At 45.3% G+C, this 69517-nt stretch overlaps 8 protein-coding genes and 1 pseudogene across 20 annotated transcripts in view; 4 read left to right on the top strand and 5 right to left on the bottom strand.

Annotated features, from left to right (window-relative positions):
* The window catches only part of LOC125519540 (galactose mutarotase-like), a 7888-nt gene extending 3139 nt beyond the window's left edge, over nucleotides 1–4749 (top strand). The window contains exons 4-5 of the mRNA XM_048684322.1: nucleotides 3664–3768; nucleotides 3858–4749. Coding sequence (XP_048540279.1) covers nucleotides 3664–3768; nucleotides 3858–4483 — 731 coding nt within the window. The 3' untranslated portion in view covers nucleotides 4484–4749. The remainder of the gene's footprint in view (nucleotides 1–3663; nucleotides 3769–3857) is intronic.
* A 7791-nt stretch (nucleotides 4750–12540) lies between these two features.
* LOC125521417 (probable fucosyltransferase 8) lies at nucleotides 12541–14591 on the top strand. Its single transcript, XM_048686478.1, has 2 exons — nucleotides 12541–12863; nucleotides 12985–14591. The coding sequence occupies exons 1-2, from the start codon at nucleotides 12686–12688 to the stop codon at nucleotides 14457–14459; spliced, it is 1653 nt and encodes a 550-aa protein (XP_048542435.1). The 5' UTR covers nucleotides 12541–12685; the 3' UTR covers nucleotides 14460–14591.
* A 1182-nt stretch (nucleotides 14592–15773) lies between these two features.
* On the top strand, nucleotides 15774–16684 carry LOC125523041. Its single transcript, XM_048688079.1, has 2 exons — nucleotides 15774–15993; nucleotides 16105–16684. The coding sequence occupies exons 1-2, from the start codon at nucleotides 15841–15843 to the stop codon at nucleotides 16273–16275; spliced, it is 324 nt and encodes a 107-aa protein (XP_048544036.1). The 5' UTR covers nucleotides 15774–15840; the 3' UTR covers nucleotides 16276–16684.
* A 294-nt stretch (nucleotides 16685–16978) lies between these two features.
* LOC125524875 lies at nucleotides 16979–36224 on the top strand. 13 transcript variants are annotated; one of them, XR_007291008.1, is made up of 14 exons: nucleotides 16979–17137; nucleotides 17261–18054; nucleotides 18162–18314; nucleotides 18449–18676; nucleotides 18774–18987; nucleotides 19086–19175; nucleotides 19291–19636; nucleotides 19794–19968; nucleotides 20100–20198; nucleotides 20351–20607; nucleotides 20713–20788; nucleotides 22081–22172; nucleotides 23903–24907; nucleotides 25832–25935. XR_007291008.1 is itself a non-coding variant. In XM_048689911.1 (13 exons), exons 3-13 carry the CDS (start codon nucleotides 18258–18260, stop codon nucleotides 35912–35914), a joined length of 1665 nt encoding a protein of 554 aa, XP_048545868.1. In that variant the 5' UTR covers nucleotides 16979–17137; nucleotides 17261–18054; nucleotides 18162–18257; the 3' UTR covers nucleotides 35915–36224. The 13 variants fall into 13 exon arrangements, 6 of the variants coding, with proteins under 6 accessions (XP_048545868.1, XP_048545866.1, XP_048545870.1 ...); XR_007291009.1 differs by lacking the exon at nucleotides 25832–25935 and having other exon boundaries at nucleotides 23903–23976; nucleotides 24097–25756; XR_007291007.1 differs by lacking the exon at nucleotides 25832–25935 and having other exon boundaries at nucleotides 23903–23976; nucleotides 24072–25756.
* A 3712-nt stretch (nucleotides 36225–39936) lies between these two features.
* Nucleotides 39937–40722, bottom strand: LOC125526026. The gene is made up of 2 exons (XM_048691049.1): nucleotides 40403–40722; nucleotides 39937–40311 (listed from the first exon to the last, which is right to left on the bottom strand). Exons 1-2 carry the CDS (start codon nucleotides 40673–40675, stop codon nucleotides 40057–40059), a joined length of 528 nt encoding a protein of 175 aa, XP_048547006.1. The 5' UTR covers nucleotides 40676–40722; the 3' UTR covers nucleotides 39937–40056.
* Nucleotides 40723–41035: 313 nt separating this feature from the next.
* Nucleotides 41036–43171, bottom strand: LOC125524373 (protein FAR1-RELATED SEQUENCE 5-like). The gene is made up of 4 exons (XM_048689430.1): nucleotides 42911–43171; nucleotides 42313–42770; nucleotides 41920–42207; nucleotides 41036–41828 (listed from the first exon to the last, which is right to left on the bottom strand). The coding sequence occupies exons 1-4, from the start codon at nucleotides 43152–43154 to the stop codon at nucleotides 41355–41357; spliced, it is 1464 nt and encodes a 487-aa protein (XP_048545387.1). The 5' UTR covers nucleotides 43155–43171; the 3' UTR covers nucleotides 41036–41354.
* A 104-nt stretch (nucleotides 43172–43275) lies between these two features.
* Nucleotides 43276–45151, bottom strand: LOC125524374. Its single transcript, XM_048689431.1, has 4 exons — nucleotides 44895–45151; nucleotides 44508–44762; nucleotides 43716–43980; nucleotides 43276–43596 (listed from the first exon to the last, which is right to left on the bottom strand). The coding sequence occupies exons 1-4, from the start codon at nucleotides 45014–45016 to the stop codon at nucleotides 43276–43278; spliced, it is 963 nt and encodes a 320-aa protein (XP_048545388.1). The 5' UTR covers nucleotides 45017–45151.
* Nucleotides 45152–48441: 3290 nt separating this feature from the next.
* On the bottom strand, nucleotides 48442–51225 carry LOC125522507 (annotated as a pseudogene).
* Nucleotides 51226–57444: 6219 nt separating this feature from the next.
* LOC125518532 (galactoside 2-alpha-L-fucosyltransferase-like) lies at nucleotides 57445–59442 on the bottom strand. Its single transcript, XM_048683347.1, has 2 exons — nucleotides 59160–59442; nucleotides 57445–58874 (listed from the first exon to the last, which is right to left on the bottom strand). Exons 1-2 carry the CDS (start codon nucleotides 59440–59442, stop codon nucleotides 57445–57447), a joined length of 1713 nt encoding a protein of 570 aa, XP_048539304.1.
* Nucleotides 59443–69517: the final 10075 nt, after the last annotated feature.

Here is a 69517-nt window from a genome sequence, read left to right as displayed (position 1 = left end):
ATCAAACCTGCCCAATACACCAAAAAACCACAAGCAGCATATACCACATTAAAGGGGCTTTTGAGATCTTTATGTTCAAAAGTAGCCTGGTTACGATTGTTCCAAATCGCCCAACAAACTGCTGCCAAACCAGAGGTGTAAAATTTGGTCCCATCAGGAAGGAAAATGTAACACCAGGAAAAGTACTGCCAAATGTTGTTTGGACAGAGAGACGTGCCCAGCACACATCCAACCATCCTCCATACCACCCGAGCAACAGGGCAAGTAAAGAAAAGATGCTGCGAGGTTTCCACATTATTACAGAATGAGCATTTAGGATTGCCTGCCCAGTTACGCCTTCTCATGACTTCTCTAGTCAGAACCGCGTCCTGGAACACTTGCCAAAGAAAAATTTGGATTTTGAGGGGGATATTTGCTTTCCAGGTCCATCTATAGTCACATCCAGCCAGAGGCCTTTCCAAATAGGTATAGACCGATTTGGTCGAGAATTTACCTTTTTTATCCAAAACCCAACTAATCTAATCAGTCTCATCAGATAAATGCCAGGAGTTAACCACCTCAACCAGATCATTCCACTGATCCGTGAGGGGAGGATGCAAATTTCTTCTAAACAGGTCATCACCCTCAAAATTTTTAAACTCAGCCACAGTAATATCCTGACAGTTGCAAATGTGGAATAAGGCTGGAAATTTATCTCTCAAGGGGGCAGCACCTCTAATAGGATCATTCCAAACTCTGGCTATATTACCAGAGTTTAAGATCACTTTCCTCCCTGCCAAATATACTTCCTTTACTTTCATAATAGCTTTCCAAATGGGGGAAACTTTTCACCGAGGGTAAAACTAGCCTACTACTCCCTGTCCGGAAATGATATGACCCAAATATTCCAGCTGACTGGTAGCAGAAACACATTTACTTTGCTTTGCAAACAATTGGTTTCGTTGCAAGATCTCAAACACTTGCTCTAAGCGTCTCACATGTGTAGTAAGAGAGGGGCTGTATACCAAAATGCCATCCATGAATAGAAGGACAAATTTTCTCATGACAGGCTGGAATAAGGAATTGATCAGGCACTGAAAGGTGGCAGGTACATTTGTTAGACCAAGTGGCATTACCCTGAACTGGAAATGACCATGGTGAGTTTTAAATGCAGTTTTAGCTTCATCTTCTCGCGCCATCCTGGTATGATGAAACCCACTTCTAAGACCCAACTTGGTAAAACAAGAGGCACCAGCTAACTCATCAAGTAGCTACTCAACAATGGTTAGTGAAAATTTGTTCTGAACTGTGGCCATGTTCAACCTTCTATAATCCACACAAAACTCCAGATGTTGTCCTTCTTTTTAACCAGTAGAATAGGAGATGCATAAGTGCTCATACTTGGTGTAGCAATGCCTGCCTTGATCATCTCAGCCACTTGCCTTTCTATCTCATCCTTCTGGTGAGGAGCATATCTATAGGGCCTAGAATTTACAGGGCTGCCCCATGTAGCAGTTTAATAGCATGATCAAAGCTTCTGTGAGCAGGGAGAGATTTTGCTTCCTGGAACACTTGTCTGATTTTTAACAACACTAACTGAATCTCCGTGGGCACAGTGGTATCATGTACAGTATCTGACAGAGGGCAAACCACAGCCAGAGCCCAAGCCCATATGTCATTAACTTGGTGCCACTGGTCAATCTCCTCTAGAGTAGCCTCCTGAGAAGTGGGCAGAGATGGTGAGACCACTCCCTGAAGTTTCACTGTTTGTCCCTGATATTGAAACTCCACCCGTTTTTCTTCCCAATTACACCGAACTTTGCTAACCAGTCCATTCTAAGGACAGCACCATAACCCTCCAGGTTAAGTACTTTCATTGGATGAGTAAAAAAGCCTTGTTGTATGTTCCACACTAACTCAGGCACTTCTGTATTGCAATGTAATATATCCCCATTTGCCACTTTGACTCTCATTGGTCTTGCTGGTCTGCTTGGCAAATGCTACCTATCCACAAATTATTGGTTCAGAAAACCGTGAGAGCTACCAGAATCTACTTCCTGAATCATTGCAAACACTGCTGCTTGAGCTACTGTATGTGGCAACTGTGTTTCCACATGACCCCTTGATTCTGGTTTGAGCCCCATAATAAATTGATTTACCAACATCAACCTTCCTATCATAAAAAAAAAATCAACCTTCCAACAGCTGGATCATATATTTTAATGTGATACGCCAGCTGATCAAACTTCTCTTGTATTTCTCAACACTATCCACTTGCTTGAGCAAATACAATTCCCTTAACTTGTCCCTGTGGACATTGACTTCAAATTCCTGCAACAAATCTGTACTGAATTTCTGCCAATCTTGCCAGCTTGCTGTTAGTACTGAATTTCTGCTGCTGAACTAGATCGAGTGCACCGAATCGGTCTGACAAGGCCTTGATCTCAGCGAGCAGCTTCTCCTCCATACTTCTGATCCCGGTGACGACGTACTGTGGCTGGGTGCTAGGCTTGAGCAACGGAGCCGTGACTGCTCCCCCGAATCGACCTAACCGATCATAGGATTTATGCCCGATCGCTCGAAAGCAACCAGTGACCCGCTCTTGGAAATTTTACCAGTCGACCAAGAGAGTGTGAGACAGCGTAGCGGTGGACCAAAGAAGCTAAATACCAATTGTTATGACCTAGCCTATGATTGGGCTAGATGTAACAGCAGATCGGACGAACTTAGGAAGAACAGAGGGGAAGGAGCAGAGACTTGAGGAAGAACAGGGGAAGGGGAAATCAGATATTCATTTCATATTCGATGACTGCAAACAGTACACTGCAATGGCTTATAACTGGGCCACACTTCGATGACTGCAAACCGTACACTACAATGGCTTATAACTGGGCCACACCACACCTGCTGCCCTCCGGGTAACCCACTAGCAACTCAATGCCAAATCACCTACTTGATGGCGCCAACTGGAGTCCCTTCTTGCCTCGCTTTCCTCGATCGACTCGAACATCAGTTTCGTCCGTTAACGCCTGAACACCTTCTCCTGCATCTCTGTTGTTCTGTGGCTCTGTGCCGTGCTCTTCTCTGACACTCCGACAACTTGTGCCCTTGTCGCACTGCTAGAGCTATGTAGGAGTGTGACAGTATTTAGGGGTTAAAGCCCAGTTCTACCAATTTAAATTTGCAGGTCTCATGATGTAGTGAAGTTGTGAGGTACTCCCTCCGTCCGGAAATACTTGTCGAAGGAATGGATAAAAATGAATGTATCTAGAACTGAAATGCGTCTAGATGCATCCATTTCTCCGACAAGTATTTGCGGACGGAGGGAGTATAATCTTGTTTATGCATGTTTGGTTCATATAGACATGGCGAACTTTAACCTGATTTCTGTAACATCTGGTGCCGCTGTAGCTAGCATCATCCATGTTGAACAGCTGCAAGAACATGTAAGAAATTCCTTGAATCACACTAGTCCATCTGCTGTGCAGAATAAGTATTTGTGGCAGTCTGGGTTAAGGAGAATGGCTTATCTGAATATGCACTCTGTCAAGATCAATCATTTTTTGTATCATGGTCGATATAATCACAAACACACATAATATACATGCACAGAGAAAAAGATCACTATATTACTTGTGCTATCACATACTCAACTCTAATGCTGTGTGATATTAATTTTTCTAGGTGGATTTAAAGGGTTTGATAAAGTCATATGGGAAGTCGCTGAATATAACAAAGGGAAGACCCCATCAATCACCTTAAAATATTATAGTAAAGATGGAGAGGAAGGTACCGTGGCAACTAACTCCCATTGAACAGTTAACTACATGAAGGGTTGAAATTCACTATAATCTGACGGATCTCTCTCAAGTAAACAGGTTTCCCAGGTGATGTTTCTGTTACTGCCAGATATTCTCTTCCATCAAGCATGGAGTTGAAGCTAGAGATGGAGGCTACACCTTTGAACAAGGCCACACCTGTCAGTTTAGCACAACACACCTACTGGAACCTGGCAGGCCACGACTCTGGAGATGTGCTTGCACATTCTATCCAGATACGGGGATCTCAGATAACTCCAGTAGATCAAATTTCAATACCCACAGGCGAGTTTATGCAAGTGAGTGGCACGCCATTTGATTTTCTGTCTGAGGCTGAGATTGGCGAAAGGATCGGCCAAGTCCCTGGTGGTTATGATCACAACTATGTGCTTGATGATTCTCGCGAAGTGAAGTCAGGCTTGCGGCATGTGGCTAAGGTGACAGATCCGTCAAGCTTTAGGGTCCTAAACATTTGGGGGGATGCTCCTGGAGTGCAATTCTACACTGGTAATTTCCTTGCTGGCATTGTGGGGAAAGGAGGTGCAGTCTATGGGAAGCACGCAGGTCTCTGCCTTGAGACGCAAGGTTTCCCAAATGCGGTCAACCAACCTAATTTTCCATCAGTGATCGTTCGTCCTGGTGAGAAGTACATGCATACAATGCTGTTTGAGTTCTCTACCAAGTGAACTAGCTCTTGTAGAGATACACCTTTTTTTCCACGTCCTTTTCTTTTTCTTGTCTTAAGTTATGAATTTCTGACAGTGTTAGATAATACTAGCAGTAATTAGGAATGAAAGACACCATTTTTTCATAGGTAATGTTCCTTGTGACTGGTAACTGTTGTGAATTGGCGACATATTATACAGGATTAGCAATTCTAGCACGGAGTATGTAAGGAAAGAGGAAGAGAACAAACCATTTTTCCGAGGGATTTTCGGTTGTACCAGCTGTACAGGAGTTAGCACGTTCTTCTATCATGTACTCCCTCTGTCCCATAATATAAGAACGTTTTTGACACTAGTGTAGTGTAAAAAACGTTCTTATATTATGGGACGGAGGGAGTAGTAGATTTTTTTACTTGTGGGAACGTCAGCTTCCCAAGTTTGTTCGAGTATTACTTTTTTTTTCCGAATTTGTCTCGGTGTTGCATCTGAACTATCAAAACTTTGCACCGTAAGCTTCATTATATATTTTTTTTCTCCCCCAAACACTCAGATTTTTTGTTCGGTGACCTTCCCGCATTTTCCAGTGCGAACTTTGAGTTTTTTTAACCTTTTCTTATTCAGATACTCCTATTTATTTATTTTGGTAGATTTTACAATTTCCATTTATTTTTCACATCACTTATTGATTTTTAAACATCAAACTGCTCCTTTATTTTATTTTGAACTCCTTTGTTTTCTTCTGTAGCACGTGAACATCTAGTAGCAACCCTTTTTTTGGCTTTAGTTTTTTTACTATCTTTTTCTCATCCAAATTGCAATCAGCGTGGCTTTTGAACTGTTGGGTGTTTCACATCTGACTTGCACTCTGTTTTTTGTTCATAGTCCTAAACCGTTAATTGGAATGAAGCAAATGATATACTGTTGAAAACCTATTGAAAATGAGCAATTTTTTCGTGTTGACCATCTTTCAAATTCACCATGGTTTAAGAGCAGTGTTGAATACGGTAAAACTCATTTTTGAATGCCACACATTCAACTTTTGAACTTTTTCTTGATGTTACCTTTGAACTTTCAATATTTTCACACCTTGAACTTTTCATCATTTTATGGCATCATATGTTTTGTTTTCTAAAGTTCCAAATGTCCTCTAAACTTCCAAATTTTATCCCCGTGAAATTTTGTGAATTTCTATGGTTTGTTTTATGAACTTGTTATTTTCTTTTAATCTTTTTGAACCGTGCAGGCTACATCTTTTGAACAACATGTGAGGTGATCAGTAGATTCCGCCTCCTGGTCGCACAACGGACACGCAACATGGGACTGCAACCTGTGTTGCAGGTTCGTATCCGTGGTCCAGAGCCGCTGTAGCCGGAGTGGCTACCCGCGGGAGGAACTTGGTCTGCTAGACCCTATAAATCTCGGCAAAATTGACAAATTTGATCTATGGATGAAATCAAATCACGGAATAAACTGTCCGTGAAACTATTTCACGCGGCTGACCTTTTTGTGTGACGCCCGACACGAAGGCGTCACACTACACTGTGCAACGTCTCATAGATAGGCGCTACACGCCTGGCCAGCGTCGCACCCGTGTGATCCGAAAATTACTAAAGTCAGTGTGCAGTGCCTGGGAGCTAAGCGCCACACTATACAGTGTAGCGCCTAGCTTCTAGGCGTTACATTAGTGCTTGCTTCATTTTGTAGTGCAACCACTAGTGCAGCGTTTGAGAGCTAGGCGCCACACTATACAGTGCAGCGCCTAGCTCTTAGGCTCTGCACAATGACTTAACAACTTTTAGGCAGTTTGGGGTGCAACGTGGGCCAGGCGTGTAGTGCCTATCTGTGAGGCGTTGCACAGTGTAGTGTGGCGCCTTCGTGTCGGGCGTCACACAAAAAGGTCAGCCATGTGAAATAGTTTCATGGACAGTTCATTCTATGATTTGATTTCGTCCACGGGTCAAATTTGTCAAATTTGCCATAAATCTCAGAATCACTATTGGATTGTGTTGTGATGTGATTATTTTATATTTTTCATGGAAAATGAGCTACAAAGTTGAGAAATAAGGGTGAAACAAATACAAAAATTATCCCTGCATTTTTTTTTACAAAAAAGGCAAATGAGAATTATGGTAATCCACTGAAGCGGCAAATGTCGCAAATTCAGTTTGCAGTCCCTCCAATTCCTCTCGTTTGGTGGCGCTAGTACTGCGATGGTGATGTTAAACCTGGATTAAGGTTCAACCGAACTGAGAACCTTGCCTGGATTAACTCCAGTGAGGTTTTCATTTGTTTCCTTCGAAAAATGGAACCTACTAAGGTCTTCGTTGTTCAAAGGAAAAGTGTAGTAAATACACAGGAATTGGAATGGTAATTTTTTTATGGTTTTGCTATTCAAGCCTTTATTTCAAAGGAATGTAGCAATCACAAAATGATGGTCATTTTTATTTGGTCTTGGTTTTAGAGGAAAAACATAGTAATTTTACAATCCAATTGAACCTCCTTTTCATATCACAAATGATAGGTGACATACGTGTGACACGAAGCATTTTGGTTCTGACGTTTTTTACAACTAAGGCTATCATTTAAAAAAAAATAAAATCTGCCATCTAAAAAGAAAGTTGTCATACTTGACAACTAAATTTGCCATCCTCGCGTCATTAAATTTGCTATAAACAATGCTCAAAGTTGCCATGTGTCCGTGCCACATGTGTGACACTTATCAGGGCCTTTTTAAATTCCTAAGCACAAAAAACAAGACTGAGATCATAAGGGGCTGTTTGGTTTGTGACTATGGTTGCCACATGTTGCCACACATAAGATTATGCAACTTTGACCAACTTAGGAGAGTGTTTGGTTCAAGTTTTACCTTAGGCAATATACTTTTTGCCACACTAGGGCCCCACATGACATACACTCAAAAAGTGTGGCAAGATTCCCTTAGACTTGCCAACTTGTGGCTCTCATTTTAAAGAACTAACCTTAGACAAGTGTGGCAAGAAATATGTGGCAAAATGTGACACTCCTAGGCCTAGAACCAAACAGACATAATAACATGCTACAATACTTTTTGACGCAATTTGACTTTGATTTGACTCTGTTTATTAGGATTCATATTCTCTATTACATGAACCGAACACTCGAGTATGTAAAATTCTAACGTTTTTCGTTTCTCTGTTTTAGACATACGTACATTATATCCAATTACTGTTGGTTTTTTCCTTTTCAGCGCTCGGTGTGACTTGGTCTTAATAGTCTCCGTCGGGTGACATAACATATAAAAAAAGAACTAAAAGATAAATTTGCACATATCTCAATGTAAAATCTCATGAATATAACATCGAATTGAGACGTCGACTCAAAATTAGCAAAATCGTTTCTAGAATCTTTTCCAAAGGAGGCCAAAGTACTAGCTAATTTTTTAAATAATACATTTTTTTATTAATTTGCACAAATATTATGCTCAAAAAATAATTTTCAAAAATAATACACCATCAGCCCGCAGCAGGCTGAGTGGACCTAGTCGGCCCACAGCAGGCCGATTGAGACCCTATCGGCTAGCTGCTGGCCGATTGGCCTGTTGACCACCAGTTCAGGTCCAGTCGGCCAGTAGTGGGCCGACAGAGTCTAATTGTCCTGTTGTGGGCCGACAGCGACTAATTGGCCAGCTGCGGGCCGCAGGGACTAATTGGCCTGCTGTGGGCCGACTGGTGCATGCCACCATTTTTTTCCTGAACGCTCCCTGGATTTTTTTATAAACTATGACGTATTTCGTGCAACCCTTTGCCCGTAATATTTTCCCGCCATATGTTCGCGCCAACTCTTTTCCGCCATATGTTCGCGCCAACCCTTTCCCGCCATATGTTCGCACCAACTCTTTCCCGCCACCCGTTTCCCGCCATATGTTCGCGCCAGCTCTTTCCCGCCACCCTTTTCCCGCCATACCGCAGTCGTTCTTTCCCGCCATTTTCTCATCCCTACCTATAAAACCCCCTTCAGACAGAGGAGGATAAGCATTCCAGTGTAGTGTAGTTGAGATGTCCCATTATCCTTTTGATCGTAGTTTTCACCCTGAGATGAGCAGGACTCTTCTGAGGCTAGCTACCGATTTCAGGATGGACAATAGGATAGTTCCATGGGACGAACTCACCGGTAGTGACACCATAATGAATGAGTTGGCTCACGAATTACGTATGTCTGGGTGGCCTGAAAGGACCTATGAGGAGGTACGTATAGAACTTTTTAGGTTGCATGCAAGGTGGAAGAAGGTAGTGGAGCCGGAGAGTGAAATTTTCAGAAGGACTACAGAAAAGCATCCATTTTTATGGACTGAGAAGAGCGAGGACGAAGATGATATCTTCATGCCGCCGCTTCCGGGTTCTGCATCGTCAAAGAGCAAGAGTTTTGCATCGTCCAAGGGCAAGAGTACTGCATCCTCGAAGGGCAAGAGTTTTACATCGTCCAAGGGTAAGAGTTCTGCATCCTCGAAGGGCAAGAATTCTGCATCGACGGAGGATGACGATGCGGACCTCAAACCTTCTTTCTTGATTACCGATGGCCACTACAGTGTGTGATCTAGCTTTCTGCATCTTGTTGTCCATGTACTTCGTGACTCTTTCACAGTACCGTGTATTCGGGTTGTTGAAGATATGTTGCTCTGCTTTTTGACGTCTATCTCTGAAATACTTGACGGTGCCATAGAAAATACCCTCAACGATGGCTGTAAGTGGCAATGCCCGGTTTCCTCTGAGGACAAAGTTGTATGTTTCTGCGAGGTTTGTTGTCATGACACCGTATCGTGCTCCATGTGTGTCATGTAGCAAAGACCACCTCTCTAGAGGCTCATGCTCTATCCACTGCTCGAAGGTTTTAATCGACCTCCCAAGCCTTCTCCTAGTACCAGGTGGGTCAAAGCCTGGCAGGTCACATAGCCCAACAGGCTCCTCCTCCACGGCCGCTGTTCCTGTTGCCAACTGTGCAGCTACTGCTTCAACATGTGCCCTCACCGCTGCATCTCTTGCAGCTTTCCTATCCCTCACGTGTCTCTGCGTGCACACATTAAGTCTATCGCGTATCAAATTGTACTTCCATAGCTGGTTCTGCTTGCAGAGTTTTTTGAACAGATTCATCAGGTTCTTATTTCTAAACTGTGAGAATAAATTAGCCCCCAGATGGCGCATGCACCAACGGCTCTGCAAGTCCTGCCATGGAACTTGTTCCTCAGGGCCTAGGTTTGTCAGTGTCCTTATCGCACCGAGTATACCTGCATGCCTGTCATGAAGGATGCACACATTCGGCTTCTCCTTCACAACTGATATTTTCAACTGCCTGAAGAACCATGTCCAACTTTCAATGTTCTCACTCTCCACAAAAGCAAATGCGAGTGGGATGACTTGATTTTGGCCGTCTTGACCTATGGCTGTCAGGATCTGACCCTTGTACTTGCCTGTGAGAAAAGTACCGTCAACACATATCACCGGTCGGCAATGCTTGAAAGCTTCGATGCATACATCGAAAGAGAAGAAGAGACGATGCAGCACCCTCACAGTTGGGAACTCTGGCATGAACATGTCTTGGATATCGATATAGGTGCCTGGATTCCGCTGCTGCAGGGTGTGGAGGTGCTGGACAACAGAGTCATATGCATCAAAATAAGAACCAAATCTCCTCTCAAGCGCCGCATGCTTAGCCCTCCAAGCCTTGCCATAAGAAATTCTGTACTTGAACCTGGCGAAGACTTTTGTCTGGACTGCCTTCACTTCCATAGCTTTGCCCTGCACTATCTCATCGTAAAACAACCGAGCAATAAGCGTGGATGAAAGGTTGGCATGATCCTGAGGGATGCAGGGAATAAGACAAGTGTGATTAACTAAGTCACTTATCACCCAACTTGTGCCATACTTAGGGAGAAAGCCGTGCACCCTGGCGGGACAATCTGCGTTCTTGCATACCATTGTCAGGAATTTCTGACTGGACACCTGAGCTGTGAAAACCCTTTGCATGGACATTGCCTAGTTAATTATTGCATCTTTCAGGGCTTGCTTGTTCGGATACATAGCACCCGTCGCAATATTGTTCTGGTGATATTGCCAGGCTGAATCATGTCCATCATTCACGGTCATTGCAGATGAGAAGTCATGATTCCATGATGCAGGATTCGGGACCTCCTCTGCATTTTCTTCTTCATCTGACTCGTCAGAATCATCGGCATGACCCCTTTCAACATCGGTGTCTTCTTCTTCCATCTGGTCCTGCATGTGCCCATCTACCTCGTCAGCGTCCACCTCGCCATTGTAATCACCATCGGCATTTCCTCCTTCTACCTGACTACTCTGCCCTGGTTCATAACCATAAGCATTTCCTCCTTCTACCTGACTGCTCTGTCCTTGTTCGTAACAATCATCTCCAGCATTTGACATAGATAACTGCCTCCCTACACTGCTATGACCAGGATCGTAGCCACCCTCGCCTTCATGTGTAGTGACCTCCTTCATGTGTAGTGACCTCCTTCATGTGTAGGATTGCATCCCCTTCGTTCACAACCTTGTAACCACCGGACCCATTCGGAGTCTCGCTCTATCGGCCTCAAATAAAAGTAAATTATTGAACCTGACCGTGTCCACAATGCATGAACACCGACGGTGTGTGTTTCAATATCAAGACCTAAACTTGCCGCAATCCATTCTTTCAACTGACTGACAGACCATGTTTGAGGTGCGCTCATTGGCACACCTATATGAGTAAATTCACTCAGATCTGCTCCCATCTCAGTTGTTTGGACAGTACCAGGGCCATAGCAAAATTTGAAGTTCACTACATCAGACATCTCGGCTCACCTATTTTTTTGAACAACGAAATACAGGTATTAAGCAACAACTTAATATACCCCCACTAAGAAATATTAGACATGTCTATATATTAGCTAGCTATATATTACAGAATATTAACGGAGCAACTAATACAAGTATTAAGCAACAACTTAAAATGCTCACCAAGAACACCTAAATATTTACGTTTACTACCGGAGCAACTCCAATTACTGACACACCTAAATATATTTACGTTTACTACCGGAGCAAATAACAATAATCGCACACCGGAACCGGGAAATAAAATGCTCACCACGACCACCTAAATATATTTACGTTACTACCGGAGCAAATAACAATAATTGCACACCGGTACCGGGAAATAAAATGCTCACCACGACTACCTAAATATATTTACATTACTACCGGAGCAAATAATAATAATTGCACGCAACTTCGAAAATAAAAATATTTGTTGAAATATACCCTTGTAGCGTGCGTGCGAACGACGAACGGCGGCCTTCAATCACCGGAACTGGAGCCGGAAACTCCACCAAACTACCGGAGCTTCACCTCCACCATACTGCCCCAGCTTCACCACCACCACCTCCATCTCCACCACCGCCACAACCTCCACCAATGCGCTGAAAAAATGCTCCAACAAAATGCTCACCACGACCACCACAAGCTACCCCATCAGTAGATCGAGGTCTCTTTTGACTCCCCTAACTATGTAGAACCCATTCACGGTGCCAAATCCGCGAAAAAACGGGGCATTTTGGTGTATTAATTGGAGCTAGTTCGTGTAAGAGAGAGGAGGAAGGAAGAGCAGAGAGAAGCTTGCGGTGGGAGAAAGGGAAAGAAGAAGGAGAGGAGAAAGAGACGTGTGGTGCGGGGCCGGCTCCCTGTCGGCCAGCAGCTGGCCGATCGGTCGGCAGCTGGCTGACTGGGTCACTCGTGAGCCAGCCAGCGCCCGACGTGGCCTGGCCAATAGTCGGCCTCCGCGTGGCCGAGAAGCCACCTGTCGGCTCGCAGTTGGCCGATAAGACCCAGTCGGCCTGCTGCTAGCTGACTAGGACCAGTCGGCCAGCTGCTGGCCGACGGTGTATTATTTTTGAAAATAATTTTTTGGGCGTAATATTTGTGCAAATTACTAAAAAAAATGTATTATTTTAATTTTTTTAGCAAAGTACTAACTCTTCCAAGCACATTGTATGTGTGTGCACAAGGAATGAATGATGAGCAGCAGACAGCCACCCCGGCACTATTGGATCTACTCTTGGATCTGCCGATTTTGCCATTCTGGCATTCTACTCCATGCAGGACAGCTTTGCATAAATATCAATCCACTGCAACAGTTGACCTCCCCACTTGACCTCCTCGACCTCGACAAAACAAAACAAGCACTAGATTGCGTATGGGTTCCGAGGCGATGGAAGCTGCGGGAGCGCGAGATCCACCGGAGCGTCGCCGGGGCGCCGTCATGGCCGTCCTCCTCGCCGCGCTGCCGCTGCTGCTCCTGCTCTTCCTCTTCGGCGACCGGGCCGCCTCCATCGCCGCCGACGCCCTGGCCAGGGCGCAGGTGAAACAGCAGAGTACGGCACCCACTCTCCTTGAAGCTCACCCACCCATGCCGGCTGCCACCTTAGCTAGGGGCCCCGTGTTCCATGCGGTCCATTGATTGATTTGCTTGCCGGATCCATCCATCGATCACAGGTCCACGTAACGCCTCCTCGTCGCCCCGGGAACCGGACCGGCTCCTCGGCGGCCTCCTCTCGCCGGACTTCGACGAGCCGGCGTGCCGCAGCCGCTACGAGGGCTCCCGCCGATGGAAGCCGTCGCCGTTCCCGGTCTCGCCTTATCTGGTCCGGAAGCTGAGGCAGTACGAGGCCAACCACCGCCGGTGCGGGCCGGACACGCCGCGGTACCGCGAGGCCATGGCGCAGCTCCGGTCCGGCCGCAACGGCGACCGCGGCGAGTGCAGGTACGTGGTGTGGCTGCCCGTCCAGGGCCTCGGCAACCGGATGCTCAGCCTCGTCTCCACCTTCCTCTACGCGCTGCTCACCGCCCGCGTCCTCCTCGTCCACGAGCCACCGGAGATGGAGGGCCTCTTCTGCGAGCCCTTCCCGGGGACCTCCTGGCTGCTGCCCGCCAGCTTCCCCTACAAGGACGTCCGCTTCGGGTCGGAATCCAAGGAGAGCTACGTGACCATGCTCCAGAACAACGTCGTCCGCTACGACGGCGGCAATGCCTCCAGCGCGCTCCCGGCGTACGTGTACCTCCACCTGGAGAACATGAACCTCCGGCTCCAGAGCCACACCTTCTGCGAGGAGGACCACCGCGCGCTCGACGGCTTCAACTGGATGGTGCTCCGCTCCGACAGCTACTTCGCCGTGGCGCTCTTCCTCGTGCCCACGTACCGCGACGAGCTGGAGCGCATGTTCCCGTCCAAGGGGTCCGTGTTCCACCACCTCGGCAGGTACCTCCTCCACCCGGGGAACCCGGCGTGGGGGATCGCGCAGAGGTTCTTCGACGGCTACCTCGCCGGCGCCGACCAGCGCCTCGGGGTGCAGGTGCGGATCGTCTGGCACCACCCCGTCCCGTTCGACGTCATGTTCGACCAGATCCTCCGGTGCACGCGGGAGCACCGTCTCCTGCCGCAGCTCACCGGCAGCGAACCCCCTGCCATCGTCCGGCCGTCGTCGAACACCACGGCGACGTCCAAGGCGAATAAGGTGAAGGCCGTGCTGGTGGTGTCGTTGAAGCCCGAGTACTACGACAAGCTCCACGGCATGTACTACAACAACGCCACCGCCTCCGGCGAGCTCGTCACCGTGTACCAGCCGAGCCACGACCAGGACCAGCACACGGAGGCGCGCGCGCACAACGAGCGCGCCCTCGCCGAGATCTTCCTGCTCAGCTACTGCGACGAGATGGTCACCACGTCGTGGTCGACCTTCGGGTACGTGGCGCACGCGCTGGCCGGCCTGCGCCCAAGGCTGCTGGCCCCGCTGGACTTGAGCAAGATGAGGTCCGACGTGGCGTGCGTCAGGCCCGCGTCCATCGAGCCGTGCCTGCACTCGCCGCCGTCGCTCGTCTGCCGGCGCAAGCAGGATCTTGACCCCGTGGCCCATGTGCCCTTCCTGCGCCACTGCGAAGATGTGGATTTCGGTCTCAAGCTCGTCGACTGAGTTGGCTGGCTCTATGCAGAGAGGCTTCTCTTTGCTCTAGCAAACATTGCTGTTTTTAGGCTTGATTTGTGATCACTGAAATACATGTTGGTCGTCGTAAAAAGAAAGAAAAAATAAATAAATTCTGTACTACATGTTCTTAGTGGATTTGTTTTGTAAAATCGAATGAATTAGTGGCATTGATATTTAATCCATGGCGTCTCTACTTTCTCTAAATCAAAATAATGAAAATAATGAAGTTTTATAAGAAATGATTATTCACCGACAAGGGAATTGCCATTTAAGAAGAAAGAAAATAATAACAAAATTTACACAAAATTTATGCAGAAATTATGCTTTTTTATAATGTGAAATAATAAGTATATAATTGTGAAATTTTCACAAAAAAAAAGTTTCGTAAGGAGGAAAGAATTAGTGGCTTCAGAATTACGCTTCAAGAAAAAAATGAAAATAATAAAGTTCTCTAAGAAAGAATGCATCAGTGGCATTAGTATTACACTTTAAGAAGAAAGAAAATCAAAAGAAAAAAGAAACAAAAACTACATAGGGTCTCCACAGAAATTGTGCTTTTCTGTAATATGCAAGAATAATCATATAATGATGAAATTTCAGAAAAAAAGAATTCCTAAGAAGGAATGATTTAGTGGCTTTGGTATTAACCTTAAAGAAGAAAGGAAATGAAATAAAATTTAAGCAAATAAAAATAATAAAGTTTCCCAAGGAAGAATAAATTAGTGACATCGGTATTACCCATTTAAGAACAAAAAAAATAATAAAAACAAAGAACGACAAAAATTGCACACTAGGTTCACAAAGATTACATTTTTCAAAAATATGCAAGAATAAACATATAATAATATTATTTTTTTCGCAAAAACGATTACTAAGAAGGAATAAATTAGTGGCATTGGTTTTATCGTCAATAAAGAAAGAAAATGAAATAATAATTAAAAATTCAAAATAAGGAACAATGAATAATGAATAAGTAGCAATAGTATTACCCAAAATCCGTTTCTGAGCTCGAGCTCAGATGAGCCCGATATCCGCACCGTTCCTATGCGCCAAGATATGTGCGTCTTCATGTATTTTCTGACCGTATATGCATTTCCCGTCTCGTGTATTAGAGGAGCATTGATTGCGACGGCTCTAGCGGACGCCGTTGCGAGACAGATGGTTGCGCGACGGCTCCGCCCCCTAGCTGAGCCATCATGAGCCGTATGAACGAAGGATCCGCACAGACGGCGTTGGCACAGGTGTGTCAATAAATGTCCACCGGCCCAACCGTCACAACCTCATCTACCGCATGCACTATTCTCCCCCTCCCACCCCCCTCTTGAATCATTGAGCTCGACCTTGCCCGGTCATCTCCGGTTGACCCGCCATGTCCTCATCGTCGTCCTCCTCTCTCCCCGTGCCAGCGGACTGGCTGCTCCCTCTGATGCCCTGCCCTCTGTGTGGCGACGAGGTTGTCACCGCCGTCGCTAGGACCGGCAACAACGCCGGTCATCGTTTCTACAAGTGCATCCGCTACGATGTAAGTTGTATTTCTGATTCAGAAAGTTCCGACCCTGCATCTAGTTGCCACAACTTGTCATCGCAGGTCCTCGGACTAATGCATTCCAGTATGTGTTTCATATTTTGTCAGGCTCGTCAGTGTCGTTTCTTCGAGTTCCAGCGCACATATTGCAGGAGGATGACTCAAGACCAGATTGTTGCTGCGCAGCATCAAGCCGGATGGCACCCGGCTAGGCATGGATTCGCAGTTCATCATGGCAACCCGCCTGTCCAGATGGTTCCAGCTGTCATACAACCCTAGGTGCAGCAGCACGCCCAGCCGCATCTTCCGCCGCAGATCCAGGCTGCGATGCACCAGTCGCCGCAGGCGGTCAACAATATGTTTGCTGAAGCCATCATGCCAGCTGCATCGGCCGGGGCAGCATCTGGTGCACAAGGACTGGCCGCAGTTGTCGTGCTCATGGCTACTGTCAACATCTTGCTCACCGTTGCCGTCCTGATGGTCGTGCTTGCTATGTACTTTGCTTAACTTAAAGTGTTGCTACTGCGTGGTAGTTAGGTTAGGCTGGACTAATTGTAACCAAGGGTGGCTCCCTCTACCGCTAAGCCTGTTTCGCCCCTCGCCAATCCCGTTTAAGAGAACTGTCGCTATTATGTTTATTAGTATTTTATATGGAACGTAGTAGTTGGTAATGAAGATCTTCTTAAAATGACGTTTGTCTGTCTGAATCCCAGATTGAGCAATGTTTGCGCCACCGCATTCTATAGTTTCCGTAGACCATAATGAAGAAATTTGCGCTACACGATCTCTTGGTCCAGTGGTTTTCGATACCGCATTTACGCGTCCACCTCGTTCAGTTTTTTTCCTAATGTTAATATGGGCGACCGTAATTTTTGTAGATGACGAGCCGGCACATCCAGCATGTTGCCCATGCCCCCAACCACACACTGACTCTAATTATGAAGGGGCAAACACGTCATTTCACCCGAGCGGCGGTGGGTGGGTGGGCGGCTGCATTTCATCCCTTCTCCACGGATCCAGTCATATCGTCAACCATACCGACCAAGACGGCCGCCGGCGAGCTGCAGATCATCTGGGAGGGATCCGCCCCGCTGCCCTCCTCTTTGCCAGGCAGTACTCTATTCGTACTCACAACAGCATGGTACGCTCCCTCCCATATTATGTTTTCTCTGTTCATGTTGTACTATAGTCAGTGTGTCATGCATCTCGCCCAGATATGACACATTTGCTGTTTGTGTACCCTTTTTTCGTGTGCCCCCTGTAGGATGACCATAGATCCGAGTCTGGTAGCCGCGCCGAGCAGCGAGATGGTTGTGGCAACGACACCCCGGGCGCAGCCGCCGTCGGAGATGATTCCAACCTGGACGAGTCATCCTCCAGCGCTGTGCCCGGAGATCCACCCACGCCAACATCACGCATCTCCTTGAAGCATGCAGTCAGTGTAATTCAGACTTTTGATGACTACAAGAAGTGGTTAGTAGAGCAGATTGGGTTTGGAGGTATGCTGAAGCTGCCAGCACTACAGAAGCTGAGTCTGAAGACGAGCGCGTGGATTATGAGCAGAGTTAGCGTCAGCCGCAGGGAGATTAAATTGAGGGACAACAAGGTTCTTAAGTTTTACCCACAGGATTTCTACAAGGTTTTTGGGATCCCATGCGGCCACCGTAGTGTCAAGGGGAGGGATGCAAACATCAATCCTGAGGCTGTTCATTTTATAAAGACAACACTTCAGATGAACAAAACTGGAGTACACAGCTTGAGGGCAGCTGAAGATTTTCTGATGCGTGACATCAATGAGAATTCAAGCAAACTAGAGAAAGATTGTTTCCAGATCGCATTTGTGATATTCGTTATGGATCATGTGCTAGTTCCAACCACGAAGCACAACTACACGACCATTGACTTTTGGGGAGCCATAGCAAACATTGAATCAATCGATCAATTTAACTGGTGTGAGTATGTCCTTAAGCACCTTCTCGATGCAGTGAAGAAGCTTAAGAGAGACATGATGGCCAACAATCTATCGACCAACCTAACTGGTTGTCATCTTTTTTTCAGGCAAGTTCATTTTTTTTCATTTTTTTTCAATTGTTGTAGGTATGTTTCATTTTTGCAACCATGCATGAATTGACATGGTGTGTGCCAACGTCGTCGTGGTTTTGCAGGTCTTTTTGCTTGACAACCTCGACCTTGGCATTTTCAGTAAGTCGCACAGTGTGCTCCCCAGGATACCAGAATTTCATCCCGAGTCCTTCCGTCGAATGCTTGCCATGGCTGCTGACCCGGTTAAAGGAACTACCTCCTACGCGCATGCCAATGTAAAGATGAGCTTTTACTTATTTTCTGCTTGAGTATGCAGGAAATCTCCTTTGCACCAACGCTGTGTGTTTATCTGAATTCACACAGCCAGTTATTGTCTCATTTTTACCAATATTATTTTTTGCGGATGCAGCTGAGAGACGCTTCGACAGTATGCTACACACGCCACAAGTTTCCGCCATCAGCTCCGCCGTTTGCAACCACCAACAGGCTTACTAGGCGTTCCGGCATGCCGATGGCAGGACACCCCCCAAACACAACTCCTGTAATGCATGGGCAAACAGAGGTTTTAACACCTACCGGTCCCGCTCCCGGGCCACTTCATTTTGCAAAGTATCTACGGGACAAGTATCCTCATCTAGTATGTGCTTCCTTTTTAAGTGTTTTATGCATTAATTTTCGACATCAGTTACCACTGATGGTAAATCCCCAGGTCCTCACCATTCAATCTATCGCAGGTAGCTGACGAGATCACGATGATTTTAAAACAGCACAACGCGAGAGGCATTATGCATTTGACCCAAGCCACCAACAAAATCCAGCAGGCCCTGTTGGAAGCAAAGAATGGGCTTCAAATGGGCTTCTACACGTTCTCAGACAAAGTAATAAAATCAGTCACAAATCGTTGTGTGTGCTGTCGCGCTCGGGGTTTCACTGAGTGTCCAGAGTCAGGTCAGGAAAAGCAAAATTAATCAGTTTAGACAATGTCATTTGTAGCCTTCACATGCACAAGTCATTAATTTGTTTCTGTTATTGCCGCCATCCATTAGCCCTCCCTGCCACCTCCAAGTCTGTACGCTTTAGGACGCTTGTAGCAGGAAAAATACAGGGACAAAGGCTTGAGCTATCTGATTGCGAAGGTCAGATGACATCCTGCAATATATTATCCTCGGAAATTTTTTATATACTCCCACCCAGAAGGAGGACCTCGTCCAGAAACATCTCTAATCTTTTGATTATCTTGTATTTTTCCAGCTACGTCGCCTCTGCCACCAGCCGGTATGCGCAAGCGCGCCATGGATGCGCATGATTCTACATCAAATAGCAAGAAATCCTCCTCGCGAGCATCTTCCAATGCGCTCAATTACTTCAAGTCCACTTTAATGTCCATCGCTCAAATGTACGCAGACCTTCCAGTCAACACTCCATTTACTGTCTTTGGACAGTGCTGCACCAATCTACACAAGCGGAAATACATATTCCAGCATGGATTTGCAACCGATCCATGGGTGAACGGTGTTGTGCCACATCCGCCACACATGCCAACAACCGACCTTATTGTTGCCCACTTCACACAGCTGCCAACGCAAGACCTACAGAGGTGTTCCCCGTTCAACTTATTCATTTTTATCCCACCGTTTGAATTTTCAGTATTTACATCAGGTCCAGCCGTGCTCATTATTTAGCACCCTTACATTCTAACCCGTTGTCTTTTGAATTCGCTGAATGAACTATATGTACTGCATTATACATGACAGTCCACGGCTGATCTGCGTTACCGGTATGGCGTTGCGCGAGCAGCTTGTCGGGATGCAGCACCTTCACCACGAGCTTGTTTCTATAATCATGAGGAGGTATTCCCAGTCCGACCAGGAAGCGAATTCAAAGTGTCCATACATGAACTGGAGGCACAATATGGAACCTGAATTTGCCGTAATTCTGTCTTGCCTAGATGCCCCCATTTTTTCATCTTGGTCCTTTGCTTACTGCGTGCATGCTCTCTCAGCTATTCCTCCAAGTTTATCGTTCAACCCCTGACCTCTTATGCATTCACCCTTTTCCAGACCATTGTCCTTGCGGACCATGAATATTTGACGAACATCTCGATCCAGAAGCAGTTGGTTGGCAACGAGATCCCATATGACATAACCTCTTGCCAGATGGTACACCCCAACTCGTGAACTTAATTACATCCATGCTCAGCTCATCTACTTCCAGTTCATATGATTTCGACGTTTATTGTGCACCAACTTGTGGCATACATATAAACCTATAAATTACCTTGTAGCTAAACCTTTCATTGTGCTCTGCTCAGTTCTTCTTGCCAATACCATCAGAGGATGGATGGATAATACTGATGTGGGACATGTTGTCAAGGAAGCTCCACGTGCTTGACCCTCTCACCAGAGGAGGAGGTCCGAGCGACGCAACAAAAGACAAGCACGAACTCATAGCTTGGAAGCTTCATCACGCTCTTTTCCAATGCCTGAACGAGTACTACGCTGGCTGGCCCACGCAAGACGGCCAGTGGGCGACCAAATACCCCGTTGTAGCTGAGGAAAATTTCGATACGTATGTAGCCTTCTCACCCCCTAATTCTACAGGAACTTTCATCACTTTTCCCATACATCAATTTATATTTACCTTTTTTTTTCATTTTTGTCTATCACAAAACAGACAAGAAACTGGCGCGTGCGTGCTCCACATCGCCCGACACTACGACGGCCAGAAGCTGAAGATCCCTCTAACCAAGGTAGGTCCATTCTCTTAAACCCGTCTACTCTTACCGATGTTTTTCCCAAAGTCATGCAGAGTCATTACAAATGGCTCAGTTATATTTCCCTTGTTGTGGCTGACAACCATAAACCGAACAACAATCTACCAACATGTACAGTACAATGTCGGCAAAACGAAAAGGCAGGCCCTGCATGAGTGTGTCAAACTTCAGGGCAATTCTTCAAAGTTGGCGCATGAGGCTCTGTGGACGGTACTAGCACCCACCGACTCCTGGCTTGGGTCAAACCAGTCCGGTTAGAGGGACAGCGGGTTGTGGGAACTGCTTCGTCCGAATGAATATGTATCTACTACTGATTTCGGTGTATCATAACGCATCGTTTATCGCTCAGATGTTCGGTTTGCTTTTTATTTTTTCTCTATGATCTATCGAGTATTGTAAACGCCACAGTAGACGTGTGAACCATGGTATTCGGCAGGTTTTCATCAAAAAATCTGTTTTAGGAATGTAGTATGAACCACTTGTTTTGTAAGTCCTACCGAAACGGAAAATGGCTTTTCAATCGGAAATCGATCCTCTTTATGTACTGAAACACAGAACTCATACTCACTAGGTAGTTTGAATTGTTTTTTCCTTACATGGACAACATTTTTTTACAAAATTATCCAACATAATTGCCGAACAAAATCTCCTTCGTCTGTATTTTTCTTCACTTATATGTCTGTTTATGTACCAACTTAAGGATCCGATTTTCTCAAATCGGCGTTTGTAAATTTGTGCACCCAATCAATTTATGTACAACAAGGTCCATATGACATGTACTCTGGAAACCAGCTTTTGATAGATGGACGAAGGGTTTGGGAAATAGCTTCAACGAACGAAAATGGAAGTTCTGCTCAATGTATTTTTAGCTTCCTGCATCACGCCCCCTCACCCCATCCCATATATCCAGAACTGTAAAATTTACAGTTTGACCGCTTAACCATGATCTTGTCTACTCCTCACCAAATAATCTCATATGACAACAATCCAGTATGTAGCAACCGTTCGTAGCATTTCCCCAAATGAGGATGCATTTCTACTTGATAACTGAGTGACTTTGTCGCCTGAAAAGTTCAAAGTTCGAGCACCTACACGTATTTAAAACGTTGTATTTTTTTAACAGACTGCATGGGTTCATAAATCTAGCAAACTCAACTGCCCATAGAATCTTCTTTCATTTGTATTTTTTTACACTTATGTTTTTCTGGCTTCTAAACGTTCTGAGTATTTAATTTTTACTAACAATTTCTATTAGACTGCAATGTCAGGTCTACAATAAGGGAACACGACTATGGAAATCATGGCCAATCACTATGCTGAAGGAACTTTCCCCACCAACAAACGACATCCTCATTATCAGGTAAATCGCTTCGTTAAACTGATCCGCCTACTTTGTTTTTCACAAACAAATACTAGTGAAGACCTATCAAATTCTCTAATCACGCCGCACGCAAAACGACTGCCAACAGCCACAAAGTGATAGTGATAAGTTTTCACTTGCCCAGGACAAGCAGTCGTTCGCACTTCTGTCAGACACAAGCTTATAGGTCTTAAGGTCATACTTAGGGGTTACATCGCTGGTTAAAACTACTATTTTGCGCCTTAGTGGTTTTTCGAGCGATCCAAAATGAAACCTTAGTCCTTCAGCTGCGCAACTACTAATACCACGAGGATAGACAAAAGATCTGCCGAGCCTGGAGTCGGTCTCCCCAGGGCCCTACTTGCATGCTCATCTTCAGGCCATCAATCTATGATCATGTCGTATGCGAACTCCGGAACGTCTCCCTTGTTCCCCTTCATGGTCACAATTTCATAGGCGAGCTTTGCACGCAAACCATCAATCTGGTCCTGCATGGCGACATCGGAACCAACTAGGTTTTACAATCTCTTTGTAGACTTTTCACAACAAATTGATGCGTCTAAAAATATGATCCTATAATTATAAGGTTCACCAACCTGGCTCGGTGTTGAACGGAGGTACAACCCGGTGAAGTCTGTGTAGTAGTGTGTGATGTACACTCCGCTGTATTCCCTGTCAGACAACAAACCGTACTTATCAACATTATAAATTTTATCCTGCTCACCACATTGCCCCATATGTGGTGCTACTGAATTTAAGGCACGATTTTGTGTGTTCTGCGGAACGGGATGTTCTGGGGTTTATGTGACACGCACCTGCTGCACGGTTCATGCTGCGCCACCAATGGGTAGAGGAATTTCCAACCATCTGTTTCAACCAACCTGTTGCCGAAATAGTTGTTGAATAGAGAGCATAACCTTCGCTGGAACTTCTTTGCATGGCTCTCGTGTTTAATTTTCATCTCATCCATGACATCGGTCTCGGTTGGGTCAAGCACGATCACCGTCTTTTCATCCTTGTCCAGAAGGTACACTGACCAGCAGTCCATAAAATCAACTGGGAACCAAAACTATCATCGTTCACACCATGAGAATAAGAACTTCAGCTTAGCCACAGGAAGCGACGCAATTTTTTACTTGCAATAACTATCAGAATAAATTTACCTTCTTCAGCCAATCAATCCTATATCCAATTACTTCTGAATTCATCATAGTTTCTATGTAATCCCAGTCCGTTTCACCGTCATCCCTGCAAACCTCTTCCTGAAAATGTAAATGCCACACACAACATGCGTTATTCCTCACCAACAAGCAAAACAATCAGTGGTGCTAACATTAATTCTTTGTCCACATTTTTCACATATGTTGTGACTTACAACGAAGCGTGGGTCGAATAGCCCCCTGAACCTGTCGAGCCACTCGCCGTATATTCCATTATCCTTTTCACGTAGCATGTGTTGAATACACCTCCAAACATTCATGGTCACCTCCCCCTGGTGTCAACTCATCTTTGATGTCTTGTCCTGACGCGACCGCCAAAATTGGATGGAAGTGCTTAACCCATTTCCTGCAAAAGTCCCGGTAGTTAGTAGAGTTTTTTTTTTGGGAAATTCTAAAATGTTCTTTTTCTTCTTTCTTTCTTTCTCATCGATGTTTTCTTGTTAAACAAAAGCAATAAACGATGAATTGTATCCGCTTTTAGCTTACTTCTTTAAAATCCCACCCTCACAGGCAGTCATGTTAGCATTGAACCTTGAAATTGCTTCAGGATAGGGATGGGAATGGTTCAACCCAATTGACAGCGGGTACTTATCCCCCCAATCCCTCCTTGAAGATGTTTGCTCACCTACCACACCAGTCCCTGCTGATTCATGTTGTCTCTTGCTGCTGTGTGTCACAGTGTGCTTAATCCCACATTTTTTCAGATAAGCGAGGACAACTTGTTGGAAGTTAGTCAGTGAGCCAGTCCCGTTTAAAGCAAAACCCTGTGCACGAGCCTCACCGTCGGCGCCATCTGCAGCACACATATTTTTCTCAGTGGGTACAAAAGGTTTACCAAGATATATAGTTGTACAAACATTCATGTTGAAGTACCTGCTTCGTCACGCCGGAAAGAAGGACCAGGATTGCAGTATGTTTGCACATCTAGCACAGTTGGACGAGCCGTCTTTTCATTGGTTCTGGTTTGCTCAACCACCACATTTGCTGCTCGAGCGACTTGGTCCACTGCTGCACCCATTTCGTCTGTATCGGTCATGTCCGCAGCTACTGTGTGTGTTTTACCATTTTTGGCAGCATCACAGTCATGAAGATACGTGATCACTGCTTGCTGTAAGCATGTGGCTGACCCATCATTCACAGATTGCAGTCCATGTCTATGAGCTTCACCATCATCCGAATCTACAGGACACATCCATATGATGTTCGTTCTACTCATGAGCCACAAAAGCAAAAGTTTTGGGATCAAGCTTTCTTTTGAGTGATTTTGTTACCTCCGTTGTCATGTTGGAAGGAAGGACCAGGCCGACATGTTGTTGGAACATCTAATCCATGTGGACGGGCCCTTCGACGCTGCCTGGAACGCTGCTCTCCCATATCTGCTGGACAGTTTGGTGCATCTGGAACACCGTGCCAACCCAGCAATATAGGGCCGCTGATGGGGGGGTCTTCATCATCAGCATCTCCTGCCCTTGCGCTACCAACCACAAGTATTGTTGTTTGACACGTAGTAACAAGGTTAGTTTTAAACATCTCCTGATTTGTTTCGATGTATTAATGCTTTGGTAATTCATCATGTAGTCATGTACATATATTTTGCTAAAATTCCGAAGTAAACCTCCTATCCACGCGATCCACCAGACGCATGTGTTCAGGGCAGCTAGCAAATCATTTAAGTTATTCAATCCCGGCATAGTTGTTTCACCATTCAATACTTCAGCTTCGTCCATGTAGTCGATTGGGACTTGCGATGCTACTGCCAGAAATTCGTCATCCAATTCTGTAAAACACAGATTTTTTCCATGATCATTTCTACTAAATATTAATTTATAATAACGTTGGAGTATTGTCTTAGTAGGACCATACCCGTTGACTCATCTTCTTCACCAGAATAGTCAGTACCTGCCAATGATGCACCCCCAAAGAACTCATCATCTAGATCTGAACACCGGGAAATAGTTGACATTAGATCAGACTGTCTTTTTTCTTATGCTTGGGAATGGCTACAGCATATTAGTATGGCAGCAATTTATACCCTCGTTACGACGCAAGGAGTCCTGTCCCCTGCTGACCATACGCTCACCGTTGGCGGCGAGTGGAGACAGGTTTGCAGCCGCCTATTGGCTTGCATTCAGTAGCTCCCTCCAGTTCTTGTCCCTAACTTCGCCGTCAGTTAGTACATCCCATGCAGCTTCACCTTCATTTTCATGTTGGTCATCTTGGCTGTCCCTCTCTAGTTCTGCCCAGTGTATCTGTTCTTGGTTGTTACCATTGGATCTGCTGTTGCCAAATGCATGTTTGTCTGCTCCAGCATATGCATAGTCACAATTGAAAATATTAAATAAAACAAGCAGTATTATTACAGAATCAGAACACTAAATATGCAAACAACAACGCTGATGATCGGTCTTCTTTATTTGTTACCTTCGGCGCCTCCGTCAGCTCCAACATTTGAAAGAAGTCTTCTAGCTTGATCACATATGCCTGCCATCAGATTTTTGTTGGAAATATGCCCTAGAGGCAATAATAAAAGCATTATTATTATATTTCCTTGTTCATGATAATTGTCTTTATTCATGCTATAATTGTGTTATCCGGAAATCGTAATACATGTGTGAATAATAGACACCAACATGTCCCTAGTAAGCCTCTAGTTGACTAGCTCGTTGATCAACAGATAGTCATGGTTTCCTGACTATGGACATTGGATGTCATTGATAACGAGATCACATCATTAGGAGAATGATGTGATGGACAAGACCCAATCCTAAACATAGCACAAGATCGTATAGTTCGTTTGCTAGAGTTTTCCAATGTCAAGTATCCTTTCCTTAGACCATGAGATCGTGTAACTCCCGGATACCGTAGGAGTGCTTTGGGTGTACCAAACGTCACAACGTAACTGGGTGACTATAAAGGTATACTACGGGTATCTCCGAAAGTGTCTGTTGGGTTGACACGGATCAAGACTGGGATTTGTCACTCCGTATGACGGAGAGGTATCACTGGGCCCACTCGGTAATGCATCATCATAATGAGCTCAGAGTGACCAAGTGTCTGGTCACGGGATCATGCATTACGGTACGAGTAAAGTGACTTGCCGGTAACGAGATTGAACGAGGTATTGGGATACCGACGATCGAATCTCGGGCAAGTAACATACCGATTGACGAAGGGAATTGTATACGGGGTTGCTTGAATCCTCGACATTGTGGTTCATCCGATGAGATCATCGAGGAGCATGTGGGAGCCAACATGGGTATCCAGATCCCGCTGTTGGTTATTGGCCGGAGAGTCGTCTCGGTCATGTCTACATGTCTCCCGAACCCGTAGGGTCTACACACTTAAGGTTCGGTGCCGCTAGGGTTGTAGGGATATGTATATGCAGTAACCCGAATGTTGTTCGGAGTCCCGGATGAGATCCCGGACGTCACGAGGAGTTCCGGAATGGTCCGGAGGTAAAGAATTATATATAGGAAGTGCTATTTCGGGCATCGGGACAAGTTTCGGGGTCACCGGTATTGTACCGGGACCACCGGAAGGGTCCCGGGGGTCCACCGGGTGGGGCCACCTGCCCCGGGGGGCCACATGGGCTGTAGGGGGTGCGCCTTGGCCTATATGGGCCAAGGGCACCAGCCCCAAGAGGCCCATGCGCCTAGGGTTCAAGAGGGGAAGAGTCCCGAAGGGGGAAGGCACCTCCTAGGTGCCTTGGGGAGGAGGGATTCCTTCCTTGGCCGCCGCCCCCTAGGAGATTGGATCTCCTAGGGCCGCCCCCCCCCTAGGCCCCCTATATATAGTGGGGGGGGGGAAGGGAGGACCTCTCACCCTTGCCTTTGGTGCCTCCCTCTCCCTCTCCAACACCTCCTCCTCCTCCATAGTGCTTGGCGAAGCCCTGCCGGAGTACTGCAGCTCCATCACCACCACGCCGTCGTGCTGCTGCTGGAGACATCTTCCTCAACCTCTCCTTCCCCCTTGTTGGATCAAGAATGAGGAGACGTTACGCTGACCGTACGTGTGTTGAACGCGGAGGTGCCGTCCGTTCGGCGCTAGGATCTCCGGTGATTTGGATCACGTCGAGTACGCCTTCCTCATCCCCGTTCTTTGAACGCTTCCGCGTGTGATCTACAAAGGTATGTAGATGCAATCCAATCACTCGTTGCTAGATGAACTCCTAGATGGATCTTGGTGAAACCGTAGGAAATTTTTGTTTTCTGCAACGTTCCCCAACAGTGGCATCATGAGCTAGGTCTATGCGTAGTTCTCTTGCACGAGTAGAACACAATTTGTTGTGGGCGTTGATGTTGTCAACTTTATTGCTGCTACTAGTCTTATCTTGCTTCAACGGTATTGTGGGATGAAGCGGCCCGGACCAACCTTACACGTACGCTTACGTGAGACCGGTTCCACCGACTAACATGCACTAGTTGCATAAGGTGGCTGGCGGGTGTCTGTCTCTCCCACTTTAGTTGGAGCGGATTCGATGAAAAGGGTCCTTATGAAGGGTAAATATAAGTTGACAAATCACGTTGTGGCTTTCACGTAGGTAAGAAAACGTTCTTGCTAAAACCCTACTTCAGCCACGTAAAACATGCAACAACAATTAGAGGACGTCTAACTTGTTTTTGCAGCAAGTGCTTTGTGATATGATATGGCCAAAGTTGTGATGAATGATGAATGATATATATGTGATGTATGAGATGTTCATGCTATTGTAATAGGAATCACGACTTGCATGTCGATGAGTATGACAACCGGCAGGAGCCATAGGAGTTGTCTTTATTTTTTGTATGACATGCGTGTCATTGAGAAACGCCATGTAAATTACTTTACTTTATTGCTAAACGCGTTAGCCATAGTAGTAGAAGTAATAGTTGGCGAGCAACTTCATGGAGGCACGATGATGGAGATCATGATGATGGAGATCATGGTGTCATGCCGGTGACAAGATGATCATGGAGCCCCAAGATGGAGATCAAAGGAGCTATGTGATATTGGCCATATCATGTCACTATTATTATTTGATTGCATGTGATGTTTATCATGTTTTGCATCTTGTTTACTTAGAACGACGGTAGTAAATAAGATGATCCCTCATAATAATTTCAAGAAAGTGTTCCCCCTAACTGTGCACCATTGCGACAGTTCGTTGTTTCGAAGCACCACGTGATGATCGGGTGTGATAGATTCCAACGTTCACATACAACGGGTGTAAGACAGATTTACACATGCAAACACTTAGGTTGACTTGACGAGCCTAGCATGTACAGACATGGCCTCGGAACACAGAAGACCGAAAGGTCGAGCATGAGTTGTATAGAAGATATGATCAACATGAAGATGTTCACCGACGTTGGCTAGTCCGTCTCACGTGATGATCGGACACGGCCTAGTTAACTCGGATCATGTTATACTTAGATTACAGGAGGGATGTCTATCTAAGTGGGAGTTCATTGAATAATTTGATTAGATGAACTTAATTATCATGAACTTAGTCTAAATTTTTTGCAATATGTCTTGTAGATCAAATGGCCAATGTAGTCCTCAACTTCAACGCGTTCCTAGAGAAAACCAAGCTGAAAGATGATGGCAGCAATTACACGGACTGGGTCCGGAACCTGAGGATCATCCTCATAGCTGCCAAGAAAGATTATGTCCTACAAGCACCGCTGGGTGACGCACCTGTTCTCCCTGCAGAACAAGACGTTATGAACGCTTGGCAGGCACGTACCGATGACTACTCCCTCGTTCAGTGCGGCATGCTTTACAGCTTAGAGCCGGGGCTCCAAAAGCGTTTTGAGAGACACAGAGCATATGAGATGTTCGAAGAGCTGAAAATGGTTTTTCAAGCTCATGCCCGGGTCGAGAGATATGAAGTCTCCGACAAGTTCTTCAGCTGTAAGATGCAGGAAAACAGTTCTGTCAGTGAGCACATACTCACTATGTCTGGGTTGCATAACCGCTTGACTCAGCTGGGAGTTAATCTCCCGGATGACGCGGTCATTGACAGAATCCTTCAGTCGCTTCCACCGAGCTACAAGAGCTTTGTGATGAACTTCAATATGCAGGGGATGGAAAAGACCATTCCTGAAGTATTTGCAATGCTGAAATCAGCAGAGGAAGAAGTCAAAAAGGAACATCAAGTGTTGATGGTGAATAAAACCACTAAGTTCAAGAAAGGCAAGGGTAAGAAAACCTTCAAGAAGGACGGCAAGGGAGTTGCCGCGCCCGGCAAGCAAGCTGCCGGGAAGAAGCCAAAGAATGGACCCAAGCCCGAGACTGAGTGCTTTTATTGCAAGGAAAGTGGTCACTGGAAGCGGAACTGCCCCAAATACTTAGCGGACAAGAAGGCCGGCAAAACAAAAGGTATATGTGATATACATGTAATTGATGTGTACCTTACCAGTACTCGTAGTAGCTCCTGGGTATTTGATACCGGTGCAGTTGCTCACATTTGTAACTCAAAGCAGGAGCTGCGGAATAAGCGGAGACTGGTGAAGGACGAGGTGACGATGCGCGTCGGGAATGGTTCCAAGGTCGATGTGATCGCCGTCGGCACGCTGCCTCTTCATTTACCTACGGGATTAGTTTTAAACCTCAATAATTGTTATTTAGTACCAGCTTTGAGCATGAACATTGTATCAGGATCTCGTTTAATACGAGATGGCTACTCATTTAAATCCGAGAATAATGGTTGTTCTATTTATATGAGAGATATGTTTTATGGTCATGCTCCGATGGTGAATGGTTTATTCTTAATGAATCTCGAGCGTAATGCTACACATATTCATAGTGTGAGTACCAAGAGATGTAAGATTGATAATGATAGACCCACATACTTGTGGCACTGCCGCCTTGGTCACATAGGTGTCAAACGCATGAAGACGCTCCATGCTGATGGACTTTTAGAGTCTCTTGATTATGAATCATTTGACACGTGCGAACCATGCCTCATGGGTAAAATGACCAAGACTCCGTTCTCAGGAACAATGGAGCGAGCAACCAACTTATTGGAAATCATACATACTGATGTGTGCGGTCCAATAAGTGTTGAGGCTCGCGGTGGCTATCGTTATGTTCTCACCCTCACTGATGACTTGAGTAGATATGGGTATGTCTACTTAATGAAACACAAGTCTGAGACCTTTGAAAAGTTCAAAGAATTTCAGAGTGAGGTTGAGAATCAACGTGACAGGAAAATCAAGTTCCCGCGATCAGATCGTGGAGGAGAATACTTGAGTCACGAGTTTGGCACACACTTAAGAAAATGTGGAATAGTTTCACAACTCACGCCGCCTGGAACACCTCAGCGTAATGGTGTGTCCAAACGTCGTAATCGCACTCTATTAGATATGATGCGATCTATGATGTCTCTTGCCGATTTACCGTTATCTTTTTGGGGCTATGCTTTAGAGACTGCCGCATTCACTTTAAATAGGGCTCCGTCGAAATCCGTTGAGACGACACCGTTTGAATTATGGTTTGGGAAGAAACCTAAGCTGTCGTTTCTGAAAGTTTGGTGATGCGATGCTTATGTCAAGAAACTTCAACCTGAAAAGCTCGAACCCAAGTCGGAAAAATGCGTCTTCATAGGATACCCTAAAGAAACTATTGGGTATACCTTCTACCTCAGATCCGAAGGCAAGATCTTTGTTTCCAAGAATGGGTCCTTTCTAGAGAAAGAGTTTCTCTCGAAAGAAGTAAGTGGGAGGAAAGTAGAACTTGATGAAGTATTACCTCTTGAACCGGAAAAAGGCGCAACTCAAGAAAATGTTCCTGAGGTGCCTGCACCGACTAGAGAGGAAGTTAATGATGATGATCAAGATACTTCAGATCAAGCTCCTACTGAAATTCGAAGGTCCACAAGGACACGTTCCGCACCAGAGTGGTACGGCAACCCTGTCTTGGAAATCATGTTGTTAGACAACGGTGAACCTTCGAGCTATGAAGAAGCGATGGCGGGCCCGGATTCCGACAAATGGCTAGAAGCCATGAAATCCGAGATAGGATCCATGTATGAAAACGAAGTATGGACTTTGACTGACTTGCCCGTTGAGCGGCGAGCCATAGAAAATAAATGGATCTTTAAGAAGAAGACAGACGCGGATGGTAATGTGACCATCTATAAAGCTCGGCTTGTCGCTAAGGGTTATCGACAAGTTCAAGGGGTTGACTATGATGAGACTTTCTCACCGGTAGCGAAGCTAAAGTCCGTCCGAATCATGTTAGCAATTGCCGCATTCTATGATTATGAGATATGGCAAATGGACGTCAAAACGGCATTCCTTAATGGTTTCCTTAAGGAAGAATTGTATATGATGCAGCCGGAAGGTTTTGTCGATCCTAAGAATGCTAACAAGGTGTGCAAGCTCCAACGCTCGATTTATGGGCTGGTGCAAGCATCTCGGAGTTGGAACATTCGCTTTGATGAGATGATCAAAGCGTTTGGGTTTACGCAGACTTATGGAGAAGCCTGTGTTTACAAGAAAGTGAGTGGGAGCTCTGTAGCATTTCTCATATTATATGTAGATGACATACTTTTGATGGGAAATGATATAGAACTCTTGGACAACATTAAGGCCTACTTGAATAAGAGTTTTTCAATGAAGGACCTTGGAGAAGCTGCATATATATTAGGCATCAAGATCTATAGAGATAGATCAAGACGCCTCATAGGTCTTTCACAAAGCACATACCTTGATAAGATATTGAAGAAATCCAATATGGATCAGTCTAAAAAGGGGTTCTTGCCTGTGTTACAAGGTGTGAAATTGAGCTCAGCTCAATGTCCGACCCGGCAGAAGATATAGAAGAGATGAGTGTCATCCCCTATGCCTCAGCCATAGGTTCTATTATGTATGCCATGCTGTGTACCAGACTTGATGTAAACCTTGCCGTAAGTTTGGTAGGAAGGTACCAAAGTACGGCAAGGAACACTGGACAGCGGTCAAGAATATCCTGAAGTACCTAAAAAGGACTAAGGAAATGTTTCTCGTTTATGGAGGTGACGAAGAGCTCGTCGTAAAAGGTTACGTCGACGCTAGCTTCGACACAGATCTGGATGACTCTAAGTAACAAACCGGATACGTGTATATTTTGAATGGTGGGGCAGTAAGCTGGTGTAGTTGCAAGCAGAGCGTCGTGGCGGGATCTACATGTGAAGCGGAGTACGTGGCAGCCTCGGAGGCAGCACATGAAGCAATTTGGGTGAAGGAGTTCATCACCGACCTAGGAGTCATATCCAATGCGTCGGGGCCGATCAAGCTCTTCTGTGACAACGCTGGAGCTATTGCACTTGCCAAGGAGCCCAGGTTTCACAAGAAGACAAGGCACATCAAGCGTCGCTTCAACTCCATTCGTGAAAATGTTCAAGATGGAGACATAGATATTTGTAAAGTACACACGGACCTGAATGTAGCAGATCCGTTGACTAAACCTCTCCCGAGAGCAAAACATGATCAACACCAGAATTCCATGGGTGTTCGATTCATCACAATGTAACTAGATTATTGACTCTAGTGCAAGTGGGAGACTGTTGGAAATATGCCCTAGAGGCAATAATAAAAGCATTATTATTATATTTCCTTGTTCATGATAATTGTCTTTATTCATGCTATAATTGTGTTATCAGGAAATCGTAATACATGTGTGAATAATAGACACCAACATGTCCCTAGTAAGCCTCTAGTTGACTAGCTCGTTGATCAACAGATAGTCATGGTTTCCTGACTATGGACATTGGATGTCATTGATAACGAGATCACATCATTAGGAGAATGATGTGATGGACAAGACCCAATCCTAAACATAGCACAAGATCGTATAGTTCGTTTGCTAGAGTTTTCCAATGTCAAGTATCCTTTCCTTAGACCATGAGATCGTGTAACTCCCGGATACCGTAGGAGTTCTTTGGGTGTACCAAACGTCACAACGTAACTGGGTGACTATAAAGGTATACTACGGGTATCTGCGAAAGTGTCTGTTGGGTTGACACGGATCAAGACTGGGATTTGTCACTCCGTATGACGGAGAGGTATCACTGGGCCCACTCGGTAATGCATCATCATAATGAGCTCAGAGTGACCAAGTGTCTAGTCACGGGATCATGCATTACAGTATGAGTAAAGTGACTTGCCGGTAACGAGATTAAACGAGGTATTGGGATACCGACGATCGAATCTCGGGCAAGTAACATACCGATTGACGAAGGGAATTTTATACGGGGTTGCTTGAATCCTCGACATCGTGGTTCATCCGATGAGATCATCGAGGAGCATGTGGGAGACAACATGGGTATCCAGATCCCGCTGTTGGTTATTGGCCGAAGAGTCGTCTCGGTCATGTCTACATGTCTCCCGAACCCGTAGGGTCTACACACTTAAGGTTCGGTGACGCTAGGGTTGTAAGGATATGTATATGCAGTAACCCGAATGTTGTTCGGAGTCCCGGATGAGATCCCGGACGTCACGAGGAGTTCCGGAATGGTCCGGAGGTAAAGAATTATATATAGGAAGTGCTATTTCGGGCATCGGGACAAGTTTCGGGGTCACCAGTATTGTACCGGGACCACCGGAAGGGTCCCGGGGGTCCACCGGGTGGGGCCACCTGCCCCGGGGGGCCACATGGGCTGTAGGGGGTGCGCCTTGGCCTATATGGGCCAAGGGCACCAGCCCCAAGAGGCCCATGCGCCTAGGGTTCAAGAGGGGAAGAGTCCCGAAGGGGGAAGGCACCTCCTAGGTGCCTTGGGGAGGAGGGATTCCTCCCTTGGCCGCCGCCCCCCTAGGAGATTGGATCTCCTAGGGCTGGCGCCCCCCCTAGGCCCCCTATATATAGTGGGGGGAAGGGAGGACCTCTCACCCTTGCCTTTGGTGCCTCCCTCTCCCTCTCCAACACCTCCTCCTCCTCCATAGTGCTTGGCGAAGCCCTGCCGGAGTACTGCAGCTCCATCACCACCATGCCGTCGTGCTGCTGCTGGAGCCATCTTCCTCAACCTCTCCTTCCCCCTTGCTGGATCAAGAAGGAGGAGACGTTACGCTGACTGTACGTGTGTTGAACGCGGAGGTGCCGTCCGTTCGGCGCTAGGATCTCCGGTGATTTGGATCACGTCGAGTACGCCTTCCTCATCCCGTTCTTTGAACGCTTCCGCGCGTGATCTACAAAGGTATGTAGATGCAATCCAACACTCGTTGCTAGATGAACTCCTAGATGGATCTTGGTGAAACCGTAGGAAATTTTTTGTTTTCTGCAACGTTCCCCAACAATTTTCCCTACTATGTTTCATGTCACGACCAAAACAAGACAACTTTATGCATTGTGTTGTATGACAAACCTTCGAAAACTTCTGGGTTATCCATAGCTTGCTCCACAACAGCAAGTGCAGCCGCAGATAAGGACCTTAGACGCTCACTTCTCTCCTCGTCAACAATCACTGGATCATCATTAGAAGTTCCTTCCCTATGCGGGAAAATTCCATGGATTTGCGCATCTGTTACACACATGAATAATTTTCAGAATCGTACAAATTCCTTATTTGTAGCGCAACCCGTGTCGCTACCACAAATGAAATTTACTTTGTTCAAAAATGTCATTAGACCCACATTCTAGGTATGCTTTCGCCTGGGCCTCAAGTTCTGTCAGCTCTGCTCTCATGGTCTCTCCCCTGCTACGTAGCATAGATGGATCTCTAGCAGTTCCCCTTGCTACACTCCCCCTAGCGTCTTGATCACCAATTCTAGGCTGCAGACGTGCCTGCATGCGGTTCATGCTACGCGGGCTTGCATGTTAATACCATCATGTTGAAGCTCCGTATCACAACTTCTTTTCGGAAATGATAATGGTAAATGCAATTTTGTTTGTCAATACTTGCCTGTAACGCGGGCATTCCAGACATCATTGCTGATTCTTAAGCTGGCATTGGGATTTGGTGGATCAATGTTTTCTCCTGCAACGACATTTTAAAAAACATTAGTTACTCATCGTCCCTCGTTCTTTTCTTATTAGCAGTGTGTGATATCTTTCGAATGGTAAGTGCTACGATGCAAACCTCGTATGTCAGCTCATTCCAACATTCTGCCTAGTCGGACACTAGGGCCGATTGGTTCATCATCACTGTCGCTGCTTGAGCTTTCTGAACTCTCTTTTGCTGCCCATTTACCTTTAGCAGCTGTGCATTCCCTGCGCTTCTCATCGTCCTCGCATTCAACCCTGGGATCCTCATCGCCTTCCTCTATGGAACAATCCATGGCAGCCTGTTGGTTTGCTGCAATGATACCCTGAACTGCCCGCAGCGCTTCCAGTTGAGCTGTTTCCCACCCGAAAACAGAGCATTGTTTCAGTACCATAGGATACATTATTCTGATCTGTTGACAAGCTCTCTCTTATTTTTCAATGTAAATCACTAACGCTTGTTTCTTTTTACCTGGATGTCGCAGGATCCCACCAGGCTCGCATAAGACTTGGTCTGCACACGTGAAGCAACAAATTTTTTATGTGTTAGTTCACATTTTCCATGGACAGAAATTACGTTAATTTTTTACCAGGTCTTACACTAAAAACAGAGGGGTATTCCCTTGTGAGATATATCAGCCTCCTGCATATCTCCCCGGTGTAAACGCTGATGCGGGGGACAGTGTGCGGCTCAACATTATCTGCACCGAAGTTCATCCAGTCGAAGAACCACGGCTGCAAGTGTTCAATCAAGAAAACAAGGAAGTGGACGAACGTGTTAGAGATTCAGTTTTCTTTTTCATTTTCACTTTGATGATGCAATGCATACATGTTGTAAATTACTATCTCGAGCACACTTACAATGAGTGCCAAATGGCTACCGCCCACAATCAGAGTTCTCACCCCAGCCACCAAATCTTTTTGTAGTTTCTTCACAGCTGCTCTGATGATCTCAAATGCCCATACTGCTAGATCGTACTCACCAGTCCCCTCAGCACACAACACACAAGCAAACATCTCCCAAGGTATCGAAGTGTAGGACTGCTTAGGACCAACACATGTACCAACCGCTAACAGTGAGAAAGCCATCTCAAAAGCTCTGTCTCTATAACGGAGATCTCCTGAAGCGATCATTCTGTTGATAGCGTCACTTACGGCGCGAATTGTCAACCCCGCATCCCTGGCACGCTTCTTAGTCTCTATCCCTAGGATGGTTCTAATACGGAGTGCCAAATTCTGCCTATGTTTTGGAGGCAACTTTAGCATACTGACTTGGCGGCCACTGTTACTCAGACCCAATGTTCTAACAATGGATCTTGGAGTGAAATATCTATGCTGGCCATCAGGGAAAGTGAATCTCATGTCTTGCCACCTAAACCTACTTAGTAGCTGCAAGTGCGTTATATCGACTAGAGGGGGGGTGAATAGGCGATTTTTATGAAAGTCTTCAAAACGTGGGAGTTATGAAGACAAACAGCGAAGATTATGCCTATTACTATGCAGCGGAAGTTAGATTACACTAGGCCAGCCATGGTCAAGTATTCAATAAAGTGAAAGCGCAATGACAAACAGCTGAAGTGTAATAAGGATCAGGTGGGAAGAAGTTATGAAGTCAAACAGATCATACATTCACGTTGTGAAGACAAAAGATAGAGCAAGCATGCAACTTCACAATGAGTAACAGTAAGAAAAAGGAAGTGAAGATGAAACCAGTGACTCATTGAAGACAATGATGTGTTGGACCAGTTCCAGTTGCTGTGACAATTGTACGTCTGGTTGGAGCGGCTAGGTATTTAAACCTTAGGACACACAGTCCCGGACACCCAGTCCTGAACACGCAAGCTCAGGACACCAAGTCCTCACCGTATTCTCCTTGAGCTAAGGTCACATAGTCCTCGCCCAATCACTCTGGTAAGTCTTCAAGGTAGACTCCCAAACCTTCACAGACTTCGTTCACTGGCAATCCACAATGTCTCTTGGATGCTCTGAACGCGACGCCTAACCGTCTGGAGGATTCACAGTCCTCAAATGTAATAAGTCTTCAGATCACACAGACAAGAAGACTTAAGTGATGCCCAATGTTCTCTGGCTCTGGGTGGTTAGGGCTTTTCTCCTCGCTAGGAATTTTCTCTCAAAGGCTTCGAGGTGGGTTGCTTTCAAACGACAAAAGTCGTGCACTGAAATCTGAGCAGCCAACCGTTTATGGTTGTAGGGGGTGGGCTATTTATAGCCACTTGGCAACCCGACCTGATTTGTCCGAAATGACCCTGGGTCACTAAGGAACTGACACGTGTCGCAACGGTCAGATTTCAAACTCTCATGGCAACTTTACTTGGGCTACAAGCAAAGCTGACTTGTCCGGCTCTGGACAAGATTCTCTCTCATTGTCTTCACTCGAAGACATAGGTTTTTGGTTTAGGCATCACTTCAGTCATTCTGACTGGTTCTCCTGGACCCCACTTAACAGTACGGTGGTTCCTATGACTCAACACAAAAGAAAAAGAACTACGAAAGATCTAAGTCTTCGAGCTCCATAGGCTTCATAACGTGTCTTCTTTTGTCATAGTCTTCAATGTGAATATCTTCATATACCACCTTTGGCTTCAATGTCTTCATACATTTTTAGGGGTCATCTCTGGTAGTAAAACCGAATCAATGAGAGACTTCTACCTGTGTTATCTTGCAATTCTCACAAACACATTAGTCCCTCAGCTAGGTTTGTCGTCAATACTCCAAAACCAACTAGGGATGGCACTAGATGCACTTACAGTAGCCATGCATAGAACCTTCTATCAGCCTCCCCCGTCCATGCAGCAGTCAACAAGCTGGCCATGCTAGTTCTATGCACTAGTGGGTAGCGACTGAACCCTAGTCGGAGGACATGCTGACAGCTCCAAGTACACCTTACAACTCTACCATGGACTACTGTCGATTCGGCTAGCAGGCCCGGCGGCACAAATGGTATTACTTGACCGGCCTGATGTGGATACCCATGAACCAACACAAGCGTACGCCGAGATACACGTCGTCTCGACGACCTTTGGTTGTTGTCATTGACCAGCTCTCCCCTCCTTTTCCTGGTAGCGTCGTTCGGCACCTCCCCAACGGCAGCAGCTCCTCCCTGCAAGATTTGTTTCCGGACGACCACATTAGTCAGGCTTAATCCATCACACTAAAAAACATTGCAAACCTAGAACACGACAGAAAGATTCGGATCGAATCCTGATGGACGGGGCCAAGATGATTTTTGCGGATAAGAAGAACTGATGCATATGAGCTTACCGAGGCATTGGGGGTGGCTGGAGAAGTGCCCTCGCCTCGAGCACGGGCTCCATCAATGGATCCTTCGCTGGGTCCGACGGATCTTGGCTTTTTCTTCTTTCCATCGCCTTCACCTTGCACACATGGCAGATTCCTCTTGCGTGGACGATCCGGTGGTTCCATGCTCAATGCCCTACCCAAGGAATCATGGATTAGGAGTTAGAAAAGGGCAGCACCACCATCCAATGGAAAATCAACCTCAAAAGTGCAGCCCAAAGAAAAGAGAAAAGTGCAGCTTGGAAAACACCCTTGCCACTTATTCTGCTGCCGAACCGGGGAACCTCACCTTGAGCACTATCCGCGGGGGTGCAGATGATCTCGTCGTCGTGTCAACACTCAGAAGCCAGATCTAGGTCTTCCTCAATAGTGGTTATGGGGGATGGAGCAGTGGAGGAGGAGGAAGTGAAGCAGCTGGGATGGAGAAAGTAGTACTTTGGCTGCTGGCCGGGGTAGCCTTTTTGTAAATGAGGCTACGAGCTGTCTCTCACCCCCCGTGCCACAGTGAGAGGTCAAGTCACCTTTACTGCTGGCTGCCCACGCCGCCCAAAAATTTCTAAAGCAGCCTTTTTTTGCCCTTTATATTTCTAATTTTCGTGCAATCGATGACCGTGGTTGCCGCGTTTTGCAGTGGTGCACGGTTCGTCATGGGATGAATTTAGCGTACCACACCGTCGACGTAGCTTGCCTCGTGGGATCATGATCCCATTTCAAAATATCACCCGTCATGGAGTGTATATGCTCACTTTTTTAAAATTTATTCATGTTGTTTACTACGTGGTCCATCTGAACCCGGCTTCTAAAAGTGCCTACCTGCGCAAGCTGCCCATAGTGGACGGACACAGGAGATGTACGCTTGTCCTTTTTTCCGGAACCAGACCGGTACTAGCTGAAATGCTCCCCGGTCGGAACAGTTCATTCACTGTTTTAGTGCGGTCAATGCCAAGGGGAAGGAATAAACGGGAGCAACGGTCCTCCCTCTTGCTGCCAACGCCCACCCACCCACACATTTATTATGCTTCTTTGCATTTCATGACACATCTCTCCCACTCACACCACGAGGCAAATCGGCCCATCTAATTTTATATCATTGATTCTCTACTCGTTGCCCGAATTGGTCCCTTTTCCAATTATATTTATTGATCGACAAGAACACACGCAGCTTCACGACAAGGGAAAATAAGCCAGGCAGAAAATATAGATCGGCCCCATCCCATCCCCTCTCTCCCGTACCTCCAACACATGCACCATGGAGTTCAACATTACTAAAGGATAATCAGTGATCACGAAACGGGAAACTACATTTTACATTCAATGATGCCTCTAGTGGAACGCGTGGTACGAACTAAATCACCGTCATCTCTTGCCACACAAATCAAGTACCACTTGTCTTCTGGCTACGCTTTCTACTCTAAAATACGACGGCGTTTCAGCGGCATGCTGATGATGTCTTCTTTATCTTCAGAGTCTACAACGCTGCCTCCACAGACGACTCCAGATTCGTCGTCGACGGCAGAGCTACCAGTGCTTCGCGGAGAGTCAGGAGCAGCAGTTGGATCGTAGTCACCAAACCCTTCTTCCAAGGGTTCTTGCCCCACCATGGCATCCAAACCATGGCCGAGAGGCTGCTCGTCAAACGCATCGTCTTGAACGACCTCGCCCTGAAGAGAACCGAGACATAACTGTATCAGAATGGATTGAGGTTAGGTTCAGCTGTCTACGCGACAGTTTTATACAGTTCGAAATGCTGACCTCTCCATTCCCGACCTCCAACTCATCTGGCTGGTGCGTCGTGCTCCAAGCGGTAGATACGGAGCCCGCCCGCGATGGAGATGAAGGCTGCATCAAGTAGTTTCTTGCTCCCTTCAGAAATTGATGCGCAGCTGAAGCATATGCATAGATCACAAACCAACTTTTCAGAAAAAGATTTAAGGAACTCAAATGAGTAATTAGGTGGAGGAACGCATTATGCCCCTCGCCTCTGGTTGTGCCACTACTTCCCGATTCAGCGGCTGAGCCTCCCATCGGACGCAAGCGGGCGATTTGAATTTGTTCGAACTGTGCTGTGGGAAGTGGTGTGTCTGAAGTGTACCACCTCAGCCTTGGCCTCCTATTTATACCGTGCCTTCTGCCAGCTCCAAGGGCGCCCTTTTCCTGCGTATGGTACCTTGTTTGAATTTTGAATTGGTGGGTACGGCAATAGCTGCCACGGGCTAACGTTGTGTCTTTGCCGTCGACAGGCAAACAAGTCGTAAGCCTATCCAGGCCACCATTTATGTCGTCACCCACTGGAAGCAAAGATTTATTCGCATGACACAGACGGCCTACTCAGCAACTTATTCTTAATGTTACAGCCAGTAGCAATTTCAGTTTTCTAACAGCACGTACAGTAGTAAACAATTTGCCGGACGATAACCACAGAAAACCTCAGCACAGCGGTATACAAGGATTCAGCACTGATCGTGTGCGTCCAACTCTATCACAGTTTACAAACCATCTCGAAAAAAACATAAACTTAGAAACCTATATCAATTCTCTGCAAACCCTAGTGGTCTCGTGCACGTCGTACGCCGGTGCCCTTCTATCCCGTAGTTTTTGCATTTACCAGGCTTCCGTGGCTTTTTCGGCATATCCCCTCTATCTGGGCATGTCGTTTTCTTGTGCCCTTCGCGCCTACATATGCTGCAGAACCTTGTTCTCTTACTCAGTCCTTGTCCCTGCTGTTTGTAGGCCTGCTAGGCCCTCTACGCTTCTCTGGTGCTGTGAGGCACTGCATGGCATTCGTGCTGAATGAATTTCCGGCACTTGCGCAATGGTCGGCCTCTCGATCAGCATTTGCTTGCTCGCCGTTGGCAGATATCCTGACATCAGCCGTTGGAATCACGCGATCCTCGAAATCCAGTCCATCACGTTTCTCTACCAAAGGCGCTGCACTCCGAATCACCGAATCAAGGGCAGCGTTGACATGCTCGTAGCATGCAGCACTTGCGTCCCCCATCCGCACGACTTCCATGGCTTTGAAGTATAGTGTCGCATGCCTACAAGTGAATGACATGTTCTGTGAATTGTCTCTCTGGTACTGGACTAGGTGACCTGGTAGTATGTCTCTTGCGTCCTTTTTCCACCGTTTTACGACGTGGTATTTAGGGATTTCTTCTAGATGCAGAATTTCCATAACCTGCACGAGAGAAAACCACTAGTTAGTCAGGGGTTTTTAAGTTACTGTATATTTTTTTATATCAAACGCTACATGTTTTTTGGCAGATTACCCGCAAGGCATGGCTGCACAGCATGCCCGTGTGCTCAAACTGGCCGCACTCGCAGGTGAATATTGATTTGTCGTCGTTAATGGTAACCTCATATTCAACTCTGCTCCACTTCTCTCTTTTCGCCGCATTGTTGTGAGTGGTGATGTACTTCCTCATCTTCTCCACCTCAGTAACATTGTATGATGTTGCTTCGATAAGTAGTCGCCCAAATTCCTCAAACATGCTCCTTGTATAAACCTTGCTGGCATGACGCTCTATAGCAAGGTTAGTACATCTAACAACACCGCCCTGCAATGAAAACACACCAGTATACATAAGAATCTCATCCAGTAAATCCCCAAACAATACGACAAAGCAAGATCAACATATTGTGTACGGCAAGAATCTACTTACAATCATAGTCCTCTTCTCCTCGTAGCTTTCGTCCCGTTCTCGATCAAACTGCAGTTTCATGTATTGCCGGATGAAAACATGCGTTGGGCTGGCTGGTGGCATGTACGATTTCAGCATGTGGTTTGCGCTCTCGCTTCTTTGGGTGCTTGTCATTTTTGCACAGAAAACACCCCGGAAATATGGTTTCTCCCATTTCCTTCTGGTTTCATAAATTTGGGTCATGTAGTTATGATTCCTCAAATTGTACTTGTCGAGGAGAGCTGCCCAGGCTGATTCAAACTCTTCCTCAGTTAGCATGTGGTTCACAACTTTGTGAAATTCAGCCTGGAAGTCACCCTTCTTGCTGTACAGTGGTCCTAGTGTTTCCTTCGCCTTTTTTAGGACATGCCATTTGCACCAACGATGTACTGTATTAGGATAAGTTTTCTTGATTGCAACCTCCATAGCTCTGCACTGATCTGTGAACAAAATAAGAAGTTTTGAATCAGACATATCATCTGCACAATTACGAATTTGATCAACGACAATTATTGGTTTCAAGATAACGTCCTAGGTGACAAGGATCAGGACAAAAAAGATTCGCACCGCCCCCAAATACCTGTGAGTATTGTCTTCGGCGCTGGCCCGCCCATCATCCGGACAAATTCCTCGAACACCCATTCGAAGCTCTCTTCTTGTTCGTCGCGCATCAAAACCCCTGCCATGATGCTCTGGTAATGGTTGTTAACTCCGACAAATAGCCCAAATGGCATATCGTACAGGTTGGTCCTGTACGTCGTGTCGAATGTAACTACATCACCAAAGAATTTGTATTGCATCCGGCTGCTGCCATTAGCCCACATGAGGTTCCTAATCTTACTATCTTTCTCTGCCAACACTACATACGTAAATCCTGGATCGTTGGCCTGGATGTCAGCAAACGCTTGAAGTGTTTTCCGAACATCATCCTCAGCTTGCTCACGGCTAATTCCCACAAATGTTTCTTAGCGTCCTTTTTGTGAAAGGTACCTTCTCGAGTGACCCAAAGAAGCTCCCAATAATGTTGTAAACATTCCCAAGGTTAACATTGTTCTCCCTTAGTTGCTTTATCAAATCCTTGGTGTATACATCAATGTGCTTATGAGAAGGCCAGTGCACCTTCTCTCCCATTGTCAGAGACATCGAATGGTTGTGACTCGCTCGATGCTCTGTTATGTACCAGCTGTTGTCCGATGCACGCAGCAGCCTGATCAGAGCAGGGCACTCACATCTGCAGGACCTGCTGTTTTCGGATTCAGGTTTCCCCTGCACACCACAAAGGAAGACATGTCAACAGTCAGCAGTGCACCATTTCTCAGATGAAATCTTGCTCGCACACATTACTATCTAAATTTTTCTTTGTTGGAATCAAATTATGAACTCACCGAGCAACCACAAACAATTTCCTGCATGGTTTTCGTTCGCTTGGCGTTGAGTCTGCTCTTTCCATATCTTATTCTGAAACCGACTTCCCAAGAATATAGATTGTAGAAGTCATATGCCTCGCCAAGCGAATCGAAACTGAGCCCCAGCTCAGGCCAAACGACACTCTTGTCAGGCTGCTCCGCATATTTGCGTATAGAAATCTCTAGAGCACTCATCCTCGAAGGGCATGGGACTCGGTCGGGTGGCGCGCTTCCGAGACGCAGCCTGAATGTTGCACAAAAGTAAACGTTAACTGTATCCATTCTATCCGAATTTTCAACTGAGATGCGACGATTCATCTAGCTAGTTCTCCATTCACATTATTATTTCATTTTCATATCGCACATCGGCAAAAAAGAATATACACATACAGAAGTACGGTTCAATGTTATGCCAGTTGATGCGGTTTTAACTAAGTTCATATTAACACCATAATAGGAAGAAATCTCTGTTGTCAAACCTTCATTTTCCTAACATGGCTATCTGTCTTATTTTCTTGTCTTTGCCAAGAAGATTGCAACGCCATTAGGTGAATTTACATTCTTCAGACCAGTTGCAAAAATATCTGGTCCCTCAATTCAGGTTATTTTCCAAGAGGTATTGCTCAATTGACCCACAGTGTTCATGACATCATTCAGGATCTATTGGGTTGTTTTCTATCTCAGTCTATACGTGTTGCACATACATGTGATGCTCATGTGAACTCATCTGTTGAATGACAAAGAACAAGGGAGGAGATCATGTGCTCTTACCTTTTTGTCCACCCGGGGGCTTGCGGATTCACCCTGTCAGTTGACTGAGCAGACCTCATCGGAGATTCAGCACGGGGACGACGTTCACCATGTGGTCGGTCTGCAGCTACGCCCTCGACGTCCACCTGAGCTAGCCCAGATTCCCCATTGGCCTCAACGCGACCTTCAGTTGCACCCCCATTCTGCAGCAGATAGAGGAGCGGCACTAGATCTGGTTGCTCAAGGCTGTCAGCAAATTCTTCCCGTACGGGAAATCTGCGCGAGGAAAGGCGATTAGCCGGCAATAGAGGTCAGATTCGTATGCAGGGCAGGTCGAGCAGAATTTATAGCTATGAGCTGGATGCAGCAAAGGATAACAAAAAATGCAGAGATCTGCCCGGAACTTACCTGTCCACTGCGTCGAGCAGGAACTCCATTCCCTCCGCCTCCATAGTTCGGTATCCTGCCTTGCAAACGCAGCCACCGCCGACCGGAACTCCGTCCGGCACCGCCCGGCAGCAGTATCGCATTCAAGTCGCTCACACTCTAGGTTACGCCGCCGGTCACGGCTCTTCCAGAACGAGCTAGGGGAAGGGGATGGACACATTTTTTTTTGTTGTTGCCCATGCGCACGAGACGTTCCCCTTCGACCGACACGACGGCACAGATTCCGCCCACCATCCAGGCCCCATTATCTGAACCAAGGCCCAGAGTAGAAAAGGTAACTTCCTGGTCCATGGCCTAGAAGGAAAGCCAATGTTCTGATCCACGGCCCAGACCGAGCAGCCGCGCCGTCCGTCCGCCTGCCTCGCCTCGACCCCACGTATTGCCCACTGTTCCCTACTGTATTTCGGAGATTCCCTATTTATCCGACGCCCGTATCTGACAGCACAGCAGGTTTTGTTCGCATCCCAAGGCAGATATCGACGACTTAGATTATGGGTGCAGCTGAGCTCGAGCTCCAAAACGCCCCTCTCACTAGTATTACCCTTTAAAGTAGAAAGATAACGAAATAATTTTTAGAAACTTGCACACAACTTCATTCTAAAATTGCACGTTTTGTAGTATGCAAAAAATAATCATATAATAGTTTAATTTTCGCACATATTGCATAGTATTTATGTGTACACATTTACACTCACTTAACATCCTAAAATACCAACAAAAGAAAAATGAAAACTAACTAACAAATAAAAAAACAAGAACAAGAACACACAAAAACAGATAACATAAAAATACAAAGGGAGAGAGATGAGGGTTGCATCGCATAGTTAATGGGATTTGGCCCATTAGCAAATCAACTAATCCATATGGGGTTAGTAAACAAAAACCCAGCACAACAAACATCACATGCTAGGAAAACGAGCAACACGAATCTTAGAGCAAAAATCAACTGCCAGGAAATCAACTGAGCCAAATTGAAAATCCAGGTAACTTACAAGTAGCTAAAGTGAGAAAGAAAGACTGCATGTCCTTACCGTCTTAGTTGCCTTTTATCGAGAATATATTAATGGAAAAAATAGCTATATTGATAAAAATCTGACGTCAGTTTTCTGGCTTTCCGACATGAAAGCATCCATCGCCATCCATCGCACTACACGAATCTTACAACTACTAGCAGTGCCATGACAGTTTCCTCCCACCGTTCGCCGTAAATGCCACCCGCCACGAACGCCCCCACTACGCTCGTCTCCCCTTTTCTCTCCTTCTCGTTCGCTTCTTCCAATCACCGTGCATAGTTTCCCTCATTCCCCCCTCTCGCTCTCTTCTGGTATGCGGTGACTCCACGCCGAAAGACTCGGGGTCGTCTGTGTTTCGGTTGCCGGAAATAGGTGTCGGTGTCGTGGCTAACAGGTACCCCTAAACCCGTCTACGCGCGACGCGAGCAGTGAATCCCTTCCCGGGAGATCAGGAAGACTTCAGCATAGCAAGGTGCACCCGCACTTCCTCCTTGAGGGTACAATGACACGAAGTTATAAGAACTATAGGCAGGTCATCGAGAAGCGCCGCTCTCACATGGCCTTCGGCTTCCACACCAACAAGAAGGTACGAGGAAATACCAAGACAACAACAACCTTTTCCGGGAATGCCCAAGGTGTGGGCTCCCACGAAGGAAATGCTCCGCCGGGGTCGGCTCGTTCAACCCGATCCGCAGCACTCCACGTCCGACCCACCAGGGGAATTGCATGCGCCTCGACGCCACTGTGGCCCAGCCTAGCAGCAACGCAGCCCACATGCCTTTTCCACCGCTTAGCGTGCGAAGGTCGCCTTCCCCTTAAGCGGCCGTGATGTGTCGAGAACCTAAGCCCTTTTACCGCACTCCCAACACCTGTTACAGTGTGTAGCGCGGTAATAGGAGGCGATTACGCTAAGCGATAGTGATGGGACGTGCGTACATTTCCAGGCTCATGAGGAGATGACACATAAACCCCACATTAAATATGGTAGGTATCCTACAGAAACGGTTTTCGGCCAGATCTGGGGAACACAAAACATAAGAGAACAGAGAGGGAGATCCAATATTGGAGGGGCTCCTGCCCCTCCGCCGCCATGGAGACCAAGGACCAGAAGGGGAACTCTCCTTCCACATAGGGGGAGGCCAAGGAATAAGAAGAAGGAGGGGGGCTCACTCCCCTCTCTCCCGGTGGCGCCAGAACGCCGCCAGGGCTAGGATCGTGACGGCGATCTACATCAACAATCTTTCTACCGTCAACACCAACTTCCCCCCATTTATGCAGCGGTGTAACACCCCTTCTCCCCGCTGTAATCTCTAGTTAAACATGGTTCTCAACTCCATATATTATTTTCCAATGATCTATGGTTATCCTATGATATTTGAGTAGATCCGTTTTGTCCTATTGGTTAATCGTGATCTTGGTTGGTTTGTATTTTTGATTTATGGTGTTGTCCTATGGTGCCCTCCGTCTCGCGCAAACGTGAGGGCCCCCCGCTGTAGGGTGTTGTAATATGTTCATGGTTTGCTTATTGTCAGTATTGCGGGGGTGACAGCAGCCTAAACGCGGATAAGTGGGTTATGGCATATGGGAGTAAAGAGGACTTGATACTTAATGCTATGGTTGGGTTTCATGACCTTAATGATCTTTAGTAGTTGCGGATGCTTTCTAGGGGTCCAATCATAAGTGCATATGATCCAAGTAGAGAAAGTATGTTAGCACATGCCTCTCCCTCACGTAAAATTGCAAGAATGATTACCGGTACTTGTTATCGATTGCCTAGGGACAAATGACTTTCTTGTTGACAAAAGCTATCCACTTTTATTGTCTCGCGATTTATCTGTAGTTTTATTCTCGCAAAGTACTCGTAGTTTTATTCTTGCAATATAGTTTCATACTTGTTCTAGGTAAAGCAAACGTTAAGTGTGCGTAGAGTTGTATCGGTGGTCGATAAAATTTGAGGGAATATTTGTTCCGCCTTTGGCTCCTCATTGGGTTCGACACTCTTATTTATCGAAGAAGGCTATAGACGATCCCCTATACTTGTGGGTTATCAGGAACTCCCTGAAATTTTCATCGCCCTCGCTTCTACTATGATTTTTTCCGTCATGGACGGCCCAAACAATGTCATGCAGGTGCGTCTCCAGCCCGCCCAGGACGAAAAGCCCATTTTCTGTCATGCTTTTTGTCATAGAAGTAGGAGCCCATCACATCTATGATGATATCGGGTTTTGTCACAATTATCATCATAGAAGTGTCATAAGCATGATAGGAAAAAAAACGTTTGGCCCAAAATGTCACGGATGTGTTTTTTTTGTAGTGCTAGATTGATATTAAATTATGTGAAGACCATTTCATACTTAGTCAAGAAGCATTTCATCTGGATGCTTAACTAATTTATTAAGTAACTCAAAGCACAAGGCTCCACAACAATCCTTGATTACCACCCTTCCGCAAACCTCGCACAACAAGCAAGACATTCTGAAAATCAAAACCATTTATTGGATTGATTGCACAAGCAACCTTATTGGATGTTGAAACCCTTCCCTTACATGTAATAGTTGAGGCAACTACCAACACACATATTTAGGGCAAACATATTACGAAGACACGAGGGGATTGGCCACATGACCGATGAAGAGAACCACACCAGTGACGTCTTCTCGGATAAGGAAGAGGAAAGGGTGATCTGCAACGAAGTCCATCACAATGGGCATCTGTTGTTGTTCGATCGCTACACTAGTTGCCGTTGCAGCCTCAGTTCCTTGTTCATTCACTTCGACAAATGACTTGTGGAAAATAGATGAGATGAATAGGCCCACATGAGAATTCACCATCTCTGAAAGGTTTGCCTCTGTGCTAAATGGCAACTGAAGACCCAAACTCTTGAGCAAATTGGTTGCTTCAAATCCAAACGATATCTTGAACTTTGGCAGCATGAACTGCTCAACTACAACTTTCTCCATTGGTATATGCTTATCGATGAACTCTGATTCAGTGCTCAACCTTTTGGCCAAGGTCCAGAGACCATCACGTCTTTCAGGAAGAAGAATGTACATGGAGAATTGCCTATTGTCTCCACCTTTCTGATATGGAATCTTAAGTACCTACAAGCCGTCGGAAGATGAAATGTATTGCTTATTTGTACTGGACATGAATGGTGTTTGAACAGTGTCCCCATTTAAAAGGTGGAACTTGTCGTATTTTGTCTTAGATTCATCAAATTTCTCAGTCCAAAGTCCCTTGAAATAAAGGGCATTACCAAGAACCAGTCTAGTGGTGTAGTCAATAGACCCTTTAGGGAGGATCTCTCTGATGAGACCTGTTGTGACATTCTCTACCCATGAGTTCACTTGACTAGCAACTTCAGGAGCCTGGACCATGGCAAAATACATCAGCACTTGGCAAAACAAAATCAGAATAATATCTATTTGCAGTTTCTAGAATGATATAAACCAAGAAAGCATAAGATTGTGCAATAAAATAGGTTAAACTGTACATACTGTTGTGCCACCATGACCAAAGTTTTGACTAACCAAATGTTATTTCCTTTTCAAACAAAATTTACAAGAACAAAAGGTAACAATGGCACAAGGAATCAAAGACGGTGTACCGGCATCTTTTATACATAATTTCTATGTAAAAAGGTCACATACCCAACTGATGACAGAAATAGTATTAACGGTTAGATGGTCATGACATCTACAATTTCCTTTGTAGTACTACTACTGATCTTTCCATGATTATAACCGATTGTTGATTTATTTCGTATATTTTCTAAGAAACGAGAGAATCCCATGATGGCAACGAAAACCACATAAGAAAAATGGCACAACTTCTCACCATGAGAAGTCTTGCAACACACCCTACTTGAAAAAGGGTTGCATATTCAAATATACAAAAAGGCCGCAGCCATTCCTAATGATCTGATAAAGTACCTAGCAGTAAAATATAAAAAAACCTAAAAAAAGTAAAATATCAAAAAAATGTGGACAATCCGTAAAATATCAATTGTATACTAAAAGCACAATACAAGTGAAAACAAGAGATTGCTTAATTAGATATTTTAAAAATGAAAGTAGAACATCCGACCATTGATTTAGTTGACCATTTGATTATTATTGGATCGCAAAATTTTAAATCATTACAATTGTAAATAAGCATAAATATGTACCTAATTAAACAAATCGTGATCATTAGAACTTCATAATTGTACCTAAATATATGATGATCGATAGATCTTCATAACTGTACCTACACAGATCACGACCTTAGATCATCATGGTTATGCCTAAATATATCACCGCCATTATATTCATAATTATACCTAAAATGTCATGATAGTTAGGCCTTCATAATTGTACTTAATAGTAGGTCAAGGCCATTAGATCTTCATAATTATACCTAAACGTATCATCACTGCTGGATCGTCATAATTGTATCTAATTAAGTAAATGATCTAAAAAGCATTTGCATGGAAGCCAGTAAATTAAAGATCTAGATTGGTGAAAAGATTTAGCAGAATGTCAAAGGATACCCATCTCTACATTACTATATCAGAACAAAACTACCACTGAGTAACAACGACATATAGACATGTAGAAAGAAAACTATCACTTTTTGAACTAGCAGTAAAAAGGAAGGTGGTCAACCTTATTCTTGAAGTCCACGGATTGGACCTCGGACTTATAGTTGCACACAGCGAGCTCCTGGAAGGAAGGCTTGAGGGAGAGCGACGCGTCTACAAACACGCCGTTGGCGAAGGCGATGCGCGGGCCGCCGGTGATGGACGCATCGGCAAGCACTAACTGTACCACCTGATCCGCGAGCGAGTGGAGTCCCTCGGGCCCGCCTGCATTCTCGTTCCCAAGTATGGCTACGAGCTGGTCGCGGGTGGTGCCGCCAGCGCCGGCAGTAATGAGGCTGAGCGCGACATGGAGTGAGACCGGGGAGAAGGCGACGTTGCCGGTAGCAGATTCGGGGTCGGATGAGATGGCGGAGGCGAGGCGGAGGGCGAAGCGGGTCTGGTGCGCGACTGAGAGGCGGACATCGGTGGCAAGGGTGGTTGCCATGGCCGGGGTGGTGGTTCGTCGGACTTGTGGTAGACTCGAGAAGAGAGGAAATGAACAGGCAGTACAGTTTGCATGGGTGTTATGTAGTTAGGAGTACTATTTAGCAGGTGCCTGAAGAAAGTGTGCACGGCTTTTTATCTTTGGAAACATCTGCGGATGGCACAAGAAATCGAAATAAAGTGGTTTTATTTGCTTAGTTCAATTAGGCATTGCTGTGTCATTTGGTTCGATCAGACCTGAAGCCAAGCGTTCGGCTTTGGGTGTGATATATCCGCACTTCTGAATTCTCTAGAACATCGGATTTATGTGGACATTGCTACAGGACGGGTGACCTTTTAGGTGTTCGTTTTGGAAGCATCGTGTTTTCTACAGGTTGGGATTGCGATGCCAATGTGTAAAGTTTAAAGTAGGATGGAAGATATGGATGATATTGCATGACAGAACATAAGTGGGATTTATGTGGAGATTACTACACGTCTCGTGACATTTTAGGTCTTTGTTTCAGAAGTATGGTGTTTCCTAATATCACAAAACTAATTAGTAGTACTAAATTCCAAGGTTGAGATTACGATGCCAACCTGTAAAGTTTCAACTAGTGTGAAAGATTTGCAGGATATATTTCATGACAAAACATAGTGGATTTACATCACTGCCGTGGGGTGTGGACTTAGCTTAGCTGGTGGTCCAATTAAAGTCTTAAAATCCAAAGCAGAATATGGTTCCATTCTCCAACTTCTCTAGAGGATAACCATCTATGTTTTCCATATGACTGGCCCTAGTTCCCTTTAACATTGCCTTTGGAGGAGATAGGGGCTTCCTCATGCTCAGGAAATTTAAGGAGACGGTGGGGGTGGGGGGCAATAATTAAATTAGATAACTTCAGGGATCTATTGTACTCCCTCCGTCACAGTTTAGAAGGAAATTTGCGTGCGCTTTCACAATAGACAAGGTTTAGGGCGCATTGCATTTATTTCTAGTAGCTAATTAGTACTTCGATATATTATTTCTATATGCATGCGTAGTGTGAATGCTATTTTTTAGCCGATAACCACCTAGGTCCCAGAGAATTTTCAAGCGCGCCTTCTAAACCGTGATGGAGGGAGTACGTCTTAAGTCCAAAATAAATATAAATGATATCACTGATTAATGTGAATGTGTAAACAATGGAGGGGGGAAACTAAGCTTTGACAATAATATGGTGGTTAGGGTGAGAACAGTTGCTCAATGGTAGGAGTCCGATGGGTGGGCTTCACCCAACTAATGTTGACGCTCTCGAAGGGAAGTGGCATGGGAGCAACAACGAGGAGGTGAGTCAGGGTTGGGTATCTGATGTGTACCAGAACTGGCGGCGACCGCAACTGTGGCATTGCCCTGCTCAGAAACCATGATATGATCAGAGTCTATGTTGATATACGATAACATGATAGAAATACTTAGTGTGCATAGATGGGCAGCAATACAAGCAATGATTTATTCCCCCTCATTGTAGAATAACATATAGAGTACAATGTGTAAGAACATTTTAGATATTCGATGTGACCCACATAATTTACCAAAATAACTCTCATAAAATGACGCCTAGCATGATGATTACTAGAAATAAAATAACTAGAATTATGGGTTCAAATACCCTCTTCTCCCTCTCCCTCTCTCTCTCTCTCTCCTTCAAATTAAATAAATTATTTTTTTAATATTTCAATAAATGGAGTTATGTCATTTATATTTTAATATGTCACATGCAAGGAAGGAACAAAACAGAAACAATCCGTGTGAAAAAAGCTTGCCCATTCTTTAGAATTGTAGTTATGTCATTCTTTTGAAATAAATTATGAAACGAATCCATTACATCTACCATAATTCTTGCCTTTTCTCAAGAGAAAATGAATCGCTAGTGCACATCTAACACCATGTGCCGACTCCCAATCGAGAACTAATATCTTCATACAAGAATCTGGAAACATTATATGCAAAGAAAAGTTCAATTAACCATGCACTCAAATGTGGCAAATATTTTTTTAAGCTTGAAATAGTAGGAGAGGCTCCTCCTGTGCTATATTAAAACACAAGATATGGTTACAATATATACACTAGATCATCGAGATGGCGCGGGTTGCCGCGGCCGTCCATTTTGGCGATAGAATGTACTGGTAGTAATTTGCAACGAAGCCTGTAATACACGAGCGTGATGCATACATGATCAACTATATATTCAACTTATAATGTCCAGAGAATTTGGTAGTGCTTCTAGTAAAATAATGTTGCAAGATAACATCTCGTGTGTGCATAGAACTAGTGGCGGAGCCAGGATTGGCTGACACCCCAGGCGAGAAACTAAGGGCTAAAAGCTACCCCAAAAAAACTCCAGTTTCAACGCATACGAGAGTCAATTTATGTTGCATAACTAATAATACACCAAACATAATATTCCATGGCAGCATTTGTTCCATGATGGGTCAACTAATAAAGCAAGATAAATCAAAAGACAATATGTAGCATATATAGATGATCCAAAAGATTAATACCAAATCAAAGGATTGGTTGATCCAACCCTCCCATAACAACATCTTCAATAGTCGAAGAAGCTAAACCTTGAATGATAAATTTTGAAATGCAAATCAGTGCATAATAAAGGAAGCAAAAATAGTTCATAATAGATGCAAAATTTGAAAACTTACGTCCAGGACGAGGCAAAAGGCATTTACGACTGCGATAACCTTGAAATCGCTCAATGATCTTTGATTCTTCAATACTCACAAATACATCCCGCTCAATGTAACATACCATTCTATGATTCATCCAATCATCACCCATTTTGTTCCTCAATCCAGTCTTGATAATGCTCATTGCTGAAAATGCCCTTTCCACTGTTGCGGTTGCAACAGGTAAAATCAATGCTAACTCAACAAGACGGTAAACCAAGGGAAAAGTTGTGTGCATATTACTTGTAACCATATTTATGGCAAGATGACCAAGGTCATTGCAATTCATCAAATGTGGATCAACTCTTGCTTCCCGAATGAATGAGTCTAGTTGGTTTCTAAGGACAAAAGTAACTTCATATGTAGAGAAGTCAGCAGCATACATATTAGCAAGGTCTACTAGCTTGTCTTCATTATAATTGGCAAATGAATTCTTGGGATCAAGACAAGCAATGCATCTCAACAATTGAGTAGACCTTTCAGCAAAGCGGTTGTTTAACTCCACAATAAGTTGATCATGCAACACATTGAATATTTCATTTCTGAAATGATGGTTGTAAGTTACCAACTGCCCACACCAAGTCCTTGAACGCCCATTAGCAGTTATAGTATCTTCCATATTTGGCACTACAATGTTGTACTTGACACAAAAGTCTGTTACCTCTTTAAAGAGCTCACCCCAACCATTCTGCCTTATATTTTGAATATCATCCAATGTGGTTTTAATCAATCCAACAGCACGTATAATATTCTGATTTTTCAATTGCAAGCATTGTGACAGATTGTTAGTCTTGCCCAATAATGTAATCATAAGATGCAATATGAGAACAAATTCAAAGGACTCCATTTGCTTTATCAATCATGCGGCTGTGGTTCTTTGTGCAACATTATCTGCATCATTGTGTAGATTTTCTAATACCTTTAGAACTGGTTTCCACATCTGAACAAGATGGCACAAGGTTTTATGATGTGATCCCCACCGTGTATCACCGGGTCTAGCAAGGTTAGTTAATTGGTTTTTTCCTTTTCCCACAAGAAGTTCCCCAGCCTCTATTTGACGCACTATTTCATCATGTTGCTCTTGGACCAATTGATCATGTCTTTTACAAGAAGCATTAAAAATGTTAACCACCATGCTTGTGTATTCAAAAAAATCCCTTACTGATGAACAACACTTGGCAACAGCAACAACCACTAATTGTAACTGATGGGCAAAACAATGCATATAATGAGCATAAGGATTTTCCTCCAAGATCAATCTTTGCAACCCACGGAATTCCCCTCTCATGTTTGAAGCCCCATCATAACCCTGTCCTCTCAAATTAGACATAGATAAGCCAAGAGTAGCAAACATACCATCCAAAGCTACCTTCAGTGAAGTTGATCTTGTGTCAGGAACATGCTCAACTGCCATGAATCTCTCAATCACCTCCCCTCGTTTGCCGAGATACCTACATAAGACAAAGGAGCATGATTAATATAAAACTTCAACAAAATCCACCTATAAGTCTACAACAACAAACACATACAATACGAGGAAAGGTACTAACCTCAAACACATAGCTATTTGCTCTTTCATAGATGCATCTCTGGACTCATCAACAAGTAAAGCAAATTTCCTATCTCCAATCTCCTCTATAATGACTTTGGTGGTCTCTTGTGCACAAGCCTTGCATAAATCCAATTGTATCTCATGTGAAGTCAGTAGATGGTTCCCTCCTGCATCACCAAACAATTTTTCCACCTTTGGGTCTTTCTTTATGAACAAGTCCAACAACTCTTTGAAGTTACCCTTATTCATTGAGCTAGCAGACTCATCATGACCACGAAAAGCAAGAGCTTGTAGTGTCAAAAATTTGACAATACCCAATATAATGAAGAGACGAGCTTTGTATTCTTCTTCTCTCTTCTTAGAACCCCTATCAAACACATGTGGCAAATTTTGTCTTTGATTTTTGAAATCATCATAATGTTGTCTAGATTTATTATGAGCACTATCATGCTTGCCAACATGCTGATTAAAAACTTTAGGTACATCCTTCCAAGATTTAAATCCATTTTTCGTGAACGCCTCAACACCATAGTTTGCAGCTCTTGGTTGCTTAAATAGAAAACAATAAAAGCAAAAGGCTGCTTTTTTTTCAATGCTATATTCCAACCAGCCGCGATGATCATTATACCAGTAATCATGAAAGCTTCTACCATTTATCTGCTCATATGTATGATCAGTTGGTTGACATGGACCCATACTAATGTACTCCCTTCTAGCAAGATCTCTAATGTCTGCATCCAAATCCTCAATTGGTATTCTCTTACCAGGGTCTGATTCAATATCACCAGGTTTAAGTTGAGCCGTAACACTAGGGGCATTATCAGTTGTTCGAGTTGAAGGACCTGTTTCTGCAGTTTCCGTGGTTCGAACTTGAAAAAATGAATTCAATGTCTTGTTTCTTTTACTCATCTTGCCTTCCTGTAACATTTATAGAAACAAAATTACTATCTGTCTACATAGGTTTCCACATCTAACAAAAAGTGGCATCAAGCAAACAATGGTGGCATCTAGCAATTACAGAGTACAGGAACTCTACCTAGTGAATCCTAAGTGAGGGGGCCATGCTTACAAGATTAGAATAGAGCTCCACGCCTCCAACAAACAGAGCTCAACGCTGCACTGTCTCTGTCCTAAAAGCTATACATCAGAATTCAGAAGTTCAGAATAGAGCTCCACGCCTCCACCGAACAGAGCTGTACATCGAACTCGAAGAAAACTAGGAAGCAAGGAAGGGATACCTTTGCTCTTGGCCTCTTGCTCTGCTGTCTGCTATGTGCTGCGGCTCGCCGGACGCCGGGTAGCCTGCCGCCTCGCCGAGGTCGCCGCCTCGTCGAACAGGGCAGCAGCCCGCAGCACCGCAGCGGCGCAACCTGATGCCGCAGAAGGGGGTCGAAGGGGACAGAGCTGGCCGGCAGGGTAGGCGGCGGGCGGCGCCTAGGGTTCGTCCAAGTCAGGGGAACGGGCTGCGGGTGGCTGGCTGGTTCGTGTTCGTCCAGACTCGAAGTAGACGCACAGGCAGGCCGCAGGCAGATGAGGCAGGCAACGAACGAGATGGGCCTCACGCCCCAGGCAGCCTTCGTTGTTCTACAGTATATTTGCTACAGTGTACGAGCGAGATGGGCCTCACACCCCAGGCAGCCGCCTATGCATAGAACTACTCGCAACAGGCAAAGTATGTGATACGGCAGCATACCTTTTTTTTTGGTTCAACAAAATCTGCGGGTCAGTGATCTTTCATCAGTCTACTTTTTTCCCTAGGGCGAGTCGAGCCGCTATAATGCATCTATTTTTTTTGTGATATGATCTGTACAAAAATGAAGGGACATGCCTTTCCCGCCGCGCCAAGGGCTTTTTTGTGAGCAGGAAATATCTAGGGGCTTTTAACGAGAACCCACACGCCCCGTCTCCACCTCCCGGGCGCTGATTGCGGCCCATGACACATTGGCACACCTAGTCAGCGTCGGAGGTTTATGCAACAACGATTTGCATCGCTAAGGCAAGTTTTCGAACCACTTATTTGTAGGCTACAAGTTTAGCACTAAAGTGATCAAACTTTTAGCACCAATAGGCAATTACCTCTTTTATGTCGAGGGGGTAATGACATGCCTAATTGCGTAGTAAGATGTTCATTGTCAATTTGTGATCGAGTGTTTTCATTTTACATGGCCGTTCAGTTAAGTACTATTCCGGGTGAACAAGTTTCAGTCCCCAGCTCATGTCTTCGCAGTGCCGGACATGGGGCACGAGCTTCCCGGTATCGGCGCCACGCCTGGCCCTGCAGTCGTAAAAGGGAGGCCCGTGCAAGCACGGCTCCATGGACGCGGCCCGGCGACACGGCGGGTCGGGCGTGGTGAGGTTCTCAGGCTTGAACATGATCCACGGGGTGAGCCCGCCGAGGCCGTGGCCGACGTACCCGAACGTGGACCAGCCGCTGGTGACGAGCGCGTCGGTCATGCTCAGCAGGTACATCTCGGCCAGCGCTTTCATGTCGTGCGTGGCCTCGCCGGTGAGCTGGTGCTCCTCGTGGCTCGGCTGGTGCACGCTGACGACCTCGCCGGCGGCCGTCGCCGACTGCCAGTACCTCCCCCGGATGTTCTCGAAGTACCACGAGCTCAGGCCGGTCATCAGGACGGCTTTCGACCGCGCGCCGGCGGTCGAGGCCGGCGGGCCCGGGTCCTGCGCCACCACCTCGGGCAGCAGATGCTCCTGTGAGGTGCACGCGAGGATCTGGTCCAGGACGTGCTTGAACGGCGTGTCGCCGTCGAACACCCTCACCTGGATGCCCAGCCGTTCGTCCGAATCTTTCAGGTACGAATCGTAGAACCTGGTGATGAGTCCCCAGACTTTGTTGGTCGGGTGGAAGAGGTAGCGCGCCAGGAGGTAGAACACCGAGTCTTTCCGCGGGAACAGCTTGTCGAGCTCCTCCTGGTAGGCCGGGTTCAGGAAGAGCGCCGGCACGAAGTAGCCGTCCGTCCTCATCACCAGCCACGGCGCGCGGTGGAGGAACTCCCGGTGGTCGTCGCAGTAGAAGAGCTTGTCGTGGTAGGTGCAGGCGTGGTCGAGGTCGACGAAGACGTACGGGAGGTCGGACACGGACGCGGCCCGGCCGTACTCCCGCGCCAGGTTCCGGTAGCTCTCCGGCACCTCGCCGGTCAGGTTCTCGAGGTCCCCGAGCGGGAAGTCCGGTGGCAGCAGCCACGACGTCTCCTGGAACGGCTCGCAGAAGAGGTCGGGCAGCGACGTGCCCCGGTGGACGAGCAGCACGCGGTCGGTGAGCATGGCGTAGAGGAACGCCGACGCCATGGCCAGTATCCGGTTCCCTAGGCCCCTGTACGGCACCAGCACGAGGTACTTGCAAGCGTCGTCGTCCGTGGTTGTGCCATTGCCGTTTCCGCGGGGCCCCAGTCGCTCCGCCGCTCGCCGGTATGTTTCGGTGCCCGGGCCGCACCGCCTCTGCAGCGCCTCCTGCTCCCGCAGCCGCTTCACGAGGTGTGTCGACGGCGAGCGCGCCAGCTTCTTGAGGTGGGAGGTGGACTTGTACCGGCTGATGCACGATTGTTCGTCGAACCCGGGAACAAGCAGGCCTCCGAGGAGCCCGTCCTGATTGGATTCTGCAAGGCAACACATGAGATAAATTAGCGCCTCTTTACCCTAATTTGGAGTACAGTTAACTGATTAAGCACCAGCACGAGATGCGCAATAGGAGTATCTGTCATGAGTTCATGGCAAATGGCGATCGATTGGCCTTTGGTGTTCAATCTTCAACGCAAGTTCTTCTCGCCATGCATGAATTAAATTCGTTCGGAAACATGGCGCATGCAAGATTGAACGCGCCATGACGAGACGGCGGAGGAAGATAAAGAGGGAGGCGCATTTATCGGCTCGACGGTTCCTACCTCGGCGGTCGTACGTCGTCCTTGCCGTCGCCGCCGATGTCCAGCCGGACGCCAGCGGCAACGGCCTGTCTCGCCGGCTAACCATGATCGCCAGGAAGGGCAGCGCGACGAGGCAAACCGCAAGCGACGAGATCCACTTCCTCGCGATCCATGGCTTTCCTTCGTCCTCCTCCTCGGTCTCCACGTCGGCGCGGTGACCGGCCGTCTCCACGGCGACCGAGCATTGCTGCGGCGGTCGCTTGATTATGCCATTGCCAATGCCAGCACCGCCCTCCAAGGCCATTGCTACCTGGTGGATCGTGCGTTTTTCCCGGGCTCGCGGATCTCATCCTGACTGATGCTAGGAATTAGGAAAGGCTCCACTATTTGGAAAGGGGCTAAAAAGGAAAATTATCCGCTGTAAAAATGGAATTTTATATTAGGGCATGTACAATGGTACTATCTTAGGAGTGTCACATAGGATAAATAATAAGGTGGAGAAGAAAGAATTCATAAGAAAAGAATTATTTTCTCTTATTTAAGATAAGACAAAAGATAATTTCTTAACACAATTTATTTCACTATGTTTTAAAAAATTGCTAGTTATTAAAAATAAGACTAAGAAAACTATCATGATTCACGTATAGCTACACGTGCTAAAAAAGTTCGGCCGTGGCCGCTACGCGTTGCAAGCCACGGCCGGAGGGCAACGCGTATAGCCGGAAGTGGTCAAATTGTTCTTTAATAAACCAAGCACACAAGCAAGCACTTTGATTGATCGTTTGAGCTAGCTTTGCACATACGAGCGAACGGCAAGGAACTTTGAATATTTTTCTGAAAAAGGGAGCAAATTTAAAATACGAATATTTTCTGGAAGTTGTGAACATTTTGCAAACATATTTTGAATCTTGAACACAATTTTGATTCCAACTTTTTTTTAAACACAATCAATTTTTATTTTTTTAATCTTTTTGAAAGTTTTAATTCTGAACATTATTTAGAAAATGTGAACAATTATTGAAATTCTGAATTTTTAAATGAACAATTTTTCAAAAAAATACATTGAACATTTTTTTAAATTTGTGACTTTCTGATAACAAAAAAGGAAAAATAATCAAATTGACAAATTGCATGTTAATGGTGGACTTGCAACTAGGACAAAAAGTTTCGGTCCAGTTGTGAGTCGGTTGTGGATTTGCAACTCGGATAAAAAAAGGTCGAGCCCGGTAGTTAGTCGATGATGGACTTGCAATTGTGTCCTAAAAATCTTGGCTAGTTGCAAGTCAAGGATGAACTTGCAACTCGAAAAAAAACATAATCTAGGGTTTGTTGCGTGTCAATGGGGAACTTGCAACTGGTTAAAAAATGGTCGGATCTAGTTGTGAGTTGATGGTTGACTTGTAACTAACGACAAAAAGAAAATCAAAGGTCACGGTTGCATGTTGATGGTTCACTTGGATTGGTATAAAAAAGGGTCAAACCCAGTTGCGAGCTGATGGTTGACTTGCAACTGAGACAAAAAATATCGGAACCCCAGTCGCGAGTTGAGGGTGGACTTGCAATTGGGATAAAAAAGGTTGGGTCCTAGTTACGAGTCAAGGGTGGGATTGCAACTGGGACAAAAAAAGGTCGGGCCCTAGTTGCGAGTCAAGGATGGACTTACAACTGGAAGAAAAAATGACCGGACCCGAGTTGCGAGTCGAGGGTGGACTTGCAACTAGGACAAAAAAGACCCGGCCCCAGTTGTGAGTCGAGGGTGGACTTGCAACTGGTACAAAAAAGGTCGGGCCCGAGTTGCGAGTCAAAAATTGACTTGCAACTGGGACAGAAAAGGATGGGCCCAGGTTGCGAGTCAAGGGTGGACTTACAACTAAGACCAAAAAAAGTCGGTCCCTAGTTGTAAGTCATCGGTGGACTTGCAACTGGGACAAAAAAGATTGTTCCCTAGTTGCAAGTCGAGGGTGGACTTGCAACTGGGACAACTAAGAAACAACGAGCCCAATTACAAGTCGAGGGTGGACTTGCAAGTGGGATTAAAACAAGAGGAAAACCATTGGCGAAAAATGATAAAATAGAAAACAGAAAATCATGAAGAAAACAAAACAAAAAAGTGTCCTAGCTAGTTCGGCTGATTCATCTGCGGTTTGTTCGTTGTTGAGGGGTGGACTTGGAATTGAGACAAAAAAGATCGAACCCTAGTTACGAGTCAAGGGTTGACTTGCAACTGGGATGAAATAAATTATAGGCCCAGTTGTGAGTCAAAGCTGGACTTGCATCAAGATGAAAAACAAAGCACAAGCCCCAGTTGTGAGTCGAGGGTGTGCTCGCAACTCGGACAACTACGAGACCAGTTGCAAGTCGAAGGTGGACTTGCAGCTGGGACAACTAAGAAAATACAAGCTCAATTGCGAGTTAAGGGTCGACTTGCAACTGAGAGGGAAACAAGCTATGGGCCAGTTGCAAGTTAAATGGTGGACTTGCAACTAGGATTTTAAAAAATGCTCCAGTTTTGAGTCGAGGGTGGGCTTGCAACTTGGACAACTACAAGCCTAGTTGCAAGTCGAGGGGGGACATGCAACTACGATAACTACGAAACTACGTGCCTAGTTGCGAGTCAAGAGTCGACTTGCAACTAACATGAGACAAAGTACAATCCCAGTTGCGTGCCAATGGTGGACCTGCAACTGGGATGAAAAACTAAAACACATGCTCAAGTTGCGAGTCGAGGGTGGGCTTGGAACTCTGACAACTACGAGCCAATTGCGAGTAGATGGTGGACTTGCACCTGGGAGAACTGTAAAACTACATGGTAAGTTGCCAATCAATGGTGGGCTTGCAACTCTGACAACTACGAGCCTAGTTGTGAGTAGGTGGTGGTCTTGCACCTGGGAGAACTACGAAACTACGTGCTAAGTTGCGAGTCAAGGGTCGACTTGCAACTAAGATGAGAGAAACTATAGGCCCAGTTGCGTGTCAATTATGGAGCTGCAACTAGGATGAAAAACAAAAACACATGCTCCAGTTGCGAGTCAAGGGTGAACTTGCACCTGGGACAACTATGAAACTACGAGTCCTGTTGTGACTCAAGGGTCGACATGCAACTAGGATGAAACAAACTACATGCCCAATTGCGTATCAATGGTGGACATGCAACTAGGATGAAAACAAAAGCACATGCTCTAGTTACGATTCGAGGGTGGATTTGCTCCTGGGGCAACTACGAAACTATGCCCAGTTGCGAGTCAAGGGTCGAGTTGCAACTAGGATGAAACAAACTACAGACTCAGTTGCATGTCAAAGGGTGGACCTATAACTGGGATGAAAAACAAAACACATGCAAAATAACAGGGGCCAAAGTTTGGTCGGTGAGAAGATAGGGGATGAGCTTCACCATCGAGCCCCCAAACGACGAGATATATGGGCCTAGGTGAAAAGAAACATGAGAACATGATGACACAAAACAAACGGGACAAGAAGACGCGACAAAAAAGGACGAGCTAACACGGGCGTGCATGATCGAGTTTGTGCAAACATTAAAGTAAACAAATCAGACATTTATAGACTTAGATGAGCTAAAACTCATCTAGATTAGATTTAGCAAATCTAGAAAGAAAAATCTAGTTACAATCTTATCTTGCTACACGTCAAACCAAAATAAAACAAAACAGAGAATAAAAAGATACGTGGCCCTCCAAAAAAAGCTAAGCCGCAAAAAAACAATACACAAAACATAATAACGGACCACTAAAAATGTCATATCAGGTATCACTGCTTCACGAGGGACAAACAAAAAACAGGACGCAATAACAACGAGCACGACTCAGAAGCACGTTTATCTAGCAGTAATATGAGTTAGCTAAAACATTGTTAACTCTCATTTAGATGAGAATTAGCAAACCAATCCAAAACGGGACCTAGACCACGCCGCGAAAATGGCACAACAAAAGACGTACGCAAGAATAAGTCGACAAGTAGACACCAAACACACAACGCAACACAAAGTGCGCGTGACAAAATGACCGGCCATCAAGATTTGTACGACATTTAAAATGAACATCTGACAAAGTGAAAACTAGTTCATGAATTTTAAACAAATAAGTAAAGAATAAATGGAGAAAATATAAAATGAGAAACTAGAAAATATAAATAAAAACAAAAGATCATGTGTTTGAAAAAATAGGTCATAATTTAAAAGAAATAATGAACTAAAAAAGAAAACAAAAAACAAAAAACAGGAATGGACAAAAAAAACAAATTCTGGGAGCCAAAATGGGAGTGTACAAAAATGAGAAGAACTAGGAGCGAGTCGTAGCAGAGACTTGTGAAGAGAAATAGAAAAACGCAGCCAACAGCGAAAAAAAACAAAGGACCACAACAACAAGGCCCAGGCCAGACACAGGGGACGAGCTAGCAAAGAGAACAAAAACGGCCCAACAAGACACAGAACACGCATCGATGAGAACTGGAACAGAACGAGACAGATTATTTTGCAATTGCACAAATCTTATTGCAAGTTTAATCCTGTGGTTGTAAACTTAGATGTGAGATAGCTATTTCACATTTACTAGATGTGAAATAGCAAACCCGATCTGATTTATGTTGTTGTTGCTGAAGCAGTACCGGAGACCTACTTGTATATCTCATCATTGGATCTGATGATGTGTGTACCACCAGGATCAAAGAATAACCCAAGAGTCTCTTTACGGAAGGGTCAAAGCTCAGACAATGGAGACCCATGTCCACCCTATCTCATTTTTCTTTTTGAATGTTGCACGCACCACAGTGGCTGGAGGAGAACCCGGAAGACACCGCTGGAAGGACCGAAGTAATGGATGAGCGTAGACTAATCTAAAAAAAAGGATAAGCATAGACTAATCTAATGCCCCAACATTTTTTTTTACAATAACCTCAACAGAGGGTTAACTACAGCTCCCAACGGGCAAACACACAAAGCGTCCCTCGATTACGCCGGCCCTTATTAGAGAGTGAGCGATTTTCTTCCTGAAACAGGCAATTTTTTAGCAGTGTTTTTTCAAGTGTTTTTTTTTTCTATTTCATTAGTTTTTACTTGGGTTTTCCATTTTATTTTCAAAAAAGAATGAATAGTTATTTCTTTTCAAAAAGTGTTTTTGAAAAAGAAAGCATGAACATTTGAAAAAGTTATCATTTCTAAAACATTTGTGAACTACAACCTCCGTCCCAAATTACTTGTCTTTAATTTGTCTAGATACAGATGTATCTAACACTAAAACGTGTCTACATTTCTTAGTATTTTATGAATTTTTTGAACATTAAAAGAATGATCAATTTTCAATACATATTTTTGGGGTTTTTTTGAACATTTTCAAAAAATAAAAGAAAAAACATTCGGGAAGGCCCTCAAAACATGTAAAAAGCCGAACATGAATTAGAGTGACCTAGCAAAAGTATTAATCACAATGTGGGCAATTTGGTGGGCGAGGAGACGCGCAATGCATGATAACGAGTTTCAGAGTCCTCTCTCCACCATGTGCTTTATCACTGCCAAGCCGAGTACTGTTGCACGACCAAGAACAAGGACTTGGATTGCCCGGATGGCAATAAAGTAAAAAATCAATGTAGACGATGGTATATCTCGTCAAGGGACGAGACTTGCCTGCTCCCCCGGCGTGTGCCCATCCGTGCTCCCGCGTACATGGCTTAATTTGATTGGAACAAAATAAGGCCCGACCCCACCTCCTTAAAATCAGGGGGAGATGATTGGATTAGAAATAAAAGAGGAAAAAAGACAACCGTAGGATGAAGTGGGAGTACGGATGGGAGCATGGGGAGGGAGCAGGCAAGCCGGATCCCTCGTCAAGGTAACGTGGGTACGGTAGCAGCCCTTTGCAGGGATAAGGATGGTCATTATTTGGGGGCCTCAGCTATTGTCTATGATGGTCGTGTTGATGCTGCGAGTTTAGATGTTCAAGCATTCAATGAAGCTTTGGCACTAGCAAAAGACATAACTCTCTCACGTATGACAATTACAACGGATTGCATGGAAGTTCTTTATAATATAGACAAGGGTGCGTGGACGCATTACACTCCAGTGTTGCATGAAATTACAGAGAGAAGGAAGGAGTTTGAAGATGTTTCTTTCCGTTTCGAGCATCGGGAGGCTAACTTTGAAGCCCATGCACTGGCTAAGGCGGCTTCAACCCTCCCATTAGGTCGCCACTTGTGGCTAGAGGATCTTCCAGATATTTTTTGTATTCCTCTTGTTTTGAACTTTGAATAAATCTCTAGTTACCTGTCAAAAAAAAAGTTTCCCAAAACAGGAATCTTGTAATCCACTAGCTATCTAAACGGGCTGGCCCACTCTAATTGCTCGCTCTCTCTTCCTTGTGTGTTTGTTCTGGGTGCACCTACTTCTCGCTTTAAGCGAGCCAGGGGGTAGCTCTCGCGTCGGGGGAGGCCCAAATGGGCCAACCCAGCCACGCCGGAGACCAGGGCCTTTTTTTTGTTTTTCTTTTATGTTTTCTATTCTCCTTTTTTGCTTAATTTTTCCACTTTTCGTTATAATTTAAAATTATTATACATATATATTATACAAAAAACATTTGAAAAAATGTTGAACAAGTATCTGAAAATTATTGAATAAGTATCAAAAAATGTTGAACAAGAATTCAAAAAATGTTGAATAGATATTTGAAAATGTTCAATAAGTATTAAAAATGTTGAACAAGTATTTCAAAAATATTGAATAATTATTAAAAATGTTGAACGAGTATATGATTTTTTTAACAAGTATATGGAAATGTTGAATAAGTATTAAAGATGTCGAATAAGTATTTGAAAAATGTTGAAATAAATATTAAAAACATTGAACAAAATATTTTAAAAATGTGGTATACGTATTACAAATATTGAACAAGTATTTTAAAAATGTTTAATAATTATAAAAATGTTGAAAGAGTATATGAAAAATGTTGAACAAGTATTTGAAAATGTTGAATAAGTATTAAAACTGTTGAACAAGTATTTAAATAATATTGAAAAGGCGGTCGGACAATGTTGAACGTGTGTACAAATAATCAGGATCACTTTTTTTTGACATATACAAAAATGTAGAGCAAAAACTAAAACAAACATAAGAAAAAACAAAAAAAGGAGAAGAAGAAAAAAAACCAAACCAAAAAATGAAGAAGAAAAAAAACCAAAAAATGGGAAGAAAAAAAAGAAACTGAATAAAAACAAAGAAAACCCTATGAAAAAAACAAAAAGAAAAAACAGGAAAAAAAACAATGGGAAAAAGGGCTTCGTTCGCCTCAAGTAGAAAACACGCCAACAACTTATTACGTGCAAAGACACAGGCACAGTGGCTAGCGTCATGAGCTCTCTGCCAGGAGACCACAGACCGATCCCCGCTTCTCCCAATTTCCCACTCCCCTTTTCATTTGATCGTTGCGCAACAATGGGCGGGCCTCGCTTCTCCCTATTTCCCAACCAGCCACCACCACGTGTTGCTCACTAGCACACCCACGAAATTCTGATTTTTTTTCTCATGTGTTTTCAGATTTTCATTAGTTCTTCTATGGAGGTTTTGTCGGAATTTTGGCTTTTGCTTGGTTTTCATTAGGTTTGGGCGGGTTTTTTTGTTTTCTTTTTAGGCAATACTTTTCTGCGAGAGGCACAACATGCACCTCTGTGAGAAGAGAAATGAAAAAACTACGGTACTGCTTCTGCGATAAGCCCAATCCAAAAGCACAACTGTGTTTATAATAAAAGGGAAAAGCATAGTCTGTGATTGGACGAGAAGTACATTTGTGTTTTTTTTTTCTAAAAGTGTAGCATGTGCTTCCGCGAGAAGCATTGTGGTGTTACCTGAAAATGAGAAAAAACACGGCGTGCTTCAAAAAAATTGAAAAAGCACGGCCGTGCTTACCATTTTTTTTTTCTAGTTTTGGTTTTTTTCCCTTTTTTTGTCTTTTTTCGATTTGGGTTTTCAGCTTTTTGGCTTTTCTCTTTTTTTGGTTTCCATTTTCCCCTTGTTTCCTGTCCTTTCTGGTTTTGGTTTTAGTAGGTTTTTTGACTCTATTTTATAAGATATCGGCGAAATATATTAACATGGATCTATTTTATAAGATCTCGACGCGAGAAATTCAACGGTAAAAACAATTCATGATTTGGACACACTTCAAGAGGTAAAATGTTTTGAAAAGAACAAACCAACAAAAATAAACTCACAAATTAGCGATAAGTGACAAAATGCAGTGTGCCACTTGTTAAAAAAAAAGGTACCTGCGTTGTGTGTCGGTGTGTCCGGACCATTAATTTCTGCTTCTCGATCTAGATGTTCAGCGGTACAGTGCAGCTATTTTAGTCCATGGCAAACCTCAGAGTGCGTCCGGAGGAGTACAATGTTTAGCATTCGATCGACGCGCAACGTTGACGGGCATGTGCGTGGCGTTAAATGCATCATAGTCAACTCGTCTGATAAAAGTGTTTCTATTAGCTCAATGTCAGAGATCATCTTAACTTCATTGATAGTATACTTTACGTCAATGGTACTACTCATTTTACTGATCTTGATTGGCAGTATACTTTACTTCAATGGTACTCATTTAATACCCAAAAAGAGCAAACAAAAAAAAGTATTGATCTTCTTTACCAGCGGTGCTTTGCTTGGCTCACAGCTCAAAGATGAATAAGGCCAACTCCACAGCGGGACCCCATCTTGTCCGGGTGCATCCGTTTGAGGTAGAACGGACGAATAGCGCGGCCCACCGCGCGGCCTCAAACAGACAAATGTCCGGATTCCGTCCATTTTCGACCCATCCTTAGTCCAAACTTGCGCCGAGTTTGGGATGAAACGGACATCGCGCGGACGGGCTCGCCACATGCTCTTGCCCTCCCGTGGCCCGCCTGTCGGGGACACTAGCGGTCCCTTCGCTTCCAACGCCTCCACCCCCTCTCACCGCCCCGCCCCGCCGTCGGCGCCGCCTCGTCACCGCGCAGCCGCCGGCCGTCCATACCAAAACCACGCCCGACATGGCCGCCACCACGCCTGCGCGTTCGCCGTAGTTTTGGCCGTCGATCGGAGGAGGTTTGGCCGTCGCCGTTGTTGCCGCTGGCAGAGGGGATACGACAGCCGGCGACGTACCACGGCGGCCGCGGCAGCTTCCGACGAGAGCTCCATAGCGGCCACTAGTTGGCCGGCAACCACCCCTGCTGCGTCGAGGTGACCATGGCAGCCTCTTTGACACCATGACCGCAAGGTGTTCGACACTTTGCCCACAAAGGTATGGACAGTGGAGATGAGTTTTTCTTCCACCACTTCATTTGTTCATCGGACGATTCGTCGTCGGATGATGAAGATCTTGTGGTGGTTGCACTGGTCGTTCACGACCACATTCAACGGCAGCTTTCTCGGTACAGGAAATTAATCCCTGGCCGTGCTCCCAACCTGAACCGCAACATGGAGAGAGGCCACACCCTGCTCTATGCCGATTACTTTTCCAACACCCCGCTCTTCAAGCCGGATAAATTCTGTCGCCGTTTTTAAATGACAAGGCATGTGTTCAATCGTATCCGAGAGGGAGTGGTTGCTCATGACGCATACTTTGAGTGCAAGACGGATGCCCTTGGCAAGCTTGGATTCTCCGCTTATCAGAAATGCACCGCGGCCATCCGCATGCTTGTATATGGAATTCCAGGCGATCTGGTGGATGAGTATGTGCGTATAAGTGAGACAACATGTCTGATGTCAATGCACAAGTTCTGTCAGGCTGTGATCGAGGTGTTTGGCCCTGAGTACTTGAGGCAGCCAACTGCCGCGGATACAGAGAGATTGTTGGCGACCAACGCAGCTAGAGGCTTTCCAGGCATGCTTGGCAGCATAGATTATATGCACTGGGAGTGGAAGAACTGTCCATTTGCTTGGCAGGGCCAGTACAAGGGGCATGTCAAGGCTGCACTGTCATATTAGAAGTGGTGGCTTCGCAGGATCTTTGGATATGGCATTCTTTCTTCGGCATGACAGGTTCTCACAATGATATCAACGTGCTGCAGCGTTCTCCAGTCTTCGCAAGGCTTGCAGAAGGCCACTCCCCACCTGTCAACTTTGAGATCAACAACCACCAGTACAACAAGGGATACTATCTAGTTGATGGTATATATCCTCAGTGGTCAACTTTTGTGAAGACAATCTCGAAACCCCAAGGTGAGAAGAGAAAGAGATTTGCCCAAATGCAAGAGAGTGCTAGAAAGGATGTGGAACGTGCTTTTGGTGTGCTTCAATCCCGATGGGGTATCGTTCGAAACCCTGCATTGTCATGGGATGAAATGAAGTTTGGGAGGTGATGACTGCTTGTGTGATCATGCACAACATGATTGTCGAGGACGAGCGTGATGAGAGT

Source organism: Triticum urartu, chromosome 7 (genome assembly GCF_003073215.2).
Source record: "Triticum urartu cultivar G1812 chromosome 7, Tu2.1, whole genome shotgun sequence".
NCBI lineage: Eukaryota > Viridiplantae > Streptophyta > Magnoliopsida > Poales > Poaceae > Triticum > Triticum urartu.
This window is presented reverse-complemented; position numbering and strand designations above follow the sequence as displayed.

Excerpts from the sequence above, each read along its gene's own strand:
- LOC125521417 (XM_048686478.1), top strand. The coding sequence starts at position 12,686 with ATGGGTTCCGAGGCGATGGAAGCTGCGGGAGCGCGAGATCCACCGGAG. Across the intron at positions 12,864-12,984 it reads GGCGCAGGTGAAACAGCAGA|GTCCACGTAACGCCTCCTCG; the intron begins GTACGGCACCCA and ends CATCGATCACAG.
- LOC125523041 (XM_048688079.1), top strand. The coding sequence starts at position 15,841 with ATGTCCTCATCGTCGTCCTCCTCTCTCCCCGTGCCAGCGGACTGGCTG. Across the intron at positions 15,994-16,104 it reads ACAAGTGCATCCGCTACGAT|GCTCGTCAGTGTCGTTTCTT; the intron begins GTAAGTTGTATT and ends ATATTTTGTCAG.
- LOC125524875 (XM_048689909.1), top strand. The coding sequence starts at position 18,258 with ATGCTTGCCATGGCTGCTGACCCGGTTAAAGGAACTACCTCCTACGCG. Across the intron at positions 18,315-18,448 it reads CCTCCTACGCGCATGCCAAT|CTGAGAGACGCTTCGACAGT; the intron begins GTAAAGATGAGC and ends TTGCGGATGCAG. Across the intron at positions 20,789-22,080 it reads TGAAGATCCCTCTAACCAAG|GTCTACAATAAGGGAACACG; the intron begins GTAGGTCCATTC and ends CTGCAATGTCAG.
- LOC125526026 (XM_048691049.1), bottom strand. The coding sequence starts at position 40,675 with ATGGGAGGCTCAGCCGCTGAATCGGGAAGTAGTGGCACAACCAGAGGC. Across the intron at positions 40,312-40,402 it reads TGGAGGTCGGGAATGGAGAG|GGCGAGGTCGTTCAAGACGA; the intron begins GTCAGCATTTCG and ends GGTTCTCTTCAG.
- LOC125524373 (XM_048689430.1), bottom strand. The coding sequence starts at position 43,154 with ATGTGGGCTAATGGCAGCAGCCGGATGCAATACAAATTCTTTGGTGAT. Across the intron at positions 42,208-42,312 it reads AGGAGAAGAGGACTATGATT|GGCGGTGTTGTTAGATGTAC; the intron begins GTAAGTAGATTC and ends TTTTCATTGCAG. Across the intron at positions 41,829-41,919 it reads TGTGCAGCCATGCCTTGCGG|GTTATGGAAATTCTGCATCT; the intron begins GTAATCTGCCAA and ends TCTCTCGTGCAG.
- LOC125524374 (XM_048689431.1), bottom strand. The coding sequence starts at position 45,016 with ATGCGATACTGCTGCCGGGCGGTGCCGGACGGAGTTCCGGTCGGCGGT. Across the intron at positions 44,763-44,894 it reads CTGCTCGACGCAGTGGACAG|ATTTCCCGTACGGGAAGAAT; the intron begins GTAAGTTCCGGG and ends TTCCTCGCGCAG. Across the intron at positions 43,981-44,507 it reads GCCCCCGGGTGGACAAAAAG|GCTGCGTCTCGGAAGCGCGC; the intron begins GTAAGAGCACAT and ends TGCAACATTCAG.
- LOC125518532 (XM_048683347.1), bottom strand. The coding sequence starts at position 59,442 with ATGGCCTTGGAGGGCGGTGCTGGCATTGGCAATGGCATAATCAAGCGA. Across the intron at positions 58,875-59,159 it reads GACGACGTACGACCGCCGAG|AATCCAATCAGGACGGGCTC; the intron begins GTAGGAACCGTC and ends GTTGCCTTGCAG.